The sequence below is a fragment of the Cervus elaphus genome, chromosome 8, assembly GCF_910594005.1.
Source record: "Cervus elaphus chromosome 8, mCerEla1.1, whole genome shotgun sequence".
Lineage (NCBI taxonomy): Eukaryota > Metazoa > Chordata > Mammalia > Artiodactyla > Cervidae > Cervus > Cervus elaphus.
Window position 1 is genome coordinate 5,424,432 of NC_057822.1, and position 69,750 is coordinate 5,494,181.

Consider the following 69,750-nt stretch of genomic DNA (forward strand, 5'->3'; position numbering starts at 1 on the left):
TAACAGGCGGAGCTGCTGGGCCCCACTGCCTAAGCTTCCCACAGCTCCGACATGCCCCCCTCCACTCCTGACCACCCTCTTTCACCTGCCCTCCCTCTCCTAGTCCTGCTTCTCACCCTCGTTGGGACCTCAATCCAGCCTCTCCTACTGGAGCCCAGGGATAGCTTTACCACTGCTTGACTGCTCCCTGGGTGTCCCTATCCCTTGGCTCCTCTCTTTCCTGCCTGGGGGTCTCTGCCCTGAGCCAGCCGCCGGCTTCTGAGCTCAGTCAGGGATGGGGCCAAAGCAGGACCATGGCCTTGGGACACCTGCCTTCAACGCCTGGCCTAATCCACAGTCTGCTCTCCTCCTCGCCTCATCCTGTCTGACTCCCTCAATCTTAGAGCTACCTTAACTGCCCACGACATTCCTGAAAAGGGAATAATGATCTTTATAGTAGCAGCTGTCACTTGTTGAACAAATGTATTTGACATCCCCAAGATGGTTTACTTGACATCCCCAAGAAATAGGTTCTATCGTTATCTAGTCCTATATGATGAATGAAGTTGGGGCAGGGGGAACAGCCCCATATTACAAATGAAGATAATGAGCTCCAGAGAGGGACTATGAGTCGTTCAAGGTTCCATGTAGTGAAGAAGTGGCAGTGCCGGCATTCCAACCCAGGCCCCTTGGATGGCAAAGCTTGGGTCCTTTTCCCGCTTCGAGAGAGTCCTTGGGCAGGGACATCTCCACCGCTTTGCTCCACCATCTTGGACCCGCTGTATTACCAAGGATTTGACCACGATTTGAGGATGTGTCCTGTTCTGGACCCAGTCGCTTCCCCTGGTCCTTCACCAATTTGTGTGTCGCCCTGCTATCCTGAAAGCACTTTGCTTTGGCCCTTTTATGCCCCACTACATGTCTGGGAAGCCAAGCACACGGTAGCCTCACTGTTTGCCAGGCTGGTGTGGGTTTGGGGATGGGGGTGGAGGACCATGGCCCCCTTGGTAAGGATGAGGACTTCATCCACTGGACTTGGGTTCCTGAGAGGCCACCTTGGGCCTCGCCCACAGCTGTGACAGAGTTCTGTGGCGTTTTCCATCCAGACTCCTCATCCTGACTGGGCTCCAATCTTGGAGTTTACTTTTAGCCACGGGCCTTGAATACTTGTGTCCTTAGGCAGGAACTAACTTCTTTTCCATTTGTTCCCCACCTCCTCAATGCCCCCCCACTTTACCAAACCCTCCTGTCCATCGTATCTGTCCCTCCTTTTCACATCAATGCCCAAGAAGGGTTCTGAGACCTTGGATCAGGCCAAGGTTTGAACAGTTGATCATGGCTCGGTGAAATGCAGATACAGCCTCTGGGTGTTAAAGATGAATTCCAGATAGCAGGCCAGTAGGTCCTTAGAGCCATCCAGTCACTGACTCAGGAGAGGGAGCAAAGAGGGTCCCCATATATAGAACTGGCTACTGTGTATCTGCTTGTCCACGTCCTTCCCCAAGTCTCTCTGGTCCCTCTTCTACAAAAAAAAAAAAAAAAAAGTCACTGCCACAATTGCAAGATAAAGAAATAATCATTTTATCGTGCACCAGACTATTTCATGAGGATGTCACAAAGGCAAGGAGCCTAGTATAAAAGTCAGGGCATGGGGTGGGGGCAGCAGGGGGTAGCAGCATCCAGAACTGGGACTCGTCCAGCCCGAGGCCTCAGAGGACACCTTGCCTTGTGATCGGACTAGTGGGGAGGGTTTCGGGCAGGGCTTGGACCCTCTGGCCAGCCTCCAGAGTGGGTGACTGTGTCAATCCTGTGCTGGTTCCTCTTTATTTGGACAGTCTGGAGTGGGATGTGTCCCAGGAAGCTCCATTTTCCTGCAGCCGTGGAGCCCTTTGGGGTGCTGGTGGCAGCAGTGGTAGGGGCTGGGCAGAGGTTGCTAGAATCTAGTCTGCTTCACTGAGGCTACACCCTTCGAAAGCCACAGGAGGATCAGCTTTGAGGAGCCCCCTGGTAGGTGGAAAGGTGAAGCCTGTGAACAAGCACAGACCCTGTGCCTTCTTCCTGGGGCAGTGCCTATCATACCAGCATCCAGCCGGGATCTACTATGCCCCTGCCTCTGAGGACAGGACCTGGGGTGGGGGAGGGGTCTTCACCGCCTCCTTTGTGTGGGTCTGGCCCGTGCCAGTGAGGGATAGTGTTTTTCCCTGGCGCTGAGACGACAGCTGAGCAGAGCCCGCCAGAGGAGCAGTGAGCCCAGCTGGGCAGCTAACCGTGGGGACACTGAATCAGCTCAGCTTTCATCCACATCAGAGCCTGCCTGCCCCAAGATTATCCCAACGTTTGAATGTGGGTCCAGCATCTCACTTGGTTTTGGCCTTCTTCTCGGATGGACACTGAGCAGAGAGCTTGGCTAGGGGCCAAGGGTGTTGACCCTGTCTTCGTGAGGGAGCCAACACCAGGAGGCACAAACCTCCAGGCCCGGAGAAGCGAGTCTAACAGGCCAGAGCCCGTATTGTGGATCTGGGGCTTTGAATTCAGATACTGAATCTTGGAGCCAACAACTGGGAGTCTGAGAACCTGCAAGGGGGAGTCCTGAACCCCAAGAGTTCAAACCAGGAGCAGAAAGCCTCCATGTTGGGGCAGCTTGGAGAGCGGGCTGGAGTGAGGTCCCCGGGGGGTCAGGAGCCCACCTGAGAAACAGCTGGGTCAGGCCGGGGCTTGCCATGTGCAGGCCCTGCCCACAGAAGCCTGGGCCTGTGGCCTGATGGGTGCACAGGGCCAGGCCTAGGCTGTGGGGCTGGCTCTGAGGACGCTGCTTCAGGCCCCGCGGCACCTGGGAGCAGGGGTGCGTCCGTGCTGAGACCTCGCTTTGTCAGCCTGGCTGCTGGCCCCCGCTTCCCTCCGAGCCGGCTCTGCCCTCCCTGGGGAACCACGTGGGCTCCAGCTCGGCCTGTGGTCTGTGGCTCCTGCTGCTGGAGTCCCGTCCCCAAGTCTCAGACGCAAGGGGGCCCTACAGTCTCTGGGACCTTGGGAACAGGCTCCCAGGAGGAGGCCTGGCTGGAGGGCTGTTCTGGCTCCGTGTCCGCATCTATGGGTCCTGGACCCAGCCGAGCCTTGCCCTTCGTCCTGTGAAACGAGCACAAGCGTGTGTCCCTGTCTGGTTGGCCTCCCAGGACTGCCGCGGTCGTCCAGTGAGACGGCCCAGGACAGGGCCTGGAACAGTGTTTGCTCAACAGATGTGACTAAGAGAGTGAAATGAAAGTCGGGTGAGGGCTTTTGCACATGGCCCTTTCCCGTGTATGACATTAACGTTCTTAATTTCACGGAGGAGCAGCCCTGTGAAGAGTCACCGTGAAGGCCGACCTGGGGTCTCCGATCCAGGCTGCAGCTGTATTCCTGTCTGGGAGGGACCGGGGGGAGTGGGGGGCGTCTCCCGCTCTGAGGGTCGGGGTGCTGCAGCCTGCACTGGTCCTGGCCTCATCTGCTGCTCTTGCCTGGAGGGGCCTACAGAGATTGAACCGCCGGCTGCCCATGGAGACCTGGTGTGTCTACCCACTGCTTTTCCAGGGGGCTTGAGAGATGATGAGGCCGAAGCTGCCAGGGGCCCCCGTGTAAGTAGGGGGGGTGTGTGGCTGCCATCTAGATGGCACCGTTCCCCTGCCACCCGTCTCCCTGGACGGCAGGGTCAGTCGGCACGGGTGGCTGGGACACTCTTCGTTACCCACCTGAAGTCCGCAAGTAGAAAAACGGGTACAGATAACAAGTGAGTGGTCAGCAGCGGCCACAGTGGACAGCCGGAGGCACGCGCAAAGTCCCTTTGGTCAGTGGCAGCCACAAAGGCCCCGGCTTCAGGGCGGCCCCAGGGTCGGTGCCCTTGGGGCCGCCCGCCCGGTTCGGGCAATAAATAACAGGAGGGACCCAAAAACCAAACCAAAACAAAAAATAACAACCAGTATCTTTTGGGGCGGGTGGTGGCTGGCAGGGGGGACTGTTTAAATTATCGGCCTTCCCCGGGGCCACGAGGCGGTCGCTGGGCGCCGGCCGGGCGGCGGTCACCGGCACGTGTGCAGCTCCACCAGCCGCTGGCACTGCCGGCATTTGACGAAGCAGCACCAGTGGAACTTGCAGCTGCAGCGCTCGGCCAGCTCCACCTGCGCCGTGTGGAAGCCGCGGCCGCAGCACAGCAGCTCGCAGCCGTCGATGGCCTTGGATGTCTTGTTGCACGTGCGGCCCCGCGTGCCCAGCACGCCGCTGCGCACGTCCTGCTCGCAGAAGTCCGGGCTGGGCTCCAGGTACACCAGGTCCTCATCCGTGTGCGGCTTGAACTGCGCGTTGCGCGGCACGAGGGCCCTGGAGGAGCCCACGCGGCGGGGCTCCACCTCCGTGGCGCCGTCGAACTTCTCCTTCAGGGCGTGGCCCACCTGGCGGAAGGGCGGCACGGCTCGCCAGCACGTCTTTACCTCGCAGGAGCCCGACACCCCGTGGCACTTGCATTCCACCCGCATGTGTGTCAGGATGGCCTGCGGGGGAGGGGAGGGGAGAGGGGTGGTCAGGCGCAGCGGGGGAGGGGGCGGTCAGGCGCGGCGGGGGAGGGGCGGGGGGGGGAGGGGAGAGGGGCGGTCAGGCGCGGCGGGGGGGGGGCGGGGGGAGGGGAGAGGGGCGATCAGGCGCGGCGGGGGAGGGGCGGGGGGGAGGGGAGAGGGGCGGTCAGGTGCTGTGGTGGGGGGCGGGGTGGGGGAGGGGAGAGGGGCCGTCAGGCGCTGCCGGGGTGGGGGGGCACGGCTGGGGAGGGGCCGCCGGGGAGGGGCCGCCGGGGTGGGGCGTGGACCTCGGAAGGGGGCGGGCGAGGTTGGGATGCCGCCGCGTGGGAGAAAGATTTAGGGGGGCTCTTCCTCTGTCTTAAAGCCCCTTCTGTATGCTACAGGAGCTGCTCATCTAAGCGGGAAACAGTCCAAGATACTGTCCTTGGCGTCGGGGCCGCTTGGGGTTGATGGAGGAGGGACCTTTCAAAGGGCAGTGTCATTGGAAACAGTGACAGCTGATGTGGGGTGGGGTGGGGGGGTGGGACAGGGCTGCGCTGCACCAGCCACTCCAGGAACCTTGAGGAGTAGGCATTGAGATGGCAGACGGGGTCACAGTCAAGCCCCCGGTCCTGGCAGGGACACAGAGCCAGGGGTGGGAGCTGTGTGTGTGACGGGGGGATGGAGACACACGCCTGTGTGCACATACGCGTGTGGATGGCCCTCACACCTCCGTGAGGCCTGCTCACCTGTCTGCCCTCTCGCCACGCCCCCCGCCCCACAGGAGGGGCCTGGCAGGGAGCGTTTGGGGACCTTGCCGAGCCTGTCCTTCCCAGGCGGGGAGGGGGGCCCACGCTACCTTCCTGCCGGCCTCGTTGTTGTGGAGGTTCATGAGGGCCCGGCTGGACGAGGCCCCCTTGCTCCTCTCGCGGACGTCCACGAATGATTGGGAGAAGGCCACGCCGTAGGCGATGTTATCCGAGCATCCTGACCACTGAAAGCCTGGGTGGGTGGCAGGGGGCGGAGGGGGCACCCGAGACCAAGGGTGAGTGAGGGCCCGGCCCAGGCGCCCCATCCACCCCCTGCCCCAGCCACCCACGTACGCCCTCCCCAGCGCCCCGGCTCACCCTGCGGGCTGACCCCATGCACTGTCCGGTCACAGCCACACTTCTCCAGCTCCCCACTGCTGCACGCCCGCGTCACCGCAAAGGCCACACCTGCTGAAGAGATGGCGTACACGAAGGCCGCCTCCCGAGTCCCTGTGGGAGGCAGAGGGGGGCAGGGCTGGGTCCCAGCGCTCCTCCCGCCCGGCACCCTCCTTTATAGAGGGGAGGGGGAGATGGGACCCTCCTGGACGATGGCGGCCAGGGAGACAGACAGCAAGGCAGCAACTCTGTGGAGCCACGAGTCAGGCTGAGCTGACACTCTCAGCACACTGGCGACCGGGCACATCAACACCCGCCGGGCACTGTTCTGCAGTCTTCACACGCGCCGGGCATTTGTCTGCCCCACACCCGTCAGGTGAGTACACCTGTCATCCCCATTTTCAGAGAGATGAGCGAACTTGTCTCAGGCCTCACAGCTCGTGGTTGAGTGGTACTGGTCCAGCTTCAGTGCTCTGAGCTACCCCCAGATCCTGTTCTCACGGCCTCTCCGGGAGATGAGTGATGCTAGGCTGGGAGAGGTGAATTAACATACCAAGACTGCAGGAGGCCCGGGCTGGGCCTGTCTGCCTGGCTCTTCCTGTGCCTCTTCTAAAGTCTCCGAGAGGGTCCCCTGCCCTGCGAAGCTGCCCTAGCCCCTCCCCGCTGAGGCTGGGCCCATTTCTGAGACCACCTTGCTCCCTTAGACTTTTGAGGGTAAATGGCAGTAACAATGGTCCCGCTGCTTACCAGGCAGGACCACTGCCAGTGAGGGGGTGCCCTCTACCTCTGGAGAGCTGCCCCTTTCACAGATGGCCCGGTGTGGGTTTGGGGAGGGGGGAAGTGGGTCCCAGTCGCCGGTCAGGAAGTGACAGAACCAGGACCCAAGCTCTGGTCCGTCCGCCTCGCTCCCTGTCTCTTCCCTTCGGCCCCCTGACTTCTTGGTGGTTCTATTTTGGTGTCTGCCCTGTCTCTCGCCTGAATGGGTGTTTTTATCCTCCTAGGAACTGTGCCTCAGGGGGTGTAGCTGCCGTGCAGGCTCTTTCTGGGGGTGGGGGTGGTGGGAGGGGGGTATATCTGTGTGTGTGTGTGTGTGTGTGTGTAACGCGTGTGCACACAGCTGGCTGGGTGTGTGACCGGACAGGCCCTGCACCTCTCCTGGGCCCTGTGAGAGCCTCTGTGTGCCCTTGACTGTCCCTCTGTCTCTTGCTGGAGTGTCCGTGTCCGCAGGAGCGGAGGGGGCAGGCTTTGGGCTCGCGGTTGGCAATTACCTCTGCGACACCCAGGCCTGTGCTCCCGGCTGCCCCGGGGAGCAGTCGCCGTGGTCAGGCGGAAACAATCACCTCCTGTGTGCCCGCGTCTGTGGGCAGGGGTGGGAGGCAGCCCTGGCCCCCGTGGCTCAGGACACCCTGTTCTCGGTCCGGCCCTTGAGCGAGGGATCGTGCCCGCCGCCCACTCCCCACGGCCTGCCCGCTACCGTGGTCTGGCCACTCTGGGCCAGCATGAGGGGGCTTGGCCAGAGCCACGGGGGCCTTGACAGCCTGAGACAGAATCCTCTCCAAGTTAATCGAGGTTAATAGCAGGATCATGTTGGTTGGTTTTGTGCTGTGGCCGCCCAAAGAGAGACGACTTTAGTTTCTGGTATTTCTGGTATTTCCAGGCCTGAACCAGCACAAATCTTTGCCCCAAAGACCAAGGGGGAAGGGAAGGCAGGAGGTAGGGTGGAAGGGACTGGCAGGGTGGCCCCAGCTCCTGGCCGGGAGCGGTCCTGTCTCCTCTGCTTCTCTGGGCCCTCAGGCAGCCCCTAGCCTGCCCCAAGCTCTGGGCCTACCCTCTCCCCTGCGTGCTGGGTACAGAGTGCCCCGTGAGGTGGTCAGGGAGCCCCCGCCAACACCCATCTGCCAGAACACCATGCCCCCTTGTTCTGGCCTTGGTAGCAAGGGCACTACCGCTTGGGTGGAACAGAAGAGGTTCTGGAATGAAGATAATGGCATTAGCTGAAGCTTAGAGAGAGCTCACTCTGTGCTGGGCGCTGTCTGAGCACAACAACCCCATGAAGTAGAGACTTTTGCTTCCCATTTTACAGATGAGGAAACTGAGGCACGGAAGGGTGAAGCAACTGGTCCAAGGACACCCAGCCAGGAAGCCGGGGAGCCAGAATTCAGACTCGGCCAGCCTGGCTCCAGCGTTTCCACCTTGACACGGTCCTGCCCCCCCAGAGGAGCCCAGAGTCCTCGGGAATAAAGAGCCCATCTCATCTCACCTCCGTTTACGAAGCCGTGAGCTGTGGGACCTGTCCAGTTCCCTTGTGGGTTCTTCCTGGGGGGATGGTGAGCAGTGCTCAGCACAGGAGCCCCCTCTTCCGCCCCCACGGCCTGGAGGATGTGACCGAGCCCCTGTGTCCTGAGAGCTGATGGCAGCCGTGGCGGCCTTCTCTGAGCCGCCCTGAGTCCCCGTCCCTTGACTCCAGCGCTGTGGCTCCTCCCAGTTCCTCCCCTGTGTCCCGGCTGGAGCCTTGCTCACCCGTGGGGCACCCGGCAGCGACCGCTGAGACACAGGACAGGACTGCGGTGCGGCGGTGAGGGCCACCGAGGGGAGCTCCCCAGGGCCTGGTAGATAACTGGTCTGAGGGTCTGCGGTGCCAGCTGCAGGGGGAGGACAGTCCTGGCTTTGTCCTCCTGGGATGGCAGAGCCAGCGAGGGAAAGGCAGAGCACTCGAGGGGGCTAGCAGCTGCTACGGAGCTCCTGCCGTTTCCATAAAGCCGTTTGCTCATCCAGCCCCTCATCCGTTTCCACATCCAGCCCCTTTCTTCCTGCTCTTTCCTGTACCTCCTTCCCTGGCTCCAAGGGTCTAAATCCTGAGCGTCCTCTGGGTCCCACCTCACTGCCCTCTTTTCCAAGGAGCGAAGGCTGCCTACAGCTGGGAAATTCAGAGTTGTCCTCGGGATCCAGGGATAACTACCCTTTCCGAGGGCCTCCCACGTGCCAGGGCCTGTCCATGTGCTCATGATGACCTGAGCCACCCAGCTATCTCCAGCTCTGCTCCTGGAGGGAAAAATGAGGCTGGGTGGCTTATCCAGGGTCCTTCAGTCAGCCAGCGGACAGGCAGGAACCAGGGCCTGTGTGTTCGAGCACGTCACGCGCACTGTCTCCCCAGATGTTGGAAGGAGGACGTTGGAGCAGGAGGGAGTGTTTGGAAGAGAGGCTGAGTTGGGCTGGAGAGGAAACCGCGGGCACAGGGATCCCCCGGGGCACCAGGCAGGTGTCTGTGGCACTGTCATTCCAAGCATAACTCACATGTTTCCCAAGCGCGCCCAGCGGGAGTCCCAGGGAGGAGGGGCAGGGCAGGCTGGCCTCCGAGAGAGTCCTGACCTTGCTGTCTTCCCATCCCTGCCCCTCAGTCTGCCTGTCCAATTCCTTTGCTATCTTGTCAGCAAAAGTGGATTTTTTTTTTTCTTGAGACCTCCTCCAGGAAGCCTCTTTGGATTTCCAACACAGTGTAGGACTGGGGAAAGAGTAAAGACGCTGGAGCTGGACAGGGTCATGTCGTGCCCTTTTCCAGTTCTAACATGGGGAAGATAACGCTGCCCCGGGAGGCCAGGCCCTGGCGCTTCCTCCCACCCCCCCATCACGGAGTCCCGGGACTCCGGGTGCCCTCGCTGGCTGGCTCTCCACTTTGACTGTTTCGGCTTCTGAATGTCTTGTGTGGCTTGTCTGCAGCCAGATGGGAAGCTCCAGGAACCACACTATCCCTCACCGCCTCCCAGTACAGAGCTGGCAATGACAGGCCTTTCTCAGCTCCCTGGAAATGGAAAGGGGTTATTGGGAGGAGTGTGGATGCTCAGCCAGGCAGGCCTGAGGTCTGGGCCCGGCTCGGTCACTTCCTAGATGTGAGATTTTGGTTTTCGTGTCCAAAGAATGGGGCTGACATCGTCCTGACCTCTTCAGGTGGGTCTGGAAATCTACTGACGTCAAACACAGGAAATGCTTAGTCACTGGCCCAGAGTATGAGCTTGAGACAATAGCTACTGTGAATGTTACTGTTGGGTGAAATTAATGCCATTTTATTCATTTACTAACAAGTATCAGTAGAGCAGTTATATCCCGAGGGCCACTTGTCCGTATATTGGCCACTGGGCCAAAAGCTTCCTTAGGGTGGAGACACCGCCTCCTTCACCAGATGGTTACCTGCTGTGAGCCAGGCCCTTTGCCAGCACCAGGGAGGCCCAGAGGAACCTGTCCCCAAGGAACCCCTAGTGCGGAGTGTCTCCGGGGTACCCCCTCCCTAGGCCTCCTGTGACTTATCTGATGGCACCAAAGGCTGGCTTGAGAAGTCCCCAGGAGACAGGCGTGTCGTCGCCTTCTCTGGTCCAACGTGATGGCAACATCGAGGATGAAGGTGAGAGCACAGGTGTCAGTGAGTCGCAGCCCAGAGAAGCATCTGCTTCCCACCTCCAGCCTGATGCTGCCTCCAGGAAGAGGCACCGGGACTTCCCTGGTGGTCCAGTGGCTAAGACTCTGAGCTCCCGATGCAGGGAGCATGGGTTTGACCCCTAGTCAGGGAACTAGATCCCACGTGATGCAGCTAAGACCTGGCACAGCCAAATAAATATTAAAAAAAAAAAAAGATGCCCTGAGGTTTGAACTCGGGGACAAGAAAGACAGCCTGGGCTGAAGCTTCACTTGGCTACGACTCATCACCTGTCCAGGTGGCAGCCAGGGCCTGACAGGGCCGCAGACCTCAGGGAGCCCACTCTCTCAGGACAGGGGTGCGGTGGGGCTCACAGAGTGGGGTGCAAAAAGGCGGGGGGGTGGCGCCCAGCATTCTCCACAGAGGGAAGGAGCGGGGAGCCGAGGACCTGGCTTCTTCCCCACCTTTCTGCATCCTGCTCGGGCTAGCCCTGCTCAGAGACCCCCGCCCATCCTGTTCACAGTGACCCTGAACTTTTACCAGACCACATGGCCTCTCCCTCCCCGCTCAGGCCCTGGGCTTTCGTCATTCCTTCCACAAATGTTTATCAGTTACGTGCGCAGATGCTGCCCCAGGCATGGGGATCCGGCAGTGACCAGACCGCACAGAGGCCATCCCACATCTGGCCCTGAGTGCCTGCCCTGCCAAGAACCTCCGCCTGCCCCATTCCTGGCTGCCCCCCGCCCCCTGCCAACTTCACCAAACTTCTGGCGTAGTCTCAGCCTGGAGCGCGTGGTTTGGCCCTGCCTTACACACTGTCCTCATGGGTCACCAGTGTCACCATCCGTCTTGCCTCTGTAGGCCAGGAGCGGAGGGGGGTCCACTGCCTGGGGTTAGAGGGGGTGCAGGGTTAGAGCCGTGCTGCCTCAGGCAGCGCTGGCGGGAAGAGCCGTCCCCACCCCCGGGAGTCATTCAGGCATTTGGAGACATCACCTCTGAATCCTGATGGGAAGCCTGGCGTTGCCCCCTCGCCCCCTTTCCAAGGGATATGCCGCTGAAGTTCGGAAAGGGGATGGACCTTGCCCAGGGTCTCACGCCTGGCTCAGGTCTGGATCTGGGTGAGTTGCACCCTCTCTGCTGCACCTCCTTTCTCAGCTATAACGTGGGAATAATACTAACACACTTGGAGCTGTCCTGAGGGTGGCTGGATGTGAGGCAGTGCCCTCCACAAATGGGGCTCCTTTTCTCCTCCAAGTATGGCCTGGCTCCTAGAGGGATCTGTGACCAATTACTTTTCCAGGTCTGAGGTCATGACCCCAGCCAGGCAGCTCATGAATTTGGGAACCGGCCAAGCTCCCTGACCCCAAAACCTGGGAACTGCGAGAGAGGCCTGCCCAGGCCAGTGCTGCCCCCAAAATTACAGCATCTGGTGATGATGGGTGGCTTTTCTGGGGCCAAGGTCCACCCTAGATGGTGACGCCCTATGAGTGAGCGCAGGGGAGGGTCCCACTGACAGGTGAGGACACTGAGGCTCAGAGGGCGGTCCCTCCCCCAAGGTCGTGCTGCCCACGCTCTTTCCCCAGTGTCTCATCGACCCTGGGAGGGACGGGTCCCTTCTCTTGTTCAGTGGGGATAGAGTAAGGCTTTCCCAGGAGGCATTTTACTAGGGAAGAAAATGGAAAATGCAACAGTGAGGAGATGGACTGGTGGGAAGAGCTCAGACTCCTCCAAAACATGATGGCCCTGGCCTGGTGTGGCTGCCTGGTGTGATGGCCTGGTATATCTGCCTGGTGAGTGCCTGCCCTGACTCGGCCCCGAGGAGACTGGACGCTTGACTGAGTCACTTGGACTTTTAGTCCCGAGCAGGCTCCAGCCAAACCTGGTCGAGTCTTGGCGTCTCCCTGAGCTTGCTTGGGAGGGTCAGGCTCCCTCCCTGGTTCCTGGCACAGACACAGGTGAGGAAAGCACATCTCAGCAGGGTCCCTCACCAGCTTCAGGCTGCACTGATCCGCGCCTCCCCTCCTCTGCCCCTTGAGTCCATGCCCTGACTTGCTCTCTGCCATTGGATGGCATCCATCGACTGTATCCTCCATGCCAGGCTCGGCCATGTGCTGGGAAGCCGGTAAATGAGACATCTGTCTTGCCTTGAAAGAGTTCTAGGTTTAGGGATGGGGGGGTGGGGGTGGGGTAGGGGAGAAAGCCAGCATAGGTCAGTGTGAAAGGTGTACTGAAAACCGTGTGGGCACACGTGGTGTAGACAGGGTGTGTGTGTGTGTGTGTGTGTGTGTGTGTGTGTGTGTATTAAGGGAGTGAGAGAAGGAGAGAGAGAAATTGATGCGTCAAATGGGTTAAAATGTAAATAGCTGGTGAATCTAGGTAAAGAGGCGATGGCAATTCTTCATAGGAAAAACAGAACTCATATGTTCAGAGAACAAATTGGTGCCAGATGCAGAAGCAGGAGGTGAAGGAGGGCAAAATGGGTGAAGGGGGTCAAAAAGTACCAACTTCTAGTTATAAAAATAAATGCATCATGAGGACGTGATGTCCAGTGTAGTGACTGTAGATAGTAATATTGTATTTAAAAGTGGATGAGAACGGAGATCTTAAAAGTTCTCACCACAAGAAAAAAATGTCTACATCTGTGTAGTGATGGATGTTAACTAGACTTTCTGTAGTGATCAGTTCATAATATATACATATTATTGAATCATTATATTATACCCTGAAACTAATATAATGCATGTTAATTATTCCCCAGTTAAAAAAAAATAGGAAGATGAAACGTGAATAAACTGAATAACTGTCACATAGAAATCTTTTTATAAAGAGTACATGGGGGGACTTCCCTGTTGGTCCAGTGGTTAAGACTTCAGCTTCCAGTGCGGGAGTCATGGGTTCTATCCTTGGTTGGGGAGCTAAAATCCCACATGCCTCAGGGCAGCCCAAGATCCAGAACAATAGAAGCAATATTGTAATAAATTCAATGAAGACTTAAAAAACAGCCCATATCAGAAAAAAGTCGTAAAAAAAAAAAAAGTATATGAGAATTCCTTGTACTACTGTTGCAAATTTTCTCTAAGTTCGAAATTATATCAAAAAACAATTACCAGAAAAGGGGGGAAAAAACACCCCAGAATGAACAAAGAGCTCTGGGGCCCCGAGGAACAAAGCAACGCCCCTGCCTGCAGGAGCTGGGAAGACTGGAGGAGGGAGAAAGACAAAGACTGGCGGAGAAAGAGGACGGGGTGTCTGGATGGAGGGAACAGCATATGCAAAGGCACGGGGTATGAGAGGGCCTGGCGTGTGAAACCCTGCCCATCTGTTCACCAACCCACCTGGGACACAGAACACCTATTGTGTGCCAGGGGCTTCCCAGGCCCAGGGCCTGCTGCTGAGCCTAGGATCTGGGCCTCAGCAGACAGACAGACACCCTGGTCCCGGGAGGGCCTCAGCTCCCCGGCTGCGCCCTGGGGCTCTGCTTCTTCCACGAAGCAGCAATGTTCAGTTGGGCCAAGCATGATCGTGCCTTTTTTGGCCCCTGCCAGCTCTCAGGAGAAAAGCTTCCAAATTTCTATCGCAGTCGGTTTCCAACAACATCTAAATGGTTTGCCACAAGCCCGGCAGTCCCAGCCTTCCAGGACCGCAGGTGCCAAGACAAAGGTTGGCCCAGGAACGCCCTCCTGCTGCCCAGGCACATCAAGGGGCCTGTGGACAGTCCGTGGCCCAGAGTGTCAGTTTCACGCTCAGGAAGTGGTAGAAAAAGAGGAAGCTGGTTCACAGCGCGCCCTGGAGGACAGCGGCTTGACCCGGTGCCCTCCTGGGGAGTCTTCCAGTTGCCTGGAACGTTCTCTATGCCCTGGCCCACCTTCCTCTGGCTTGAAGGCCTTCTCATGCTCCTGGTATCAGCCGAGGGCCCACCTCCTTGGGGAAGCTCTCCCCCTGAGCACCTGCCCTGGCTGGGGCCAGGTCCACCCCGGGCTCCTGAGGCTCCTGTGTCCCCTCACTGTGGGTAAGACAGAGCGCGACTTGGAGCTGGACCGCGTGGGCTCAAGGCTTGGCTCAGCCGCTTTTATCTGTGACCGTAAGCACATGACTTAGCCTCTGGGTGCCGTAGTTTCTCATTTGCAAGATGGAAGCCTATCTCAAGGGGCCAGATGAGTTCGTATCACTTAAAACAGGTCAACAGTTTTTGGTCTCTTGCTGGTGCTACGGGTGTGAGGGCCACTGCTGCAGCTGGGCCGTCAGCATTGCCTTGACCTGAGGCGGGGAGGACAGGATCCGGGTGGTGTTCTTTCCGGGGTCTCAGGGCTGGGCATGGTCAGGTTCCCAATAGCGTTTGTCAAAGGTACTGAGGAACAAGGCGGTCTTGCCTAAGGCAGGCTGAGCTCTAAGGTAAAAACAGCGTGGGGCTGGAGGTCTGGAGGCCCCTGGATCTGATTTCTGATTCTGCTGTTCACCCTCTGAGGAGCTCCAGGCAGCTCCATCCTTTCCCCTGCCCAGGCCTTGGATTCTGACTCTGAAACGGGATGATGACCCCAGGACTGAAGATGCTGCCCGGGGTATTGCGCTACAAGTGTCAATGAAGGAAGGCCCTCCTGCCTCCGACCCCCGCCTCCGCTGCGTTCTGCTCACTTCCGGCCCTCCACCTGCCATCCTGTGATGAGTGATGGACCGGTCAAGCTACTCTCAAGCACGTGACGCCCCTCCCCGCCTGCCCGCCCCCCCAGGAGACGCCACCCGCGCGAGCCCCGCCCTCACCTTGCGTCACCACCTTGCCGAAGACCGGCAGCGAGTCGAGCGTGGAGCAGTTCCAGCGCCGGTTCCGGAACTGGTACTGGCACTCCTCGATGGCGAGCTGGGCGCCGCGGCGCACCGAGTCCATCACCTCTAGGTTCCGCTTGCACAGCTGCACCTGCCTCTGGATCAGGCCCTTCAGCTTCTCGCACGTCTCCTCCTCGGAGATGCTTCCCACCGACGACAGCTTGGCTAGGTACCTGGGGAGAGGGCGTGGGTGGGGGTGGGACACCAGGCAGAGCGCCTCCCCTCCTCCTTCCACGCGCAGGCTGAAGCCCCCCCCCCACCCCCCACCCCCCAGCCCCGCCCAGGGCTCTGGGAGCCAGTTTGTCCCAGCGATGAGTGCCTGGAGGAGGTGGGCTTCTCTCTGGATTCAGGGACAGCCCTCCTGCCTGGCTCCCAGAGGGGCGGAAGTGGGAAGTGCTATCTTGTTCAAAGCTTTCATCTCGGCTGGAGTTAAACAAAGCCGGGGGAGCCCCAGGAGAGCCGCTGACAGAGCCCCCGTGGGATCCTTCCCCACCTCGGGGCCCCTGGGCGACTGGCATCTGGTCCCCGATGTTACACCAGACCTTCCCCACTCCAAGCCCTGCATGTCGAGATGCCCTCTGTCTGGGAGCCTTGGAGCCACTGTCTGGTCTGGTGTGTCTCTTTCCCTCATCCCCAGGCAGGGACCCCCGCGACCTAAGCCTACCTTCTGGCTACAAAGGCCGCGATCCTCTTTGCCAGTCATTTCCCAGGGCCCCCGGGCAGAGACCAGCATCACAGCAGTAGCACTTAGGACAATGTGTGCAGTGAGGATGGGGGGCTGGGGACGGGCGTGAGGGAGTGTGAGATGAAAACGGAAGTGTGCCAGGCTTCCCGCTCAGCCTCTGGGTTCTTTACCGCCCGGGGATGAGGCACCAGCACTTGCCCAACCTCACAGGGTCGGAAGGGGATCTCAGGCCAGATAACATGGCTTTCTGTCACGGGACCCTGGGAGCAGGCACATGTGAGGGGGCTTTACTGCGTCCATTTCAGCGGAGGACAGGCAGAGCATTGCTGTTTTGTTTTTGTAATCTTTTGAGCACACCACATGGCATGTAGGATCTTAGTTCCCCAACCAGGGATCAAACCCACTTCACCCCCAATCTATGAGTTGACAATTACTGTGCCCATTTTATGGACTCCAGCATAAAGGCTAAGAGGGTGACATGCCCAAGGGAATCCAGGTAGCAAGTGAAAGAGCCAAGCCTCAGACCCCTCTGACCCCATGGGCCTTTCCCCTGCCTGTCCTCCTCCGTGAGGGCCCCGGAAGGCTCTACTCTGGCTAATGACGATGACTTTGTGATCTGGGCCAGGATCCAAGCGGCCCCGGAGCAAGATACAAGAACGCTCACCGGGGTGGGAGCAGAGCTGGGGAAAGACCCTGTGAGGAAGAAAAGTGGTTTCTCTCTCAAGGGAAGGGTGTGCACCTACTAAGTGTCAGTATTTCAAAGCAGGGAGGTGGCCGTCGCAGTCACCCAGCTTGTAAGGAAGAGCAGACCTGCATCGGAGTCTGGGTCTGGATGACCCTGAGGCTTGTGCTCCAAACTCTGCCCCTCAACCTGCCCCCAGCCACCCATCCCAGCATCCTTGGCTGAGGCTAGTGCACATAGTAGGCGCACAAGTAGCAGTCTGATGGTGGAAGAAGAGCCGAGTGGTGACTCTGGAAAGCCTTTTCTTCCCCGGCCCCTCTTTCTGCCTCTTCAGTGGGAGGTGCACCTGGTTCCTCCCAGGTTCTTGGAGGTGCAGCAGAGTGCACAGAATCACAGCCTTTGGGAATGAGACAGATGGTCTGGTCCAGACTCCTTACCTTACTGGTAAGCTCAGAGAAGGAAAGGGGCCTTCCCACCAACTTCCCACAGGAGACTCAGACCCCTGCTCTACCTACCCTCAGCCTCAGCCCCAACCTCACGGATCCAGGGCTTTGAATATAAAGAGAGGAGGTGCCCCACTACACCAGACTCCACAGTGAAACAGCCCAGCAACCCAGGTCTCCTTGATGTAAGAGCAATGGTTCTCCGGGGGTGGAGGTAAAGATGCTGGTACGTCTCACAAGGGAAGCTGCACAGATTTCTATCAGAAGAAGGATAAAGGGGGAAGGTCGCCACTCTCTGGGACTCAGTTTCCCCACCTGTAATGTAAGGGGGAGACTGACCACCATTTGTGGCCAAGTCAAAGAACTGTAGTCGGGCACTACAGGGATTTTGGATGTGAAAGATGGTCTAACCCGGGGCCTCAGACGATGGGGTGTGAACTTGACATCTGTTTACCGAGTAAAGGAATGAATAAATGCATGGTACCCAGATAGAAAATCACACAGAAATCCTAGTAAGACATGGGAGATTTTTTATAACAATAGCAATGAGAATAACTAATTTGAAGGCTGAGTGGCAAAGGACGGATGCTTTTGAATTGTGGTGCTGGAGAAGACTCTTGAGAGTCTCTTGGACTGCAAGAAGATCAAACCAGTCAATCCTAAAAAAGAAAACCAACCCTGAATATTCATTGGAAGGACTGATGCTGAAGCCAAAGCTCCAATACTTTGGCCACCTGATGCAAAGAGTGGACTCATTGGAAAAGACCCTGATGCTGGGAAAGATTGAATGCAAGAGGAGAAGGGGACAATAGAGGATGAGATGGTTGGATGGCGTCACCGACTCAATGGACATGAGTTTGAGCAAACTCCCGGAGGTAGTGAAGGACAGGGAAGCCTAGCATGCTGGGGTTGCAGAGAGTCAGACACGACTTAGTGACTCAACAACAGCGTCAATGGCCCTTAATCAGGAAAGCCTAACACTTTACTTACATGATTGCATTTAATCCTCAGCAAGCCAATGAACTCCCACTGTATAGGGGTTAAAGACGGAGGCACAGAGAAATATTTTGCCCTGTGTGCAATGTCACGTGGCAAGTAAGAGGCAGAGTCAGGACTTGACCCTGGTTTTGCCCGACTTCAAAGCCTTTGGTAGAGCCAATATTCTTTAAAGTGGCTCAAGGACTGGAATGTCACCAGTGGGCAGAGGCTGCTGGGAGCTGGGTTCGCTGGACCTAAGGATGCGGGCCAAGGTGTAGATAGACGGTGGGTCACCTGTGGGTTGCCAAGCTCTCCCCACCGGCAGTGTACCATCAACAGCTGGATTCTTTTTGTCGGGCATGGGGGCTGGATCAGAGTGATGGTTCTCAAATCTGTGCAGCAAAACATTTGCGGGGTTTGCGGAAAGCATAGGTGTCTGGGCCCCACTCCAGGCGGGGCTTGATGGGTGTATGGGTTTTTTAACGAATTCCCTGCAGCAGCTGTGAAGCCAGGCTTGCACCCACCTGGAGGGGGCTTTAGGGGAAGCCTGTGCGTGACCACTGGTGGTGTTCCCTTCCCAGTCCCCGGGAACCTGATTCTGGCGCCCTCTCTCCTCCTCACGGCTGCACCAGCCCCCTGCTTGCTGGGCCTCCCTGCGCCTGGCTTTCCTGATCCGGGAAGTGGAGGTAACGATTTCCATCCCCAGGCCGCTGGGAGAAGTTAACCTGGTGAGATGCGTCTGCTGCATCTTGCTCTCAGCTGATTTCTGGGTGTCCCGCGACTCTGAGGCTCTCGCCCTTCCCTGGCAGCTCTGGAGGTGGGAGGTGGGTGGTCTCGGCGGGAGGCAGTCCCCCCTCCCTCACTCTCCCCCCATTCCCTGCCTTGTGGGAGGCTCCTAGTCTTTGCTACTGGGTCCTGCCTGGAGAATGCACAGAGGCTTGGTAGCGTCCCTATGAGGCCTGGGCAAGACGCCTGAGAATCTCAGAAGGGAGACGGGGGCTCGGAAAGATGGCTGAGGGTCCGCCGGAGGGTGCCTCTGCAAGGGGAGGGGGCCCTGTCTCCCCGGCCCAGCTGTGGAGCTGGCACCACTTGGCGCTCTTGGCCTGCAGGGGGCGCCAAGAGCCTGGCTACTGGCCATGGGCCAGGTCCACGTTGGGAGGCCACGGGGTGATGGGGGACTAGGAGTTGGGCCTACAAGTTGGATCCTTTCCTGCTCAGATGCCAGGGCTGGCTTCTAGGAGAAGGTGGTGGGGGGCGGTGACATGGGGGCACAGAGCTGGCTGGCCCCCACCTCTGCTCTGCCCCCCTCTCGTGTCTGGCCGAGGGGCTAGGGGAAGGGCAGGGCAGGTGGTGTGGAAGCTTGGCTTCTGTGTCCAAGGCCGGGGTTCTCCGGGCAAGGCGAGCAAGCTGGGGAGGCCTGGCCGAGCCACCTGCGTGTGGTGCGACCTTGGCCCAGTCCCCGCCCTGTCGGAGCCTGTCTCCTAAAGGTACTCCTGCAGATGAAAGGGTCAGAGCCTGGGGGGATGGAGGGGTTTAAGCTGCAGAGGCCTTAGGCCCCATCCCATGCAGGCTGATAGATGGAGCCCCTGACACTGAAGACGGGGGACATGGACCAGGGAGCCCCCTACCCCCCACCTGCCCTCCGCCTGCCCCTGCTGCCGCTCCGAACTCAACGAGGGACACAGGCTGAAATAACAGTGGAAGGGATTTAGGGGTGAGCTGCCGGCCTGCCACGGCTGTGAGTCACCGGGACGGCTTCCAGGAAGAAGCTGAGAAAGCTCTTCCGCTGGGGAGTGTCCCTGCCCCCCAAGACTGGCACCAATGCCCACCACCCCCAGCCCCTGCTTTCATCTGGCCCCTCAGCTGACCCCTCCCATGGTTTGAGAAGCAGAGCCCTAACCCCGCTCTGGTTCTCACAGATCCCACGCTCTTGCCTGTAAAGGGCTGGACGTCAGAACTGGGAATGGAACTGGGACTGGAGAAGGGGCGGGGCCTGGGACCCCAAGCCTCATGGGCTGTGGCCTGTGCTGCTTCTTCGGTTAGGATGCCTGGCTTCGTTTTACAGATGGGCAAATGGAGGCCCAGAGAGGGGGCGTGGCGCCCCAGAGTCACACAGCCAGTGAGCAGCAAAGCTGGGACGCAGACCCAGCTCACACGGGCCCTTTTCCCCGCCTGCACCCCGGTTGTGGATCTGCCTCGCTTGATAGCTGCAGGGCGTCACGGCCTGCTCCGTGTGTGTCCAGCCTGCGGCCTCCCCGACGTCCAGCACAGGCTGTGACCGTAGAAGGTGCTCAGTGAGTGCTTGCAGCATAGATGGGGGACCCTGTGCTCATGAGGTCCCCGCAGCTCCCCTCCTGCAAAGCGCTCAGGAGAGGGGAGGGCGGGGGTGACGGAAGAACCTGGGGGCTCCTTGGCCGTTCGGCCTGCGGAGGACTTAGAGAGCCCAGCGGGCAAGGCCCAGCTGGTCCCAGGGGCCTCAGGAATGCCCTCCCCACACCCTCAGGTGGCTCACCCTTTCCCCCAGAGACACGCGTGCCGCTCGCTGACCTGGGGCTGGGCCCGGCTCAGATGTCAAGTGCACTGGCCATTCCTGGGGGAGATGCGGAGTGTGGGGCCAGCCGGTGGAGGGCCTTGGCCACCCCTGCCTCTTCCCTCGTTGGGGTTGCATTGCCCCCATTTAGGCTTCTTCCGGCCTCTGCTGAGCACAGGCTTAGCCATTTACCACTCGCTGCCCAGGGCCACCCAGGACTCCAGCCACAGCCGTGCCATCGATCAGGTTACCCCCCGCCCACCCCCCCACCCTGGGCCGCCCTGCTGCCAGCCAGCGCGTGCCCCGTCTCCTCCCGTGGGGGCTTGGAGTCCAGCAGGCTCCTCCCAGGAGGCCCTCCCCGCGGCCCGTGCCTGCCGCCTGCGAGGCCGGAGGGCCCTTGGCCCTGCCAGGGAGATCAGATCCTCTCAGCCACCTGCTGTTTTCATTAGAAACTAAAATTAGCTGGGCTTGTCCCAAGCTTTTCCAGGTTTGCTGGCTTTTTAAAAAAAAAAAAAAATATATATATATATATATATATATATATATATACAAATTCCTAGAGGAAAATCCGCACCTCTCCACCTCCTGCCCTGGCTCTGGCTCTGCGCGTCAGGAGGACAGGGGACGGGAAATTGCTGGAGCGTTTGGGAGGCCGGGCGGATCAGTGCTGTGGGTCCCGGCCCCGCGGCGGGCAGGTGGGGGCTGGGAGGCCGGCCCGGGTCTCTCTCTGCCCCCTCCTCCCTCGGGCCTCCCTGCTGCCCAGGCCGCATTTAGAGCCTCCCGAGGAGCAGTCGTGCCTGCCGGGCGACACCAGGAAGGAAGGAGGCCAAGAGACTGGGAGGAGGAGCCGGAAGGAACCGAGTGCCTGATGATCGGAGAGCTGCCCGCCCAGGAGATGCGGCCGGGTGAGGGAGAGGGTCTGTGACCCGTCTGGGCCCCCCGGCGCACCTGGAGGGTGGGGAGTCCCTGGTTCCCCAGGAGCCGTCCACATCCCCAGCTGTTTTCAGGCCTTGGGGGGGCTTCTGTCCCCGCAGTCTCCGTCTCTGTAGCGTCCCTGTCCCGAGACTCTCATCCCTGCCCGTGGCAGGCGGCGCGAGGCACTGCCCAAGAGAGATGGACGGACTGGGTCGGCATCCCGTCTCCGTGTCACTGACGGCAAGAGCCTCTGTGTCTTCCCCTCTAGGATGGGGAGAAGAAGAATTCGGGTCTCTGGAGGCTGAGGTGGGTTAAACAGTCACACAGCAGTTACGCCTCTCCTGTTGGCAACACGATTATATTATCGTTGTTCCTTATCATTAGTATGCTCATCAGCAGTATCAGCATCCCTGCCCTCTCAAAGCCTCTCCTTAGTCCACTGAGCTGCAGCCTCTTCCGGGGGACCCCAGGGTGGTTTGGCTCATTTGTCTTCTTTGGCTTGGCTCCATCAGCTCCCTTCCACCTGGGTTCCCAGCCCTTCTTTTCAGCTGAGCATCCCAGAGGGCAGGACACACGCCCTTCAGGGACAGTGGGTCACTTCAGCCTCGATCCCAACCGTTGATGGTTGACGGGGTCTCCAGTCTTCAGAGAGAGAGGGTGTGTTGCCAGTGGTCCTGGCCCATCAGATGGGTCCTCTAGGAATGGGGGTGACTGAGGAGTCGGGGGATGGTGCTGTTAGGAGATTCAGAGCTGGAGACCCTGGCGTGAGGATGGCACGGATAGTGGTGTGCCCAGGGAACCTGGGAACCATTCTTGGGACTAGATGATGGGAAGAGGGACCTTACGTCCCTTGTCACTTTGCTCCTCAAACAACAGTCACGTGCTCCACTATATCTTTACATGGGCGCGTGCATGCTAAGTCACTTCAGTCGTGTCCACTCTTTGTGACCACATGGACAGTAGCCCGCCAGGCTCCTCTGTCCAGGAGATTCTCCAGGCAAGAACACTGCAGAGGGTGGCCATGCCCTCCTCCAGGGGATCTTCCTGATGCAGGGATCAAGCCTGCGGCTCCTGCGTTGCAGGTGGATTCTTTACCACTGAGCCACCGGATAAGCCACCTTACATGGATATAGAGTCATAAATTCACGCAGGATTCTCCAGGTGGGTATCATCCCCTCTGTTTTACAGATGAGGAAACTGAGGTTCAGAGAGGTGTGTGTTTCAAGGCTGTGCAGTCATTCAGGGACAGTCAAGACTTGAAAACAGGTCCTTCTGGCTTCTAAACCTGGGCTGTCTCATCAGGCTCCAGCGATGGCCCAGGGCATAGAGGACTTGGTGGTTTGGCATCAGTGGGCACTGGTCTGAGGAAGGTAGTCTTATCCTTCCATTGATAGGTCTTTCTAGAGACCCCGTATCTTCCCTGCCTGACAGTGAAGGCATCTTTCAGGGGCGAGGGGTGCTGGAGAGGATGATGCCTCGGAGGTTACGTGGCCGCCTGGACAGTATCTGGGTCCATGACCTCTGCAGCTTCTCAGGCAGTGGAAGGAGTTGCTGCTGTTGGCCTGAAAGCCCTGCAGGGGTAGCCGGCGAGGAGGGGCTGGCCCTGGAGATGCCCGCAGGGGCTGTGGGGTGGTGGGTGCTGCCTCCATGCCGCTCTTCTCCCAGACGGAGCCCAGCTCCATGCAGCTCTCAACGCCCACGTCAAGTTCTCTTTGCTCCAAGTACTTTTCCTCAGTTGCGAGTGGAGTGACAGCCTCCCTGCAGCCCAAGGCCCCGCTCCTGTCCCCTAGGGTGCTGTCTGCACCCCCCACCCCTATCTCCTGGCCCCTGGCTCCCTTTACTCCTCATCCTCAGAAGTCTCAGCACCCTGATCTTCTGTCTCTCTTTTTATTTTTTTTAAAATGTGTTCAAGAAACATCTATTGAGCAAGGAGTCATAGCACGCACGCAGAACGGGGTGATCTAGCTGAACATGTGTGACAAATCAGCATTGAAGTATTTTGCATTTGTTTCTTCATCTCTACCTCGATGGAAAGAAGATGGGTTATCGTTGCAGTGTTACAGTCCCGGAATTGTCGTCTCTTCCTCTGTCTCGACATCTTACTCCCAGTCCCACATTGCCCCCACTTCCCTACCTGCCATTCCTGCCCCCCCCCAACCCCCATTTCTTATTTCCCATCTCACAGGATTAGGTCCCAGGGGAGCTGGTGGCTGACTCAGGGCCAGCAAGTAGCAGCTCAGACCTGAACCTGGCTGGTTCCCGAGCTGCGCCAGGAGGGAAGAAGTTTCCTTTTCTCTCTGGGGGAAGGTGTGGCTGTGGGCCCAGTGGGCGGTGAATTTAAGGCACTTCCTGACCTTGCTCGCCCCCGAATTTGCCAGCAGAGAGCGTCTCCCTTGCACAGACGCATTCTACCCTCCTCCCTGGAGTACCTTGCCTGCCTTGGAGCCATCAAGCTGTTGAGTGGTCCTCCCCTAGCTGGGCTGGGGGAGCCCTGGGAGAGGGGTGTCAGGAGGGATGGGGAAGCCTCATGAGCTGTCCGGGGACAGTGTGGGGGGCTCCCTGGAGTCAGGCTCATGCCCTGTGTCTTTAGGTTTCTAGCGAGTTCCTCGGCCTTGGTGCACCCTTGCTCAAGGCCCAGGCCTGGGGAGCCGGCGGCTAAGCCCACACTCGCACCCCAACAGGGCTGGCAGGAAAACCTGGGCTCTTCCCTTGTCGCTCATCACCTCCAGCAGGGATGACGGGCAAGGGGGGTGGGCTGTAGGCCTGCTTTCACCTGCCGCAGGGAAAGGTCCGGAAGGCAGTCAGAGACCTCGAGTGGGGTTCCAGCTCTACCACTGCTGTGCCCTGGGACCCCCAGGTGCCTAGCGCGGCGCCTGATGGAGAAGAGGTCTGGACAAGGAAGTGCGCGCCGCCATCAAACAGGGCTCGCCAGGCACTCGCCCTCCTGCTTGGAGGCTCCGGGAGGAGGCTGACTCGAGCACTTGCAAGAACCTCTGACTCTGATGGCTGAGATTCCGTCCTCTCGGCCCCAGGGTGCCAGAACAGCCGGGCATCCCTGACTCAAGGGGGTGCCCTGAGGTCTCCAGTCCTTGGAGAGGAGTTCCTGAGATCCAGTTCTGCAGTGATGTGTGTGTGAACACAGTGAGAAACGGTCCAAGAGGACCCTTCAGGGTCACAGCGGCAAAGAGGCCCCTCTGGTCTCATCAGCGGATTCATGCTGCTCCTAAGGGGCCTCTCCAAGTTCCCTTGTGAGCCGAGAGCTGTCAGGGGTGTTCCCTCCCTCCTTTTACTCCCCCCCACCCCCCCACCCTTTGCCTCTTTTCTCAGACCAGGTCCCCTCCGCTGCGGGGGTTCTGACTTGGCCAGGGAACTAACAAGCGTTTGGTTTCGAGTTTGCCAGGAGACGGGGGAGGCGGAGAGGGGTTTGGGAGGGGGAAAGGGGGAGCTGGGGGTCACGGCAGGGAGCGAGTCTTCTCCCGGCTTTGGCTGGATCACAGAAGATGCAGCTCAGGACTCAGAGATAAAACCTGGCAACTCCTGTGGAAATCTGGACAGCAACCATGGGGTCACAGCTCCGCCTCCCAGCTGAGTCCGCCGAGCGGCTCTTGCAGGCTTGTTTGGAGTGGGGGCGATGGGTGGGCAACTGTCACCCCCCACCCCCTCCCTCATCGGCGGCTGCCTGGCAAACTCCACGCCTGGTTGGCTCAGGTCAAGCCCTTCTTCCCAGAGCTGGGGACGAGAGGATGAGGCTTGGTGCAAATGCTCAGTTCTCCCAAGGCACCCACAGGGCCCGAGCTGGGCGAGTTTCAACAGGTTTGGGGAGCACTGTCTTGTCAGATGCTGAGTTGCTCAATTGCTAATCCAGGGTTGAGGGAAGAAAGTCAAGCCACAGCAGACAGCTGGGTCGTGATTGCTGCTTGAGCAAACCCCTCGGGCAGAGCCTGGTCCCGGGGCCCTGAGAGGAGGGTGAGGGGAGAAAGTGCTCTCAGCCTGGCTCTGAGCGGGTGCCCTGGCCCAGAGCTGCGGGCCAGAGCCTCGCATCTGCTGGGTGATACCCACTTTGGCACATCTGAGCATCACCCGTGGCTTGGGGCAGTAGGGCAGAGCCTCCCTCCCACTCCAAGTGGGAGGGCCCACATCAGATGGGGCCTGATGTGACAGCAACTTACAATCCTCAGGAGTGAACAGGCCTGTCCTCCCTTTGTTCATGAAATGTTGACTGAGAAGCTGTTACAGGCCAGGCGTGTGCCAGGCACTGAGGCTGCCGGCAGGCGTCTGTGCCAAAGCCTCGGCCCCTGGAGGCTTCTAACCTTGCAGAAGGAGCCACGTTATTTGGAAATGGCAGCCCCCTCCCGTATCCTTGCCTGGAGAATTCCACGGACAGAGGAGCCTGGGGGGGCTACATACAGTCCATGGGGGTTGCACAGAGTGGGACACGATTGAAAGACTGAACAACAACCACATATGATAGGAAACAGTTCTCTAAGGAGAGGATGGAACACCAGGAGATCTGGACATCTGAGAGCAAGTCAAGTACTGAGCCTTGGGGCATGTGGGATGTCCCTTGGGGAAGTCACTGCACCTCTGGGCCTTTGAAGTAGGGTTGAATATGGATTCCCTCCTCTGAAGGGGAAGGGGGTTCTTATAAGGAAGTGGGTGTGAAAATGCTTCGTAAGTCATTGATTCTCAACCAGGGTGATTTTGCCCTCTAGGGACATTTGACAAGGTCTGGGGACATTTCTGGTGGTTCCCTGGCTGGCGGAGGGCGGGGGGCAGGGTGCTATAGGTGTCTGGTGGGTAGAGAGGCCAGGGATGCTGCTAAACATTCAACAATGCACACCACAGGCCCCAAGTACCAATGGTGAGAAATCCTAGTGTAAACGGTAAAGCGCTATGGGTGTGTCAGTGACTATAATTCAACGCCCAGAGCCATAGGAGGTGATCCAAGGGGGTGGGCTTTTGCTCTTTAGAAGGGAGCAGGTTTTAGCCAGAGACTAGAGAGACAGTTCCTGGGGGCGACAGACCACGCCTTTAGCTGCGGGGCCGGCACTGCACGTCTTGGCTGGCTCTGGCCTCACCCGGCCTGGTGAGCTGTCCCCAGAGTGCCAGGCACCACTCCACTCGTGGGCCGGGGAGTGGCACCGCACCCCGCGCCCTGCTGGGTCAGCAGGCCTACGGGGACTCGGCCCGGCGATGGGGCTGCACATCTGTGGGGAGTCGGATCCAGTGTGGAGCGATAGGCCTTCCCCAGGGGCGCGAAGGGTGCTCCTGGTAGCATCCCCTCTGGCTGGCAGGATTTGCCCAGGAGCTGGGCTGGCCTTCCTGGCTCGGTGAGGCTCTCGCAGGGGCCCTGGCTGAACACCAGGGAGGCAGCAGCCGGGGATCCTCCCTGTGTGATCAAGGTCGCAGGATGTGGACGGCAGTTTCCCAAGACCCTTCCTCTCCATCATCTCTGTAACCGGGAGTACAGCGCAGTGACGGCTGCCACCGTTTCCAGCAGCATCGTCCATGGCTGCCTTTTCCATCGCTGGCTCTGTGCTCAGCATGCGGTGTGCATAGGCTCTCTGTAGCCTCAGCACCCTCACATGTGGGTCCCATTTTACAGATGAAGAATCCGAGGCTCAGAGAGGGTAAGTACTTTGTCCGAGGTCACCCCTCTGGTCAGGGGCAGACCTGGGATGGAACTGTGTGCCATCTGCCCTCGCCACTCTGCTGGACGACCTGTGAATGTAGCACAGGCCCCCTGGCCGTGCCTACTGGGCCTCCAAGGGGGCCCCAGCTCAGCACATCACCGCCTTTCTTCAGGAAATCTACCATGATAAAACCTTAGTGTATCTATTCTATCTTAGTTTATCTATCTAACTCTTCCAGTACTTCCATCTGGGGTTCAGAACAATCTGCTGAGGATTGCGGCCCAGAGGGAAAAAGAGGCCATCCCAGGCCACCCAGCTCTGGGGACCAAGTCTCCTGACTTCCAGCATGGCCCCAGTGCCGGGGGGAACACTCGGAGACATTTACAAGCCCAGGTCTGTGGAAGATCCAGGCCTTCCACTGATGGACCGTCTCATCCATCCCTCCCTCTCTCCCTCCCTCAGTGGTGGGAGCTGCCACAAGCTGTCAACTCACTCCTGGTGCCAGACACAAGTCTAATCAACAGCTTCTAGCTTCTCTGGGCTTGCCCAGGCCTCAGGCTACAGAGCCCTCCCAGCTCCAAGCTCCATCCTGCCCAACAGCTGCACGCAGCGGGACACCTGGCCTCTCCGCCAGGCCACCCGCCCTACAGAGACAACAGACAGCATCAGCTCTTGCAACCGGACAGCCAGCCGGCCCTGGCCGGAAGCCTGATTCCAGGTACTGGAAGGGGAGTGGACACCCCAGCCTTGCCCCTCTGAGAGTGCTGCCAGCCATCCTCTTGGGGCCAGACCTCCAGCATGGCTGGAAAAGACACAGTGCCAGCCATCGTGCCTGGACGGACATCTGTCTCCCAGAAACTTTTCCTTCTACAGGCAGCTTTTGGATTAGACGCCTCTGCCATTTACCAGCCAGGTGACTCGGGGCAGTTACCTCCGTGATCCTCAATTTTCTCATCTGTAAAATGGGATTCAGGTGTTGTCAGGATGTAGACAGCACAGGAGGATCTATTATAATTATTACTGTCAGGATTCTACAATCTTCAGGCCAAGTCCCCTCCGTGGCCACTCCAGCTCACACTCATCTCTTTCCTCCGATAGCTACCTCATATTCACGGTCTCATCCATCTATGGTCTGCTTCTACCTTGTCTTCCTCCAAGCTCCTTGGAGGCCCAGCTGTGACATCTATTTCCCCAGAGCTGGCCCAGGCCCTTGCCTGGGGATGGACCCAGTCTTGGAATATGCCCAGAGATCTCTTCTCCATCACAGCCTTTCTGGATTGGCAGGGGTCCTGGGAAGCCCCTTGTTTCTCTTGCCTTGGGCCGAGCAGAGAGACCCTTGGCTTGAAGCCTGGGGTGGAGCAGGAGCGAGCTGGGTCATCCGGAGACCTGCTGCATGGCAACCTGAACCATTGCGGCTGCAAAGAACAGGTTTGCCAACCTCTCTTCTCCTTCGAGGCCGCCCCTCTTCACCCCACCCCCCACAGTGCAGCAGGAGAACTGAGCTGTTGGAATTCCCCGCGATTTGCGTGACCCAAAGCTGGGGCAGCCTCCCTGGTTGGGATCTGGGGCTTGGATGCGGCTGAAGGTGGGTAGTGACACTACCTGGGCCATGCTGGCTTAAGTTGGGGACGGCGTCAGGGAAGGAGGTGTGTCACTGCCTGGAAGTCAGAGATCTGGGATCAGTTCTCTGCTTTGAGATGAGCAAGTAGCTTCCCCTCCTGGGGCCTCAGTTTCCTCATCTGTAAAATGGGCCCCAACACTAGATGCTCTTGCAGAACTCCACTGAGGATGTCTCGCTCTTCCCGGAAGGCCTGGGTCAGACCCTGGAATTGTTGCTTCTTCCTCTGCCTTTTTGTAGCCCTCAGCTCTGGGCCAGTCATACCCAGTTCTTGCTCCTGCTGGCTTTGGAGACCCCGGCTCTGAACTCATGCTTTCCAGGGACCGTGAACTTCCCCAAGTCCCGATCAGCCCCCAGCCTTGGCTCTGTGACCCCCAGGCCCCACTCGGGGGCGGGGTTGGCCTGCCGAGGGGTAGCAGGAGGAGGTGGTGGTACCCTGCTTTCTGTACACTTTGCCACTGCCCCTGAAGTGTTAATCAAATTAAGTCTCCAAGAAAAACAAAAGCTCCGCAGCCACTTCGGGCTGCCTTGGAGTCGCTCACTCTCCCTCTCAGAACAGCTGGGAGAATTCCACATCACCTCCGTCCCCCAAGCCCTGGGTGGCTCTGACCCCAGCGAACGCACTCCTTCCAGCCTGCAGGGCCCCAGCGGCCGCAATGACCTCATAGCAACAGCCATTGGACACTCGGGGCAATTTCATGGGAGATATTTGTTCTTTGGTCTTGATGCAGAGAGAATTTTTTCCTCTCCCGCTGTCTCCATGGAAACCCCAGCTACACTGTTGGCTATCCCCCTTCCCACCTCATGCTTTTCAGATCAATACTGGAGCTTGGCTCCCCACTGACTGCCCACGGTGGCCGATGGGGGCAGAGTTCTGGGCAGAAGCAATGGGCACGAGGGTGAAGCCTGGGGCAGGGGTGAAAACCATCACTAAGGGGGATGAAGAAGGGGTCCAGGGCCCTCTCGCTTCCTTGTTCACCCACTCATGGAAGCTCATCCCTTTAGGATCCCCCACTGCCTCCAGCGAACCTTCAGCCCCTTCCCAGGGAGTCCCAGGAGCCAGGCTCAATCAGGGAGAAACAGACAGGTCACCGGCGGTCACTGCCCCCCCTTCTTAGGTGAGACTTAGGGAGCCGGGGGCTGCTGCCTTCTTTAAGCTCTGGACGGAGTTTCTTCCCGCCCCAGGGGGAACCAAGGCCGGCCAGCGCCAGCTGCCGGAGGCCGGCCGGTCTCTTCCCTGCTTCTATCCCGGCTCTCGGGCCCCCAAGCAGGACAGGTCCCTGCACGCCTCCGGCCCAGCCTGCAGCGCGGCGCGGGCAGCTCGGCGCGGGGAGCTCACTCCTGGACTTCGGGGGGGATTAACCTGATATTAGCAGCCAGGGTCCTCGCCGTCATGCGCTTCCTCGGCGACCTGTCAGTCCAGCCCGGACTGAGCCCCGCACCCGGCACCCCGCCCCTGCCGCCGTCCCGCGCTCGCGCCCCTTGCGCGCCCGGGCTCCCCAGGCCGCCTCGGGGTGCGGGCGGTTGCCGTCACCCCTGCCGCCCCTGAGCTGGGAGCCGGACGCGGGCAGAGGGGTGTTCAGAGGGAGGCCGGGGCAGTGGCGGCGGCGGCGGCGCACAGGGCGGTCAAGCCTAGCGTCCCGCGGCCGAGACACCTGCCGGGCGCCCCCGCGCCCGCTGCCCCCCGCGCCGCCTGGCACCGGCCGCGGCCCCCGGGGCCCGCCCCGCCCCGGCCCCCGCCCGGCCCCGCCGGGTCCGGACTTACAGCCAGTTGCTCGCGGCGGCCGAGAAGACGGCGAAGACCAGGAGGCGCAGTGAACGCAGGCACCAGCGGGGACTCATGGTGCCGCCGCGGGCGCCCGGCCCCGGGCAGCGGCTGCGGCCGCGGGGGCGGGTGTGGGGGGACCTCCCGTCCGGGCGGCAGGTGGGCGCCCCGCAGGCGGGCTGGGGCGCGGCGCCGGGCGCGGGCCGGGGCGCGCGCGGCGGGGCTCTGCCTCCGTGCCTGCCGGCAGCCCTGCCCGCTGCTGCGCCCGCTGCCCGGCGCGGACCAGACTGTCAGCGCCGCCCCAGAGCCGGGATGCGGCGGCGGCGGCGGCGGCGACGGAGGCGGGCGGCCGGGGGGGCGGGCCGGGGGCGGGCCGAGGATGGGGTTACCTGGGCGGGCCCAGCGGCCCGGGACACCCCCCCCCCCCCGGGGGCGGGCCGGAGCGGCGGCGCCCGTGGACGCCCTGGCCCGCGGGACTGGCTTCTCCCGGGGCCTCCCCGGCCGGGTGCCCGCGAGTCCTTGGGGCCGGAGCCCGCTCTAGGCACGCCTGGCTGCGCGTCGCCTGGCTTGGCCGGGCGAGGGAGCGGCGCCCCGGCTGCCCGGTCCCCGGCCGAGCCCGGGGGACAGGCGGGCACAGCTCCCCCAGCCCGCCACTGCGGGCACTGCAGCGCCGCCCCCCGCCGCACCCCTCTGCCGGCGCTTGGGAGCCCGACCCTGGCCCGACCGCGGCGGACCCGCCAGAGCGCGGCTGTCGCCCGCGCGCACCTAAGCCGCTGGCGCTCTGGGCGCCGGGGCCGAGCACCCAGGCTGCGCACCCGGGAGTTGGGTGCCGCCCGACTCCCCCCCACCCCCTCGCACCCGCCGCCAGGCCCCTCCCTGCCTCCCGGCCGGCGCGTCCTCTGGCCCGGCCCCTCCCTGCCCTCACCTCCCTCCAGCCTTCCGGGAGCTGGACGGGGCCTCCCCATGCCTCGGGCAGCTTGGGACAGTGGCCGGAGACTGCCGGAATCTGAAACCTCGCTTCTGGCTGGCCACAAGATCTGGGCGCGCCCTAAGCGGCAGGGTGTTGACCTAGCCCCTTACCTCTCCGGTCCACCGTTTTCTCATCCGAGAAATCGACAGGAGACTGGAGGATTGCGAGGATGAAGGAGATTAGAGGTCTCTTTTTAGCACACTCGCCAGTCTTTTGCTTTGCCTTTCGGTTTTCTGTGTGCCTGTTTGATCGTCCCAGGTCCGGCAGATCAGCCCCTAGCTGGCACAGCGTGGGTGGCGGCAGTGTTTGGGGAATGAATGGACGAGATGAAAGGGACCGCGATCTGTGACCCGCCAGTGCAAAGTGCTCAGTTCCACACCTTGGTAACCCGAGAGAGTCATCTGCCCATCGCCAGGTCCCGCCCTCCCCAGGTCCCCGATCTAATTGTGCCCTTCTTCACCCTGCTTCAGCCTGGGTACCAGGGCCTCTTAGGGCGAATGAAATCTGTTGTCTAAACGGGAAAACTGAGGCCCAGAGAGGGGTAGGAAGCTGCCCGCCTCACTAGGGTTGGGGCAGAGCTGTAGACCAGGTTCTCGCTCTCCCCCGACTCCGAGCTCCTCACTGGTTTAGGAGTGCGGGGTGTGCGCCCACGGAGGTGGTCACGTTTGGGTGCCGGGAGGGTGCCCTTCACCCCATGGAGTCCCCTGGGCCCGGCGCGGAGGAGGGGCTCAGTAAACATTTGGCGTTGAGAGTGGGCAGGAGGTGGCAGGGATTTGCGGGGCCCAGGGAGAGTGCAGATGGAGGCTCACATACCATATGTCTAAATATTTGCAAGTTATAAATCAAGCTAACAAAATGTGAAATAAAATATGTTCTATTCTCCTACCTTGACAAGCACACTTTCATAACAACCTGGAAGGCCAGTTCTGAACGTAGACTGCTCCGACTCCTCAGAGCCCACACTGGAGCTTGGTGGGGCAGGGGCCTCTGTGCACACGTGTGTGTGGACATCTCAGCCCTCACGCGCCAGCCGGGTGCACACCGCCCCACTCCCGAGAGAGCTGCCCCCGGCCACCCCTCCGCCGCCGAGCTGGGCATGTCAGTGGTGCCATCTGACCTCTGAGGTTGGATCTACAGAAGAGACCCTCCCAGGTCCTCCTGGTATTGGGCTTGGGGCCCCCTGGGCACCCAGAGTGATCGAGAGGGGGCACAGACTCCAGGTGGCACATCACCTTGGCCCCAGGGTCTCATCTTGTCTCCCTGTGGTGAGAGCTTAGCTGGAGGGCTAGAGTTTGAGGTCACCAGGGCAGGGCTCACGTTCACCCACGGGAGGCACTGAATTACTGAACTGTTCTGAGCCAACCTATTTGATTCTTAGAGTCTCAGTGTGGTATGGTGGAAAATAATAATAATAGTAGTAGTAATAATAATAATAATTTAAACAGCTACAGGCAATTATTTTAGAGTGGCCATGTAATGTTTTTCCAAACCGAGACATTTTTGAGAGTGACCAGGGTCTCCAACGGGAAGGTTTGCCGGGAGTCAGGCATAAAGCAGGAGTATGCCAAAATAGCATGTCTCATTTTGCTAAGATACTGAGCCCTCAATGTGCTAGGTGTTGTTCCCAGTGCTGTCATGCATTCAGTCCTCACAAGGGACCTGGACGAAGGTCTTTTCTCCCTTTGACCGATGAGGCAATGAGGGTTAGAGGCGTGACTTGCCCAAGGGAAGTGGTGGTCCCGGGCCTGCGGAGCCATAGCCTTGGTGCCTGCTGCTGCCGCCCAGGGCCTGGGCTCTGGTGTTTGGCCTCCTGTCCCTCAGCACGTGGCCCTGACATCTGGGGGGCTGCTGGGCCGCCAAGTGGGGACAATGTTACCTGACCCACCTCCTCCGGGGGCTGCTGGGAGACACACACGAAGCGGTGGGTGTGAGTCCTCTGAGCTGGAGAGAGATGAGCCGGGGCAGGAGGACGGAGGGAGGGAACTTCGGTCCCAGCCAGAAAGGCCCGCCCTGGTTGTGATAAGGGCGGGGGAGGAGTCCTCCGGTCTGAGTCAGTGGAAAGTCTTCATGCGAAAGTCTCTTTGAGAAAATGCTCTTCTAGCTCTCAAGATTCAGTTGTGAAGATATAAATAGGAGTCAATCAAAAGTTCAATCTTCAATAGTTCTCTCATCTGTAATCACTGGGCTCCAAAATCACTGCAGATGGTGATTGCAGCCATGAAATAAAAAGATGCTTACTCCTTGAAAGGAAAGTTATGACCAACCTGACAGCATATTAAAAAGCAGAGACATTACTTTCTCAACAAAGGTTTGTCTAGTCAAGGCTATGGTTTCTCCAGTGGTCATGTATGGATGTGAGAGTTGGACTATAAAGAAAGCTGAGCGCCAAAGAATTGATGCTTTTGAACTGTGGTGTTGGAGAGGACTCTTGAGAGTCCCTTGGACTGCAACGAGATCCAACCAGTCCATCCTAAAGGAGATCAGTCCTGGGTGTTCATTGGAAGGACTGATGCTGAAACTGAAACTCCAATAGTTTGGCCACCTGATGCGAAGAGTTGACTCATTGGAAAAGACCCTGATGCTGGGAGGGATTGGGAGCAGGAGGAGAAGGGGATGACAGAGGATGAAATGGTTGGATGGCATCACCGACTCAATGGATATGGGTTTGGGTGGACTCCAGGAGTTGGTGATGGACAGGGAGGCCTGGCGTGCTGCAGTCCATGGGGTCACAAAGAGTTGGACATGACTGAGCAACTGAACTGAACTGAACTGTAATCACATACAGTGATGGCAACAGCGTCTCGAGTGGCTTTCTCTGTGCCAGCCATGGGTCCAGATGATTTGCTTATATGAATTTATTTCATCCTGGCCATGGCCCTGGGAGCTGTGTGTGTGTGTGTGTGTGTGTGTTAGTTGCTGAGTCGTATCCCACTCTTTGTGATCCCATGGACTGTAACCCATCAGGCTCCTCTGTCTGTGAAATTCTCCAGGCAAGAATACTGGAGTGGGTGGCCATTCCCTTCTTCAGAGGAGTCTTCCCGACCCCAGGATCGAACCCGGGTCACCTGCATTGCAGGTGGATTCTTTACTGTCTGAACCACTAAGGCAGCCCAGGAAGTACATAGATGTTGTTGTTATTCCCATGTAGAGGTGGTGAAACCCAGGTGCTGCTCTAACGTGCCGTAAGAGAGATCCATGGACCTCTGGCATTGGTACTATTGTGACTCCCATTTCACATACTGAGAAACTGAGGCACAGAGGGCTTGCTTAAACTCACGCTGCAGGTAAGCAGCACGGCCAAGGTTTGGACACAGGTGTTCTGGGTGCCGAGTCACCCCCTACGCTGTCTAGTAGACAAGAGTCCTCCGCGTGTAAAAGGATTACATCCGGGCCCAGAAGAGGGAGGTTATGGGGTTTCTCTAGGCTCCTCCTGGCAGTTACTAGAAATCTCCCTGGACTGAGGTGGGTCCCCCCCACCCACATCTCCTCTCTGTGCCCACTGCGTTGCATGCTCCACACACAAGGAATCTGAACAAATATTGGTTGTTTCCTCTTCCTGGGTTGAAGGAGACAATTCCTTAACTTTTAGAGTGCCCTCCTTTCTTCTTTTAATTGAAGTACAGTTGATTTAAAATGTTGTGTTAGTTTCTGCTGCACAACAGAGGGACTCAGATATATGTAATTATGCATGTTCTTTTTCCATGTTTTTCTGATTATGGTTTATTGTAGGATATTGAGCATAGTTCCCTCTGCTGTATGTTAGGACCTTGTTGTTTCTCTATTTTATATATAGTAGTGTGTATCTGCTAAACCCAAACTGCTGATTTATTCTACCCCCACCCTCTTTCCCCTTTGGTGACCGTAAGTTTGTTTTCTATGTCTGGGAGTCTGTTTCTATTTTGTAAATAAGTTCATTTGTGGTTTATTTTAGATTCCACATAGACTGATCTCTTATGATATTTGTCTTCCTCTCTCTGACTTACTTCACTTTAGCATGATAATCTCTAGGTCCGTCCATGTTACGGCAAATGGCATGATTTCATTCTTTTTTTATGGCTGAGTAGTATTCCACTGTATGTTTGTACCATTCTTCATCCATTCATCTATTCATGGACATTTAGGTTGCCCGCATGTCTTGACTATTGTACACAGTGTTGCTATGAACATTGGAGTATCTTTTCGAATTTTAGTTTTCTCCAGATATATGCCCAGGAGTGGGATTGCCGGATCACATGGTAGCTCTAGTTTTAGTTTTTAAAGGAGCCTGCATACCGTCTTCCACAGTGGCTGTACCAATTCACAATCCCACCAAGAGTGTAGGGTTCCCTTTTCTCCTGGAGTGGTCCCTTTTTCTGGAGTGAGTTCTCCTCTACTGCTAAAACGATGAAAATTCACCAAGGATGGGAAACATGGCCAGGTTTTTAATCAGAAAGAATCACAGACTCTATCTAAATTATTGCCAGCTCGTGGTGAATGAGTCCAAAGCAACGTGGTTGGCTGCGTCTCCAGCCCAATCTTAGACGCGTCGAGCAACGGAGCAGACGGTCAGCTGGTGAGCGGCCTTTCCTGTCCAGCTTCCCAGATTTTTGAGATGGACAAACCGAGGGCTTAGGCTTGTGGTCTAGAACATTCTTAAGCCTATCCATACGTTGTCCAAGGAGATAAAAAGTAGAAGGTGCCTTTCCTCTGCCACCGTCTCAGGCTTGGCGGCTGGATCTCACAGTCACCTCCTCCAGGGCAGTCCACTCTGGGGTCCTGTTCCAGAAGGCCAGAGGAAACCTGATGGGTCTCTGCCAGCCCAGTACATTTCTGTGGCCACGGGCAGTGCCCTGCCTCTCTCTGGGTCTGCCATTTGTTCTCAAAAGACACTGCTAGGAATCTGGAGAGGGGGATAGAGTAGAACTTTGAGTTCTCAAGAAGACCTATGTTTGCTTCCAGCCCTGCCAGGTCTCTTGGCCAATCTAAGCCTCAGTTTCCTCATCTGTGCATTGGGGATAGTAAGGGAGACTTACGATTGGGAGATCGTGAGGAATCAGCGCCATTCTGTGTGTAAAGCCTTCTTCCACACACAGGCCTCGGCGTCAATGCAGGTTAGCTCTTTACTCGTTCTATGGTTTAAACCAGCAGTCACACTCCAGTGGTCTGCAGGTGTGTTTTGCTTGGCCTGCCCAATGTTTTTAAATATATGAATTTGTTGACAACATTTCAAGATCGGGAGATTTCACATAAGAAGCGGGATCCCCAGCTTCTCTTGAAAAATGGGGAGATTTGGCAATAGGGCACCCACATTCTCTGGCAAAGAAAGTGACCTCTACACATCTTTAACGGCTCACACGTGTCCCTGCAGCAGCCCCGCAGAGCCCTGGGGGAGGGGAGGAAGCCAGGATTTCCTGAGCATCCTACTGTGTGTCAGGAGCCGGGCCTGTGAATTGCAATTTAATTCTCACCGCGGGCCATTCCTACCCTTGTTTTGCCAACGAGGAAACAGGAACTCAGAGACTTGGGATGAGTTGCCCACTCTGTCAGCAGATGGTACAACCCAGGACTTCCAATCAGACCCTGTGTCACTCTTCTCTTTCGGGGGCTCTCCTTCCACCCTCAGCCTAGCCGAGGGTCCATGGAGACATCTTGGTTATGACCTGTTGATGGATTGATAGATGGATTCAGGCATGTGATGTCAATGCCTGAGGTTCCCATTCTTTATCTTCAGACCCCTGGGGGCTGTGGAGTTAGGGTAGGAGTCCAGGAATCAGTGTGCATACCTACAAGCCTTGGAATAAAGCTCTCTCGCTTATATATATCCGATGATGCTTTAGTTTTAAATGTTTTATTTAGATAATATGCTAATATACACAGTAGCAGAAAGTGGTAGTTTAATAAACCCCGTGTATCCATCACCCAGATGCAGTCATTGTTAACATTTTGTTCCATTTGCTTCATTTCCCCTCTCTTTTGTTATCTGTTTCTCTTTTTCTTTAGGGCATTATTTCAACACACAGTCCAGATATCTTGTCGTGTCTCCTGCACATAACTTCAGCGTAGATCTCTAAAACCAGTGGAGCTTCGGAGCCAGCTGGTCCTGGCTGCTGAGGGCTGGCTGATTGTGTGGCCTCTTCTCGGCTTGGCATTCCGTGATGTCAAGCTGGTTGCTTGACATCAGCTGGGGTGGGAGTATTTACACCACGGAAATGGACAGATGCTACAAACCAGAGCTCCCTTCACCCCCACCCCCGGGAGTTGGTTATTAAACATGTACCAATACACCACTGTGGAAAATACACAACACGAACATTTTCTTACATAATCACAATGCTATTATCTCCCCTAATGAAATTAACACTCACATCCTAACCAAATGTCCCCAGTAGTTTCAAAAATGTCTTTTTACAGACGGTTCGTCTAGTGAGGACTCAAGACAAGGTCAAATATCTACCTGTGATGTTTATTTTTTTATTATTATTTTTAGAAGTATTTATTTATTTGGCTGCACTGGGTCTTTGTTGCAACACATAGGATCTAGTTTTTCTGACCAGAGATCAAATCCGGGCACATGGAATCTTAGCCACTGTACTCCACCAGTGAAGTTCTACCTATGATATTTAGTTGCTGCATTTCTTAATTTTTCTTAGTCTGGAGCCTGCCGATGTATTCCCCACTTGTGTTTTCTGGTTTTGTTTTAGGGCCTCGACTGTTACAGACATCAGGCTGATTAATCTGTAGAGGGCCCCCATTCTGTGCTGGCAGTATATCCTGTCAGTTCATGTGCTAAGAGATTCAACTCAAATTTTTGGTTGGTTCATTTGTCTTTTTGGAGGGAAGGAAGCCAGAAGACTTCATAGATGGTGCTGGGCTGTTTGATTAACTGTTCAATACTTGTAGATAAGTTTGTGATGAATGAAATGCAAAGTCATGGAAGAGCATTAAAACATTCATGGTGCGTGCTAAGTTGCTGACTGACTAAGTCGCGTCTGACTCTTTGTGACCCTAAGGACTGTCTGCTGCCCGGCTCCTCTGTCCGTGGGATTCTCCAGGCAAGAATACTGGAGTGGGTTGCCATTTCCTCCTCCAGGGGATCTTCCTGATGCAGGGATTGAACCCGCATTTCCTGTGGCTCCTGCATTGCAGGTGGATCCTTTACAGATGATTCTGTGATGAATGAAATGTGAAGTCATGGAAAAGCATTAAAACATTTATGTCTTCTTGCTCTGTCAGCATCAACTAGATGACAAGTACACCCACTATGGAATCTTCGGCTCTGAAGGAGGGGTCGTCAGACTCAGGAAAGCTGGGCCCCTCTGATTGGGCCTCACAAGTCTGGGCAGGTCTTTCTACATTCCTCTCTCAGGGGTGAAGAACTGCCGTTGGGAGTTCATTCCAGGATGTTGTCACTTGGATGGTCAGTCATTCCTATCTGACGTCTAACTGCGGTCTCTCCTGCTTTAGGTCAAGCCCATTTTCTCTACTTGGAACCCTGGAATTTCTTAATCTCTCTGCTCTCAAGTGTCTTCTTGAGAGCTGAGAAAAACAAACCCCAGATACCATGTGATTCCAGGGATCTAAATCCTATGCTTGAAGTGGTGGTTGTTTCACCCTGGAGCAGTTTTAACTTAGCTGTGCCCTCTGCCCCTGCCCAGGAGAAGTTGTTCATACCTTCTCCACTCCACTCACATACCCCCCTCCATGCAGGAGTGGGTCCTCAGAGGTCAGGACAAGGGATGTTTTCCTTGGTCCATCAGTCTGGGGTCCCTTTGCACTCTCTGGCTGGCAGACCTGGGGTCCTGTCCACCCACCTAGCCTTAGGTTGTGTTTCTGGTCCCCAACAGGGCTTTTGTTCTGGTCTGCTCTTCCCATCTGGACTGATGGAAGCTGATTCCTCACCACCTTTATCCTCTGGCCTGCTCCCTTGGGCCCCAACCCCGCCTTACTGAGTCAGCAGGGAGCTGGCTCTTTCCTTCCAGAAGCAGGGCTGGCATGAAGACACTTCTTGTGGCTGAGCCTTCTGCTAGACCCTAGAAAATGGTGTGAGCGAGATGTGATGCCGGTCCCTTAGGTCCCCCAGGAAGCAAGTGGCACCTGGGGAACTTGGAAGCTTCGTTAAACGTTCTGCCTTGAGCCAGAAGTTTGAATCTGAGCCGGTATGGAAGCTGCTGTTAGAACTCAACCCAAGAAACAAACCCTTTGGGCGTGGGAAGGCCCTATCTGACCCTTCCCTTCCACCTTGTGAAATTTCAAAGCAGTTCATTGGCCTGAAGGGAATTTGGGGGTGGGCAGTATGAACTTGACTTTTTCTCAATTCACATTACCAATGAGCCCTTGGACACCGGTAACCCTGGAGTCTTAGGGAAAAAAAAGGTCTGATTTGTAGAGAACTATCCAAGGGAAGTTGGAAGAGCCATTCTGTTAAGGTCACAGTAACGGGGTGTCACCGACAGCTAAGGATGATTTCATGGGGTGCCAAGTTGCCCTGGAACGTCTACTTTTCCTGGCTTGTTTTTACTAGGACTGAAATGGATGACTAAGATGTCTTCATAGAGGACTTAATTTTCTCAAACCTTCTCTAGTAAAATGTGTGTGTGCAGTCGCTCAGTCGTGTCTGATTCTTTGCAACCTTATTGACTGTAGCCCGCCAGGCTCCTCTGTCCATGGAATTTTCTAGGTAAGAATACTGCGAGTGGGTTGCCATTTCCTCCTCCAAGGGATCTTCCCAATCCAGGGATCAAACCCGCGTTTCCTGCATTGCAGGATTCTTTACCACCGTGCCACCTGAGAAGCGTCTCTAGTAGTAGAAGTGATTTCAATCTGTTTGTCATGTTTCTCTCTGAAATCTGATGTTCTGGACAAGGAGGTAAGAATGGAGGCAGCTCCCATTCTCCTTTCCTTCAGCAGCAATCTGCCCTCATGCTTGGGGAGGCATTAGCAAAGGCCCTGGGATCAGCTCATCTTGGGATCTGACCTGGGCCTGTCCCTTACTGGCCGTGTAGCTTCCAGCAAACCATCTATTTTGCCCCTCCTTCTCCCCTCCAGGCCTTTGCATGTGCCATTTTGGTGCCTGGAATGCTCCTCAACTTGCCTTTTACTGGGCTAATTCCTTTCAGGTCTCGGCTTACATGTCATGTCCGAGAAGGCTTCCTTGGTCTCCTGGTTACATACTTTCTCTCAGCCCTTTGGACTTTTCCTTTGAAGCCCTATCCATCTAATCACAATGGTTATTAAATAGTTCTGTGTAAGATTATCTGTGTAATGTGTCTCCCCATGGATGATGATCTCCAAGAGGGTGGGGATCACGGCTGCCATGTCCAAGTGCCACTGTATGCCTGGCCCGCGGTGGGAGCTCAGTCAGGAAGTGCTGAATGAACAGGCGAAGGGCACGTCCCCAAGCCTCAGCGTCTTCATTCATGAAAATGGGCCAATGAATATCTTTTATTTATTTACTTTTCAAACCCACGTCCCTTGCATTGCAAAGTGGATTCTCAACCACCGGACCACCAGGGAAGTCCCTATCTTTCTTTTAATTGGGAAACCCAGGTCTCCTGCATTGTAGGCGGATTCTTTACCATCTGAGCCACCAGGGAAGCCCAAGAATATTGGAATGGGCAGCCTATCCCTTACCAGAGGATCTTCCAGACCCAGGAATCAAACCAGGGGCTCCTGCATGGCAGGCAGATTCTTTACCAGCTGAGCTACCAGGGAAGCCCTTTAAATGGGAATAGATATACCAGACAAACATCAGTTCCTTTTCTGTTCTCATACCATACAAAAAAACTCAGAAGAAATAAATGATCTTTTAAATTGTTTGCCTGAAAAGCCCACAGCTTAAGGAGTTTGTAAAGTTGGAACTGTAATTCTGTACTCTTTTTTTTTTTTTTTTGGCTTCACTATTCAGCTTAGGATTCCTTGGTGGCACAGATGATAGAGTTTTCCTGCAATGTGGGAGACCCAGGGTTGATCCCTGGGTCAGAAAGATCTCATGGAGAAGGAAATGGCGACCCACTCCAGTATTCTTGCCTGGAGAATCCCATGGACAGAGGAGCCCGGTAGGTTACAGTCCACAGGGTCGTAAAGACTCAGACACGACTGAGTGACGTCACCACCACCATGCAGCTTGGGGGCTTTACCTCCTTGACTAGGAACTGAGCCCAGGCCATGGCAGTGAAAGCATGGAGTCCGAACCACTGGGCCGCCAGAAACCCCTGGACGGTAACTGTAATGACTGAGGTATCTCTGGCTTCTGCCACGGGGCTTGGATGAAATGACTCTCGGATCCCGAGGCGAAGGAACTTTTTCTCCTGGGGATGGGAGAGCTGGATGTGCTCCCCTGTGCCGGTCCCCTCCTGGCCGAGATGATGTCTAAGTTCAGGCTTGAAGGCTGAGGAAGCTTAGCTCAGCCAAGGGTGAGAGGAAGACTGTTCTAGGCTGAGGGGAGAGCGGAGGCAGGAGTCTGGAGGGGAGAGGCCACGACGTGTCTGAAGAACGGAAGCAGGTCAGCGTGGCGCGTGGGCAGAGGTGGGGGAGTGGGTCCTGTGAGGAAGGTGGAAGCGGCCAGCGCGGGTCAGCGTGAGAGCAGAGAGAGGAGACCCCCTCCCCCAACACGTGAGGGATGCCCTGGAGGCGACTGCAGCTTGCAGGACGTGCTGTGCGTGTGTGAGCGTGTGCCTGTGGACACCCACATGTGTGTATGTGTGTGAGTCTGCAAGGGGGCAGTTGAGGGGGCCCGGGGCAGCCCCCGTGACCGCCAGCCAGGAACCCTGCACGCGGATGCCCAGTCAGCATCCCCTACTAACGCAGACACCCCGGCACTGGAGTGTCAGAAACCCGCCGGGGCAGGAGCAGCTGCTTCTAAATCAAGGCCGGAGAGGCAGCCGAGGGGCCGGGCTGGGTCTGGTTGGCTCTGCCCTGAGGGCTGATGTGGGGGCTGGGGCGGCAGGGGGCTCTCCGTGAGGGATTCTGGGCCAGAGTGAGCCCGGCTGGTTTGGGGGAAGTTTATTTTGGAAGCTGGGATGATGCAAAATTAAGTGGGGAGCAAAAAATAGATGAGGCGGCGGTGAGGGTCTGTCTGTGGCCGGCGGGGCTGAAAGTGTCCAGTTAGCAGAGCGTTGTTGGGTAAACAGATGGGGGTGGCAGCTTTGCTGCGTGTCCGCTATAAATACCCGGCAGCTCGGCCGCCCCGCTGGGGTTTCCTGGCATCGTGGGTGCGGAGATCAAGGTGCAGACACAGGGCACTTCCGGGAGCAGCAGAGGGTGGCCAGGGCCCGGCTCAGATCCGAGTCCCCTGGGGGGCGGGTGGAGGGCTGAGGCTGAGGCCCTCCGCAGGGGCGGGAGGTGCTGCTCACCAGCTGTGACCCTCAGGCAAGCCCTGCAACCTCTGCGTTTCCTCCCCCCCCCCCCCTTAAGACGGGGTGAGAAAATGCAGCAAAGGCAAGTGTTGCTCCCGGCGGTGACCGGCCTCCTGCAGACCTCAGGATGTGCCCTCTCCCAGGGTCAGATCTCTTTAGGTGCTACGTGACCTGGGAGAATTCTCTCACTGAGCTGACCCCCAGTTGTCTCATTGAAAAGATGAGAAGAACCTCGGTCTGGGAGGTGGAAATGGACTTGTGAGTGTGGCAGCAGACTGCAACGTGAGTGATCTCTCAGGGCTAACTGTGGGTGGGGCTGGAGCGCCCCCCTCCAGCCCTCTGAGCCCTAGAGCGAACGCTGTCATCTCTATCATAGTAAAGCCTTAGTAAAAATCATAGCGGTGATGCCCACAGCCATGCCACTGCAGGCTTGTGATATGCAGGAACTTTGCAGACTGAGGTCTATGTTTCCTGAGTTTGTTTTCCCAAGCTCCCGTCTTACAGATGAGGAACCTGAGGCTCAAGAGAAGGGACGGCCAGGAGGAACAGACCTGGGATCCATAAGATCCTCTCTATTTGGTCAATGCACAGTGAAGATATACCACATGCGAGGTGCTGGAGATTTAGAGGGTCTGTGTGTCCGTGGAGCTCACAGCCTGGTGGGGGAGATGGGCTATGAATCAGTGAACAAGTGATGCACAGATGAGCCTCCAGCATCCGAGATGACCTGGGACCTCCTGCTCTCCTGCATCTTCAGTGGATGTGTTTGGACTCCTCCCAGGACCGAGGGGCTTTGTCATCCGGTCACCCAGAGTGCTGGCCCTGGACTCGGCAGTTACCTGCTGAAATGAACCAAGAACAAATCAATTCAGTTCATGCAAACATTGCCTGCACACTATTCTGGGCAGGACTTGCGCTGGCAGCTGGGGGTCCCGGAATGATGGGGCCATTTGGGGAGATGACGAAGACGAAGGCAGTGCCTTGTGCACATCTGTGTGACATGTCGTGATGAAAGAAACATTTCCATACTTCTGAGAGCTCAGTGAGTGAGGCAGGGCTGTTCATCATCTCACAAAGTAGGAAGAGAAGGTCCAGGGAGGCAGAGGGACCTGCGCAAGGACCTTCACTTGAGATGTGGCCGCACAGGACCTGCAACCCAGGACCGCCCGGCTTCAAGTCCAGTGTTCCTTCCCTTGCAGCTGGGAAGGGGCTCACGGGCCTCCCAGGCCTGAACTCCATGTTTGCATGCAAGTTCAGCAGTGGGGACTCTGGCCTGGGGAAGGGCAGGCATTTCACCCTTGCTCCTTGCTTCCCGTTTTGAAGATGCCTGCCTGCAGGTGGAGGGAGGAAGGAACTCTGGAGAGAGTGTCTGGAGACCCAGCTTTGTCCTTAACATGCTGGGCCATGGGAATCCAGCTCCCCCTCCCTCAGCCTCACTTTCTCTCTGTGAATGAAAATGTTGGACTAGATAACCTCTAGGGAACATGAGGGCTTCCCTAGTAGTTCAGTTGGTAAAGAATCTGCCTGCCACGCAGGAGACCCCGGCTCAATTCCTGGGTTGGGATGATCTGCTGGAGAAGGGATAGGCTACCCACTCCAGTATTCTTGGGCTTCCCTGGTGGCTCAGCTGGTAAAGAATCCGCCTGCAATGCGGGAGACCTGGGTTCAATCCCTGGGTTGGGAAGATCCCTTGGAGAAGGGAACAGCAACCCACTCCAGTATTCTGGCTTGGAGAATTCCATGGGCTCTATAGTCCACGGGGTCACAAAGAGTTGGACATGACTGAGCGACTTTGACTTTCATTTTCAGGGGACATTTCAGCTTGCTGTTGTTGTTCAGTCGTGTCCGACTGTGTCTGACTGAGTCGTGTCTGAGTCTTTGTGACCTGGCAGCACGCCACGTTTCCCTGTCCTTCACCATCCCCGGGAGCTTGCTCAAACTCTTGTCCATTGAGTCGGTGATGCCATCCAACCATCTCATCCTCTGTCGTCCCCTTCCACCTTCAATCTTTCCCAGCATCAGGGTCTTTTCCAATGAGTCTGCTCTTTGAATCAGGTGGCCAAAGTATTGAAGCTTCAGCTTGGATGCCCTGTATCCCTCTCCCAGGAACCCCATGGCCCCACAAAGGCATAATTGGGAATGAAGGTCCCAGGACATTTGTTTGAAACTGGACCAGGAAGGATTTATACTCCAGCCTCTAAAGCAGACAAGGGCTCACGGCTGATTCTGAAGTCTCCCCCCACAGAAGGCAGGGCCGAGGGGCTGGGGAATGAAGATGCTCAGGGAGATGCCACCAGGGCGCTTGTTCTCCTTCCCCCGGCCCTGCCTGGACTCCATTCCAGTAACCCTGGGGACAGTGTTCCTGGGCAGCTGGATCAGGGCATGGCACGTGTGGTGGCCTTAGGGCTGTTCACAAACATCCAGGGTTCCCTCTTTCTAAATCTGTAGTGTGAATGCCCTGTCCATTCCCTTAAAGTTAGGCATAATGATGTGACAGGCTTTGGCCAATGAGATGAGACAGCCCCCAGTGACCAGCAGGACGGTAGCGGCTTGCGACCTGAGGACCACATGGAGCAGAGCCCCCACTAACCCACAAGCATGTAGTGTGAACAGGAACTAAACCTTCATCATTTGGAGTCATTAAGATTTTGGAGTTGTTTGCTGCTGTGACGTAACCCGTGTGTCTTGCTGGATGGATTCTGGAGGGGGGATGCGATGGGACAGCAAGAGAGACTGCAGCCTTGGGATGAACTGATTGATCCTTCTTCCTTCCTTCTTTTATTTCTCTAGGCCTTAATCTATTTCTAGCCTGTACATGTACCAATTCACTCACCGACCCATCCATCCACCCATCTGTCTATCCACTCCATCCATCCATTCACCCATCTATCCGTCTGTCTAAGGATTCAGACGCAGGTCTGCTTGGCTACGAAGACTGACCTTGTCCTTCGGGCTAGGGTGCCCCTTTGGAGGAGACGTACTCTTCTCTCTTCTGACCCCAATCCTCTCTGTCCACCTTCCCTCCTCTAATAAGCCTTCCCCGACCTGCTCCCAGGCCCAGCCAGGGTGTCCAGGGGGCTGGAGCGACCACATGGCCTTGATCACCTTGACTGGCCCACACATGTTGTCAACTGAACCACAGCCTGGAGGCGTAACTGCATTTTCCCAGAGAGGGCTGAGGCATCGCAGGAAGTTGGCTACAGTGGCCCCAGTACCCCGAGAGCCACAACGGCCCAAAATGAAGGGGGACCCTGGTCCGCAGCAGGATTCATGTGTCCGTTTTGGATTTGGCAAATGTGATCACTCTAGAAAGGTGCCCCATGACAGCTCCATTCCCAGCCCCTCCAGGCTTCAGAGCAGGCTTGGAATCCACCTTGAAACATAGGTCTTTCTTTTTGGAAAAAAAAAAACAAAACCAAAAAACAAAAAAACAGTGGAGGCTGGGAGTCCTTGATGGAGGGAAATTGAGTTTTAGTGAAACTGTCCCACGCTGATTTGTTAGGGGAGACACTCAGGCCTTGCAATCTCCTGCAGAGTTTCCCCAGCTGCTCTTGCTGCCGCAATGAGAGAGAGGAGGCTTCCCTCCACCTGGAAGGCAGGGTAGCCTAGCAGTGGAGGCCTGGGCTTTGCAGGTGGACTGCGGGACTTGAGTTCCCTTCCATCTCCTTGTGGCCCCTGAGAAGAAACGTCGCATCTCTGAGCCTCGGTTTTCACATCTGTTGTTGTTGTTGTTCAGATGCTCAGTCGTATCCGACTCTTTGTGACAACATGGACTGCAACACCCCAGGCTTCCCTGTCCTTCACCATCTCCTGGAACTTGCTCAAACTCCTGTTCATTGAGTTGGTGATGCCATCCAGTCATCTCATCCTCAATTGTCCCCTTCTCCTCCTGCCCTCAATCTTTCCCAGCATCAGGGTCTTTTCTAATGAGTCAGCTTTCACATCAGGTGGCCAAAATATTGGAGCTTTAGCTTCAGCATCAGTCCTTCCAATGAATATTCAGGACTGATTTCCTTTAGGATTGACTGGTTGGATCTTGCAGTGCAAGGGACTCTCAAGAGTCTTCTCCAAAACCACAGTTCAAAAGCATCAGCTCTTCAGTGCTCCACCTTCTTTATGATCCAACTCTCACATCCATACATGACTACTGGAAAGACCATAGCTTTGACTATACAGACCTTTGTTGGCAAAGTAATGTCTCTGCTCTTTAATATGCTGTCTAGGTTTGTCATAGCTTTCCTTCCAAGGAGCAAGAGCCTTTTAATTTCGTGACTGCAGTCACCATCTGCAGTGATTTTGGCGCCCAAGAAAATAAAGTCTTTCTGTTTCCATTGTTTCCCCATCTATATGCCATGACGTGATGGGACCAGATGCCATGACCTTAGCTTTTTGAATGTTGAATTTTAAGCCAGCTCTTTCACTCTCCTCTTTTACCTTCATTAAGAGGCTCTTTAGTTCCTCTTCACTTTCTGCCACAAGGGTGGTGTCATCTGCATATGTGAGGTTACTGATATTTCTCCCGGCAATCTTGATTCCAGCTTGTGATTCATCCAGTTTGGCATTTCACATGATGTACTCTGCATGTAAATTAAACAAACGGTGATAATATACAGCCTTGATGCACTCCTTTCCCAATTTGGAACCAGTCTGCTTTTCCATGTTTGGGTCTAACTGTTGCTTCTTGACCTGCGTACAGGTTTCTCAGGAGGCAGGTAAGGTGGTCTAGTATTCCCATCGCTTTAAGAATTTTCCACAGTTTGTTGTGATCCACACAATCAAAGGCTTTAGTGTAGTCAGTGAAGCAGAAGTAGATGTTTTTCTTGAATTCTCTTGCTTTTTCTGTGATCCAACAGATATAAAACCGGCTTTCACATCTGTAAAATGGGCTTTTCCTAGGCCTGAGGAAGGGTTGATCTGAAAATGATGGGACAGTGACAGAAGTGCCTGGCACATAGTAGGTGGGCCACAGATGGTAGTCACTATTGATGACGGTGACTGGAGAGGACCTTCAGTCGTGTCCAACTCTTTGCGACCCCATGGAATGTAGCCCTACTGGGCTCCTCCGTCCATGGGATTCTCCAGGCAAGAATACTGGAGTGGGTTGCCATTTCCTTCTCCAGGAGATCTTCTCGACCCAGGGATTGAACCCAGGTCTCCTGCATTGTAGGCAGATGCTTTTACCATCTGAGCCACAGGGAAGTCCTTACTTGGTGACAAATGTGCAGAGATTTGGTAGCAGAAATGAGGGTGATGGTGGTGATTTATTTTTGAACTAAGTCCAGTTTCTCTTGTGGAGGAAGCTTAGTCCTTGGAGTTAAATGTTAAGAACCGGGATCAAAGGCACAATTCAACTTCTGTTTATAAGGAGAAGGGAATGTTTCTTTTCTAAAACTCCTACTGGATTTCCTTGGGGATCCAGTGGTTAAGAATCCACCTGCCAATGCAGGGGACGTGAGTTCAGTCCCTGGTCCGGGAGGATTCCACATCCCACAGGGCAACTAGGCTGAGGAACCATAGCTACTGAGTCAGCACTTGACAGTCTATGAGCTGCAACTCTGAAGCCTAAGAACCTGGACCTCTGCTCCGCAAATGAAGCCGCTGCAATGAGACGCCCGAGCACTGTAACTAGAGGGCAGCTCGCTGCAACTAGAGAAAGCCACCTGGAGCGACAGAGACCCAAATAATAAGGCACCTTGGGTGCTGGGTGCCCAGGCAAGAAGAGTTGGCGCGTGACTTCTTGGGAGCCTCGCATGGGCTTTAAGGGGGATTAGACCCACTCTACAGATGGTGCAACTGAGGCTCTGAGGCCAAAGATCTGGTCAAGGCCACAGAGTGAATAGGAGACAGAGGACGATTCCAAGCCTGGTCCCGTCCTGTGTTCCTTCTTGCATAAACAGTACCCAGGCCTCTGGGCTGGTCCCTCTGTCCTCTGCCAGTCAAGGTCGTGTGATGGCCCCAGCAGCTTTGCCTAAGCCTCTCATTATCCCCGCAGGAGGCTGCCGTGTCCTGGGGCTTGGCTTTGGCGGCCACCCCGGTGGGAATGTGGGCTCAGCTCTGCTCTGGGTCAAGCTCCCCGGGGGCCCGTGGGCAGGAAGGGGGCAGGAAGTGGGCGGCTGGGCAGCAGGTGGCTGCGGTGCTGGGCAGTCCGCGCTTCCCGACACTTCGCTCCCAGGGTCCTTCCCTCTGCTCAGGGCTGCCACCACCTGCATTCCGGAGCCCACATCCCTCCCCCTGATCAGAGGAGAGAGTCAGCCTGGGGACCCTGCACTTGATTCAGGCCACAGTCCCCACCGTGAGGAAACTGAGGCTCAGGGACGGGAAGAGAGGCTAACCTCAGTGGCAGAGGCAGAGTTAAGAGAACTTGGGCTCCAGCAGCCCCGCCCAGGGCCCCTTCTCCTATGGCACTCCCCCACGGGATTCTCCAGGCAAGAATACTGGAGTTGGTGGCCTTTTCCTTCCCCAGGGGAATCTTGCTGACCCAGGGATAGAACCTGCATCTCTTGTGCCTCCTGCATTGGCAGGCGGACGCTTTACCACTGTGCCACCCGGGAAGCCCCAGGAAGATCCTACCGTCCGAACAAGTCACAAGCTGGTTCCCGTGGGAAATGGGAACAAATGATCTGACATCAGAATAATCACAGAAAATCTGAGACACGAGTCAGCACAACTAAACCCTGGAGCCTCTCCTCTTGCACGGTAACCCCCCCTGCCCCCCGTCCCCTCCAATCTCAGGGGCTAAATGCATGGCTTCTTCCAAGAGGGAGGGTGCAGGGCAATGCTTACCCCCAATCCCCAGCTTCTCATGGGCAGATTTCAGGCAAGGTGGCACACCTGGGCAGGGCAGAGAGTTTAGAGCTTGGGGTAATTTCTAGCTGACCTCTTTGCAACTCCATGCGTCGTTTGGGAAACCTGACCAGAGCCCTTGCACCAGGCCGGGCCTCCTCAGAAGCCCGTTTCTGTGTCTTCCTGTTGCGGTTTTGACTTTGGAGAAATGCTCTGGCCTTGAACTCATCAGGGGCCGGCCCCATGTGAAGCTTGAAGTTTGTTCAGCCGTTTTGGGCTCCTGGTGGCAAGCGAGCTCGGCCTTAAGCAAAGTCCAAACTGACCGCAGGTTTCCAGGGTGACTCTGGAGCGGACGGGCCTATTTATATGTGGTGGGCATTGTATCACCACTTCCCTCCACGCTGAGTTTGTGAAGGTTTCTCTCTCAGGGTGGAGCATGCTCTTCTTTCCACCATCATTCTTGCTTTTCCTGGCTTCTCAGAGCTGGGAGGCCCACCAGCCAAGGGAGACAGTGCAGCAAAGTGGAGAGGGTGAGGATGCAGAAAGACTTTAGGTCTCACTTCTGAGGTCACCTCCTCCAGGAAGCCTTCCCTGCTGTTTCTGCCCCTGTTTTACTGTTCCCACAGTGTTTACCACCGTCTGGATGATCTCGTCGTGCATCGATTCGTCTTACTGTCTCCCCCACCAGGATGCAGCTCCAAGGTCAGGGACTGTGTCTGTTCAGATTTATCCTCAGGACCTAGGGCAGTGTTGGGCCCCCTGGAGGTGCTCCGTCAAAGAATTCTGAATCAGTGCAGGAATGGGGTGTGTTCCCTTCAACAGTGGTTCCCAAATGTCGAGGAGCATCAGAGCTCCAGAGCACTTCCTCACCGTACTGACTTGGGTCCTGCCCCAGAGAATGGGATTTGGTGGGTCTGGACAGGCATCAGCAGCAGGTCTGAGGCGGGGTGCATCCTTTGTGAAATACTGGCCTCAGGCAGAGGGCCCAGAGCATGGCAGGATGGGTGCTGAGCTGTGGGTGTGGCCCTCCTCCTTCTGTCCTTGGAGGGGTCTCAGGAGGCAGCTGTGTAGCAGGAGTGGCCTTGGACCCTCAGAATGGGTAGCAGGGGCTTCTCTGGTGCTCAGTGGTAAAGAATCTGCCTGCAATGCAGGACACCTGGGTTTGACCCCTGGGTTGGGAAGATTCCCCTAGAGAAGGAAATGGCAACCCAGTGTTCTGGGACTCCAGAATGGCACTCCAGGATTCTTGCCTGGAGAATCCCCATGGACAGAAGAGCCCGGTGGGCTACAGTCCAAAGAGTCGCAAAGAGTCAGACACGACTGAGCACCTCAGCAACAGCAGCATGGGGTAGCAGAGGGTGGACCCTCCTCCCTCCAGGTGAAGCCAGGCTCTCTCTTCCCTCAGACATCTGTATCAGGGATCTTTTCTTATTTTTGTTTTGTTTTTGGCTGCAATGCGTTTTTCCATGCAATGTGTGGAACTGCCCTGACCAGGGATTGAACCTATGGGGCTCGCAGTGGAAGGACGGAGTCTTAACCATTGGACCACCAGGGAAGTCCATGGAACCCACTTTCTAATAATTGCTTGCTTAATGTCTGTTCTCTCTGCTAGACTATAAGCATCCCGAGGGCAGGGATTGAGTCAGTTTATAACTGCCCATAGACCTACGTTAGCCAAGTCCTGACCTTGCTGCTGGACCCTGCTCTGGTTCACACTCCAGCCCCCAGAGTGAGGGACCAATGGGAATGTGCCCACTCAGAGCTCATACTCTATCCCCTGGTGGACCATCCCCCAGATCCTGGAATGCCCGCCTGGCTTGAAGAGCCCTGAGCCTGCTCTTGGGGTCTCTGGGGGCCCCTTCCCTGGGCGTGTTCTCCCGAGGATGGACTGCACTGCAGCTATGAGCCCTGCGAGGCCGAGATGGCCACAGAGCAGATGTCTGGCAGCAGGGGGTGTGGACAGAAATTGGACGTACTGGCTGGGGTGTCCACATCGAGCCCAGAGTGGAAAGAGAAGGGGCCAGGCGGGGCGGGCAAGTTGCAGAGCTTCATCTTGTGCCCACTTGGGTCCCAGGCCGCTCTGGGCCTGGCCACTGCTTCCTTCACATCTCACTTCTCCCCGGCTTCTCTGGTTTAAGCCTGCACCCTCCTTAGACAGCAAGTGAGGGAAGGGTGGCAGGATGAAAATGTGTCATTTCCTGGCCACGTATGTTCATCGTTTATGTAGGGCCTGCCGTGTCCAGAGCTTCTTTAAGTTTCCGTGTTTAATCCTCAGGGTGTCCAGGGGGTTAGGTAATGTTTTCCCTGTCGTATGACGCTCAGAGAGTCGAGGTGACTCGTCCAAGGCCACACAGTAGAACACGCGTGCTTGCTGACTCCAAAGCCAGGGTTCACAGGTTGGTGAACAGACTCTTCAGGAAAGGGCAGAACTTGGGGGAAATCGGGTGTGTGTGTGTGGTGTTTCTGGAGTGGTGCCAGGAGGTGGGTATGGCTCTGAAGATCCTGAAAGGGCAAGGACGGGGCCCAGTCGCAGAGACGGATGTCAGCAGTGTCCTGGGACAACCTGGGGGCTCTTCAGACCCCCATTCCACCATTGGACATCCCAGAGCCTCCCCCCAGATAACACAGGTGGAGTTAATACAGGGTCCTGGCTACACAGATGAGGCTCCAGCTCAAACTCGAGGGTTCCCTTCCAACCTGGTGCGTGCAGGCCTGCTAAGTCACTTCAGTTGTGTTTGACTCTGGACTGTAGCCCACCAGGCTCCTCTGTCCATGGGATTCTCCAGGCAAGAATACTGAAGTGGGTTGCCATTTCCTCCTCCAGGGGATCTTCCCGACCCAGGGATCGAACCCGCACCTCTTATGTCTCCTGCACTGGCAGGCGGGTTCCTTACCACTAGTGCCACCTGGGAAGCCCTCCTCCAACTAGGTGGCCACCCCTAAAAGCAGAAATTAACCCCGGGGTGAGACCGGACTCTCCCAGCACAGCACTCCCGCCCCCCAGGAAAGAACTGACCCTCACTGTCCTCCCCCCCCAGGAAAGGGCTGACCCCTGGACCGGGCCCCTCCAGTCTGTCAGTGTTAAGTCGCATGCCAGGCACTTTGCCAATTTAATTGTTACAACAGCTCAAAGGGGTGGTTGCGCTTAGCATCCTCGTGCTACGTAGGGAGAAACGGAAGCTCGGGAAGGTGGGGCGCCTGGCTCGAGGTCACAGAGTGGCAGGTGCAGAGAGGATCGGGACCCAGGTCTCCATGCCTCCGGAGCTCAAGGACTTGACCTCCGCCATCCGCCTGGTGTCTGCCGACGCCTCGGGCGGTGTGACCGAAGGTCACCTCGGGGAGGTGACCGAAGGAGCAGGAAGAGGTGAGTTCTGACTGTCTCTCCCCTTGGCTCCCAGACAGGCCAGAGTGTGCGTGTGTGATGCTCTGGGAGCTGTGGGGAGCCGGGGGGGTGGGGCAGGAGCAGTGGGGGCCGTGGGGGAGGGCAGTATGTGGACGGATAGGAAACCCAGCCTGGCAAGGCCAACCTCAGCAGGAAACACCTTTGCTTGTTCGGCCAGGCTGCGGGCAGAGGGCAGCTGTGTTGGGTGCCCACTGCCGCAAGCCAGAGATGGTTTCTAAGGGCAGAGGGTAAACAGTCGCCGTGGCTACGTGGGTGTGCACCTGGGTGACAGGTCAGCTCTGGAATATTCCGGGAACTGAAGGAGGGAGACGAGAGGCCTCGGGTTCCAAGAGCGAGGGGGGCGGGCCCGAGCAGGAGGGCCCGAGGGGAGTCTGCTGTCCCAGAGGCGGACCCCGCGGGGGCGGGAGGGTCTCCCTGCCAGGGAGGAGGGTCCTGGAGTTGGGACATCAGGGAGGCGCTTCTCTGCTCAACCTGGCTGTATCTGTGGGACGGAGAGGAAGAGGACCCTCACCTTTCTTTTTAAAATTTTTTATTAAAGTCGAGTTAAAAAAAAAAGAAAAAAAAGAAAAAAAGGAAAAAAAAAAAGTTGAATTGATTTACAATGTTGTGTTAGTTTCAGGTGGATTGCACAGTGATTCAGTTATATATATATATAAAGTTGGAACTTTATATATCCATATATAAAGTTTTATATATATATATAAATCTTTTATATATATATATATATATATATGTATGTATAAATAAATCTTTCTGAGATTCTTTTCCCTTATAGGTTAATTGCAATATATTGAGGGTAGTTTCCTGTGCTACACAGCAGGCCCTTGTTGGTTATCTATGTACATCACTTTCTTTTTTAACACTCACACATACACACACATATATATGTGCGTGCATGCATGCTAAGTCACTTCAGTCATGTGTGACTCTTTGCGACCCTATGGACTATAGCCTGTCAGGCTCGTCTATCCATACATATTCTCCAGGCAAGAATGCTGGAGTGGGTTGCCATGCCCTTCTCCAGGGAATCTACCCGATCCAGGGATCTAACCCGAGTCTCTTATGTCTCCTGCATTGGCAGGTGGCCTTCTTCCCAGAGGGAGCCTATATATATTTGGCTGAGCCTGGTCCTAGTTCCAGCACAGGGAATCTTCGATCTTCGTTGCAGCTTGCTAGATCTTTAGTTGCAACACGTGGGATCTTAGTTTCCTGACCGGGGATTGATCCCACATCCTCTGCATTGGAAAGTGGATTCTTAACCACTGAGCCTCCAGCAAAATTCCTGGACCCACTTCTGAGACCACTGCTGGTGTGTATGGGGAGGTGGCATCCTCTTGAAGAAGAGGCAAAAATACCTTGTTCGTGACTAAGGAAACAGACGTTCAAGGACCAGTTGAGCTGTAACGGTGATTGGTGCCACAGATACAGGGTGAGGTCAGTAAATGAGGGAGTCTGATCAGGCCCGAGAAATCAAGGAAAGCTCCCCGGAGGAATTAGCCTCTGAATAGGGGTGTGACACAGAGGTGGAAGTTAACCAGTTTCTGGTTAAGAGTCACAGGCAGAAGGAGCAGAAGGCTGTGAAGTCGGGTGCAGAGTGCTCTGGGGAGGCTAGGCTGACAGGGTCAGCCCACACGGCCTCTGCATGGAGGCAGCAGTGAGAATTTTGGTGCTTCCTTGAGAGCAACAGGAAGCTGCTGGAGAGTTCTAGCTGGGGCTGATATCACTGAATACGTGTTCTATAAAGATCTCTCCGGCTACACTGCGGAGAATGACTGAAGGGGACAAGTAGAGAGACGGTTGGCTGCAGCAGGAGCTGATGGTGGCGTGAGTGAAGGCAGGGACATAGGAGACAGGATGAATGTGAAATACATTTCGGAGATGAACAAAATCTGGGACTCGACTGAGTAGGGGAGGAGTGAGAGGAGATAAACATTTGAAGGACGGCTTCCAGATTTCTGGCTGACACAGAAACCCGTGGAGTGGGGGTTATCAGCTCTCATTTAACCGCTCTGGAGACTGAGGCTCAGAGACAAGAGACCACTTGCCCAAGGTCACACAGCATGTGAGCTATCGAGCCTGGGTTCAAAGTCTGCCTGTCTTCAAAACCTCTGTTCATCTTCTCCCTGGTCTTTCTCGGCAATGATCTCTTCCATGAAGGTTTTGAGAAATGGGGAGCAGGTTTATAGATGCTTAGCGGGCTTAGCTCCCTCCTGGTGCAACACCTGCAATGAATTGCCTGAAGCTTCTAGAACGTCCATACCCAGGAGCCCAAGTCAGCGGGCTAGACCGAGAGAAGCCTAGAGGAGGTGATTCCGGGTGAACACAGCCTTCTCCACCCATGACAGCCAGGGGACCGTCTGTCTCAGGATGAGCAAGGGTCCTGGAGCCAGGCCTGGGGATTGTATTCTAGCCCCCATAACTTCCGAACTCTGTCTCTAGGACTCAGTTTCTTTGCTTGTAAAATGATGTCTACATTCCTCCACATGCCTGCCTTGCAGGGTGATTCCAAGACAGATGACAAATGAAGGCTTGGTGCTGAGAAGGGGTATAAATTGTTGCTATTAAAATTCTCTTATGCCAACTCTGGGGGTTGAGCAATTTCAAGAGAGTCATACAGGCTTTCCTATTTGGGTTTCTGGGATGGGAATTCCCTGAGGTGGGAATATTGCAAAGACAATTCTCCAGGGCACATGGGGGGAGTGGCTGGCACCAGTGGCCAGCCCACCCACCTTGAATTTGTACCCTGACTGTCTCTGCTCTGCAAAATTTATTTCTCTCCAGCCCACCCCCATCCACAGCACATCTCCCATCCTCCAGGCCATGAATTCTCGGTGAACTTGTACCTGATGTGGCTGTCTTCTTGCTGATCTGACCTCTGCGGGTGACCCCTCAGCTTCCAGAAAGCGAGACCAGGTAGAGTTGCCCAGCCAGTTGAGTGACCTGAAGTGGCTTGCCCTTACTGTCCATCTGTTAACTCAGGAATCCAGAAGCAATAAGACCATCTTCCCCAGCGTGTATTTAAGGATTCAATGAGATAATGTAGGTGAAGTGCCTGTCACAGCAAAAAATGGTGCTTCTCATTGGGTTGTGTTTATTGGTTTGTGCCTGTGTCCCTTTCTAGGCCATGAGCCTCACAAAGAAAGTAGGGATCACACCTCACTGACCTCTGACTTCTCAGAGTCTGGCAGGATGCCTGATGCATTGTAGGTCTCAGTTAAGTCCTGTTAAATAAATGTATTCCTTATTTTGAGTCTCCGGAAATGCCTAGAGCATTATTAAGAGGCAGGGTGGGGTATAGGAGCATGGATTTCGGGATCAGATAGATTTTGGGGTTCATATCTTGTCTCTGGGCTGGATGAAGCACAGGCTGGAGTCAAGACAGTTGGAAGAAATATCAATAACCTCAGATATGCAGATGATACCACTCTAATGGGAGAAAGCAAAGAGGAACTAAAGAGCCTCTTGATGACAGTGAAAAAGGAGAGTGAAAAGCTGGCTTAAAACTCAACATTCAGAAAACTAAGATCATGGCATCTGGCCCCATCACTTCATGGAATAGAAGGGGAAAAAGTGGAAGCAGTGACAGATCTTATTTTCTTGGGCTTCAAAATCACTATGGACAGTGACTGCAGTCATGAAATTAAAAGATGCTTGCTCTTTGGAAGGAAAGCTATGACAAACCCAGACAGCGTATTTAAAAGCAGAGACATCACTTTGCAGACAAAGGTCCGTATAGTCAAAGCTATGATTTTTCCAGTGATCACATATGGATGTGAGCGTTGGACCATAAAGAAGGCCGAGCGCCAAAGAATTGATGCTTTCGAACTGTGGTGCTGGAGAAGACTCTTGAGAGTCCCTTGGACTGCAAGGAGATCCAACCAGTCAATCCTAAAGAAAATCAGTCCTGCATATTCATTGGAAGGACTGATGCTGAAGCTGAAGCTCCAATACTTTGGCTACTTGATGGGAAGAACCGACTCATTGGAAAAGACCCTGATGCTAAGAAAGATTGAGGGCAGGAGGAGAAAGGGGTGATGGAGGATGAGATGGTAGGATGGCATCACTGACTCAGTGGACATGAATTTGAGCAAACTCCGGGAGATGGTGAAGGACAAGGAGGCCTGGTGTGCTGCAGTTCACGGGGTCACAAGGAGTCGGACATGACTCAGTGACTGAACAACAACAGCAATGACAATGACAACAACAATCTTGTCTCTGACTCGTAACAGCTATGATGCTTCAGGTCACTTCATTTAACCTGCTTCCTTCTCTGCAAAATAGAGTGAAAAGGCCCCTCCCAGGGTTCAGTGATGATTTGTTAAGTCTCATAACTCATGCTTGTGAAGTGCCTAACGCAGTTCATGATGGGAGCTGCAATTACGACGACTAATCAGCTCATTCTCACCTGTGTGGCTGCTCAGTGCAGTGGGCCCATGTGCATGGCTTTCCCAGAACTCCTCTGCCCTCTCAGATACCCTTAATTTTGGTTTGGGGAGCCATGTAATTGCACGGACTGATTCCACTCCTGGTGTCAGATTGGAGCAGGGCTAAGTCAATAAGTGCACTTCAAACATCTGGCTCAGTGACTTGTTTAGCGTTGAGCATGTGATCTAGACCTGTCACTTCAGAGTGAATCTTAGGACTTTTCCTGGGAATTCTGGAACAAAGATGCTTCTCTGATACCCTCCTGATCACGAATGAGATCTTGGGAACTGCTGGGAGGTGTCTTGGGGACTGTAAGGGAACTGCTGGGAGGTGTGTTGGGACTGGAAGGGAAGCCAATCCTGAGAAAGGCAAGTTGAGTAAGAGAAAGTACTTGGGTCCTTGTTAGCACTGTTAAGCTGCTGGATCAAGCCTTTCCTGAAGGACTTTTCAAAAAATGTGAGCCAGTAAATTACCTTTATGATTTATGGCTGTTTGAATTGAGTTTTCTGTTCCTGGTAACCAAAGTCACCCATACGGACGCAGCACATACATTTCTCCACCTCTCGCAGCTGTCACTTCCTTTCTGTGGGTGTGGTGACATCGGCTGAGGCCACATTTCCTCCATGAGCGCATGGTCTCTGTGAGAACCAGCTGACGCTGCTGCCTGTCGGAAACCAGACCACCCAGGAGCCGAAAGATTATGGAAACATAAAGAAAACCAGAGCAGGGAAAAATCCAAATGAATGCTTCCAGAATAACCAAAAAGAAGAAGAAAAAAAAAAGTGGTGGCAACTCTAATAGCAAAATAATTGACTGCCACACTCCTGGTTGAGGAGGGCGTACCCCAGTCCACACCACCTGAAGGGTGTGTCATCCCTGGGGGTGTGTTCCTCTCTTCTGGCTGTCAGCAGCTCCTCCCCCGCAGGCCAGCACTCTGGTTTCCTTTCCTGGAATTATGGCAGGGGTCCCACTTTTTCCCGAGCCAAAGGTGGGCTAAACACAAGCTCCTTTACTGAGATCAAATCTTGAGCTGAAGAGGCTGGCCCACCATCTCTGTGTTGAGGTCCTCACCATAGTATTCCCGTGGTGAACCTGATGTTCCTTTTGCTATCTAACCGCCACGGTATCCTTGGTTCCCAAGCCGGGGACTTTGGCCTCCAATGGATCCTGTGAGCTCCCGGGAGCTGTTCTTCCAACATTTTTTCCTTTTGCTGAAGCTAACAAGATTCATTTCTGCTGTCTACCACCAAAGACTCCTCAGTGATACACCTGCCAAAGAGGCTGCAACAAGGTGGGAGAGGCGTCTGTCACTCATTGAGAAGCCTTGTCAAATGCAGGGCTGGAGGATTCCCCGCAAGGCTCTGTAGGTGCCCTGTATGGGTTCATTCTTGCAAAGGCAAACTGGTAATTGTGAAGGGTGTCCTCAAAGTCCCAGTGCACTGTCAGGCATCAAGCGTTGTCTGCAGGCTGGATACACACATATACAATGATGCTGAAGTGATGAATAAAATACAAGTTTGTTTCAAGTCATTTCTGAATTTACATTTTAAAAAACCATTAGGTGGTGTATCATCTAACCAGTATTGAATGTAAAAGCTGGAAAAATATTTACGTGGCAGTGGCGTGCTCCTCTTGAAACTGTTAGAACCACAGATGTGGGAGTGTGATGAGCAGAGAGTGCACTGCAGGACTGTGGTGGTCACCTGCCCTTCCTGCCTCCAGAACCCACTTTTTCTTCCTGCCGGACTGCACCCTGATAGAGCTCTGGGAGACTAGCTCCTCCCACTGACTCCAAAGATGGCGAGTGACTCAGATCTGGCCAATCAGAACATTGGATTTCCCTGGAAACACGGACTGGCTCAGGGTTGGGAAAGTGACCCCCACCTTAGAGCCAATGAGATGCAATGGGTATCTCCTTGAGACTTCTGGGAAAGAGCCGCCCACTATGACTTGAAGGATTTAAACTTGAAGCTGCAGCGGAAGGGAAACTTGTATGTGAGTCGGGCCGGCATGCAGGAGAGGGGAGCTGAGCTGGAGAGAGAGGAGCTTTCAGAGGTCGGTTTGAGCCTCTGCTGGGGCCTCATAGAGCCAGCTCATCCCTGGGTTCCTCAATCACTGGAGCCAAAGAATTCCCTTTCTCTTAAGCTGTTCAAGGGTCCTAATGGACACACAGGAGAGGCGGTTCTGGAATTCTGACACCCAGCTAGTTGTTATCACCCCAGAGAGACCAGCTTCTCCAAAAAGGCACATTCAGTGTAATTCAACTAGATGTATCAAGGGACTTGCTTTCCTGGAGGAGTGAGAATTCCAACTGGGACTCACCTCACTCAGGGGACTCATTTTAGAGCGATCAGATTTAGCACATAAAAATGCAGGACAGCTCCTTAAATTTGAATTTCAGATAAACAGCAAATACTTTCTTTTCTTTTTTTCTTTTTTTAGTATATCTCATGCACCGTTCAGAAAACTAAGCTCATGGCATCCGGTCCCATCACTTCATGGCAAATAGATGGGGAAACAATGGAAACAGTGACAGACTTTATTTTCTTGGGCTCCAAAATCACTGCACATGGTGACTGCAGCCATGAATTAGATGCTTGCTCTTTGGAAGAAAAGTTATGACCAACCTAGACAGCATATTAAAAAGCAGAGACATTACTTTGCCAACAAAGGTCCATCTAGTCAAAGCCTTGGTTTTTCCAGTAGTCATGTATGGATGTGAGAGTTGGACTATAAAGAAAGCTGAACGCCAAAGAATTGATGCTTTTGAACTGTGGTGTTGGAGAAGACTCTCGAGAGTCCCTTGGACTGCAAGGAGATCCAACCAGTCAATCCTAAAGGAAATCAGTCCTGAATATTCATTGGAAGGACTGATGTTGAAGCTGAAACTCCAATACTTAGGCCACCTGATGTGAAGAACTGACTCACTGGAAAAGACCCTGATGCTGGGAAAGACTGAAGGTGGGAGGAGAAGGGGACAACAGAGGGTGAGATGGTTGGGTGGCATCCCCGACTCAATGGACATGAGTTTGAGTAAACTCTGGGAGTTGGTGATGGACAGGGAGGCCTGGCATGCTGCAGTCCATGGGGTCACAAAGAGTCGGACACAGCTGAGCCACTGAACTGAACTGATGTACCATTTGGGACCTACTTGTACTAAATCATTCTTGTGTATCTGAACCTCAAATTTAACTGAGCATCTTGTATTTAACCTGGCAAACCTACCCCAGACTTCCTCTGAAGTTGCTCTAGACTGGTTCATTCACAAGGTGAGGAGGAGGAGACAGGCATGGTGCTTGGCGAGCTGTCAGTGGATGGGCAGGGAGCCTGGAGGTGTGAGGGGTGACTGGGGAGACTGAAAGTGCGGGAGAGAAGAGAGCAGAGAGGAGTGGAGTCACTGAGGGTGTCAGCAGACGGGGGCCCGGATGCCCTGCAGGGACGTGTACTCAGCATGGGCATCACTGAACCCGCAGTGGTCATGACTCCAGGAAGAGGGAGCTCTGCCATCCTCACCCCTGCGCAAGGAGTTCATGTTTTCACCCCCTGATCCTCCCACCACAGTGATTTGGACAAGAACGGACCCAGAGCCAAAGGCAGCCAATCCAGGGCCAGTCTTTCACTGTGACTTGATGAGAGGAGCTGAACTGACCTGAGCAGATCCCATACTTCAGCTTTGAGGTGAGCAGAGGCCAGGGCAACCAGGAGAGGGATATGAAGCTGGAGGAGATAAAGAGAGGCTGAGAGGCCATGAGGGGCTGTGCAAAGGGGAGTCATGAGCGAGGGAAGCTGTGTGAATGAAGAGGATGAGAGCTCAGGAAACTAGGTCCTAAGCTAGTTTCAGGGACTCCAGAGAGAACCTCACTCTTGAGGCCTCCCATTAGATCCCAGTATAGTGGGATCAGATCCCTAAGGAATGAAGACTGGGCCTCAGTGTGCAGATAGGGAGATGAACAATATGCTTCTGGAACTGCGAAGAAGAAGACTTCAACTCAACCTGACAAATTGAGGAGGGTTACCTAGAGGAGGTGGCATTTGAGCAGGGCCGTGAAGGATGAATAGGAGTTTGCTGGGAGAGAAGGCAGGAGAGGCATTGGAGGTGAAGGCACTGAAAAGCAAGAGTTTGTGATGTGTTCCTGATGTGATGAGGTTGGATTAGAGATGAGAACCTGGAAGTCGCCTGTCCTGAGGTGGCATGTGGGATGCGGCTTGCCATGGAGATTCTCTGAGCACAGGCCAGGGTCACAGGCTGCTGCCTTTGGGGGTCAGGCAGGCACATGACTGAGCTAAGCTGGTCAGATGTGAGAGAATTTTTTTTTTTAAAGGAGTTTATCTCAGCCCATTTATTTATTTAAAAATTTTTGGCTGTGCTGGGTCTTTGTTCCCACACATGGGCTTCTCTGGTTGTGGCCCACGGCCTGTGGACTCCAGAGTTTGTGGGTTCAGTAGCTGTGGCTCATGGGCTTAGCTGCTATGCAGCATGTGGGATCTTAGTTCCCCGACCAGGGATCGAACGCGTGGCCCCTGCATTAGAAGGCAGATTCTTAACCACCGGACCACCAGGGAAGTCCCTGAGAGGAAACTTATGGCTTTGTGGGTCTGCTGCCATTTCCCATTTTAAAAAGGGCAGGGATCCAGTAATTGCTGTCTAATTATTAATAAAACAAACCACGGTGAAACGATGAAGCGCAAATGTCCTCATGGCCAACTGGAAAGTCCATGGTCTGCCTAAAACAAATGAGGCTACCCACCAGAATCACCAGGGGCATTTTACAACATAGGATTCCTGGACCCCATCCCTGAAGACTCTGACTTAATTGGCCCAGGGTGGGGCCTGGACAGCAAAATATTTTAATAGCTGCCCAGGTGACTCTGTGGCCCTAAGGCATAGCCAGCACGGAGAACCCCTGGTCCAGCAGGAATACCAGTTGGTGCCTTGCAGGAATGTGTCTTCCCATATTTTTGATTTTTCAAGAAAAGTGAGAAATCCAGGTTTTTCTGTGAAATGTCCTTATTTTAAACTGTTGGCTTAACTTAAAAAGGCACAATTTGGTAGTACTTACTATGGGTCGTTCCAAGCTCCTTTTCCTTACAGCAGTTCTATGAGGCGTCTGCCTCTGCTTTGGGAGATGAGGACACAGGCACAGAGAGGCTGTGTAACTCACCCAGGGACAGGTAGCTAGTCAGGGCCGGAGCGAGATGCCTGCCCCGGCCAGTCTGTTTCTGGAGTCCCTGTATTTATCCACGGCACCCAAGTGCAGGCTGGACCTGGCCCCCGACTCAGCAGTTTGTGACCCCTGGTGGGTGAGCAAGGGAGGGAAGGGCCTGGAGCTGATGAGAAAGCAGGCGAGGGGCAGGGGGCGGGGTGAGCTGCGCGGTGACTGCCCCGAGCGGAGGGGAGGATGGAGCCCTTTGCCGTCTGTGATGGCCTCCAGCATCTCTGAAGTCCCGGGTGGCCCTGCCCAGGGAGTGGAGCCCTGCGGTTCTGCTTCCTGCAAGGCCTGGCAGGTTCAGACTTCAGTCTTCACCAAGTGCCCTGCTGGCCCTGGCGGCGCGGGCAGCCCTGGCTCTGCCGAGATGCTGCAGGTACACGGGCTCGCCCGGTGGTGGGGCCGTGGCCAGGGGAAGCTGCAGGCTCTGTTGTGCCTGTGACTCAGGGCAGGTCACCTTCTGGGGGCAGCCTCGGCACCTCAGGCCATGGGCTCCAGGCGGGGGTCGGGGGGCGCCTTCTGAGGCTGGTTGGACCCACCCAGCGAGCCTCCTCCAGTAGTCACCGTATGAGGGGATGGGATCCCCTACTGGCTTTGTGGATGGGGCTTGGGAGGCGGTGGGGTGGGCATGCTGGGTAAGACGAGAAAATTCAGCCAACCAGTGGGGCTGATTAAGGAAAGAAAAGTGGCCATTTTCTGTGGATCTACTATGTGTGTTGGACATCCCCGGCGGCTCAGTGGGTAAAGAATCCACCTGACAATGCAAAAAACATGGGTCTGATCCCTGCATCAGGAAGATCCCCTGGAGAAGGAAATGGCAACCCACTCCAGTATTCTTGCCTGGAGAATCCCACGGACAGAGGAGCCTGGTGGGCTACAGTCCATGGGGTCGCAAAAGAGTGGGACACGACTGAGCAACTAAACAACAACTATGTGTGCTGCATCTTGCTTGTGGTCTTTGTATCCAATTCCTTTCTTTTTAAAACTACTTTATTCATTTATTTGGCTGTGTCAGTCTTAATGGCATCATGGGAGAGCTCCCGTTGCAGCACACGGACTCTCTAGTTTTGGCACGTGGGCTTAGTTGCACATGGGATCTTAGTTCCCAACTAGGGAGGGCATGGCAACCCAGTCCAGTATTTTTGTGTGTAGAAGATCCTCATGGACAGAGGAGCCTGGCGGGCTACGGTCCATGGGGTCGCAAAGAGTCGGACATGACTGAGTGACTAAGCCCACAGGGATTGAACCAGCGTCCTTATTGCGAGGCAGATTTTTTAAAAAAACAATTGTACTTATTTTTGCTTGTGATGGGTCTTCATCACTGCGTGGGCCTTTTCTCTAGCTGCAGAGAGCGGGGGCTGCTCTTCGTTGCACGCGCAGGCTTCTTGTGGCAGTGGCTTCTCGGTGCGGAGCACGGGCTCTAGGGCATGACGGCTTCCGTAGTTTTGGCACGTGGGCTCAACTGGTGCAGTTCCCCGGCTCTAGGGCACAGGCTCCCTATGGTGGCAGGTGGGCTTAGCTGCCCCGAGGCGTGTGGGATCTTCCCAGACCAGGGATCGAACCTGTGTCTCTTGCACTGCAGGCAGATTCTTTACTACTGAGACACCAGGGAAGCCCAACAAGGTGGATTCTTAACCACTGGACCACCAGGGAAGGCCCTACATCGATTTCTTAATATTTGAAACAATTCCAGGTTGGGTCTATGTTGTCAGTCCCATTTAACAGACAAGGAAGTTGAAGCTCAGAAAGGTGAAGTGATTTGGCCGAGTTTTCATGGCTTGTAAGCGGAGCTGTGATTTGAATCTAGGTGATCCCCAGGCCATTCACCTTCTCTAGATAATGTCCTGAAGCCCCTCCTTAGGGCCCATCCCAGTCCCACTCACTCCACACCCCAGAGCTTGATTGTCCTGCCCTACTGGGTCAGGGCTGTGTACACCTCAGTAGCACATTCACAGGTCACAGGCATCTTGGGCAGACTGGGCCGAGAGATGACACGTCTACGGGGATGTGTGGGCATCTGTACAGCTCAAATGCAGAGAGATTTGGGGCTGGAGCTTGTTAACACACCAATCGAATAAAAAAACAGATCCGTGGCCACCAGGCAAAGCATCATCTTAGTTGTGTTAAACTAAGAATAATATTGTATGTCTTTAAAAAAAGCAGTGGTTATTTTGCTCACCAGCTCACTCTCAGCTCCATCAAAGTAGTTTAAAAGTCAACACTGTTGTTTTTGCGTCTCTGCTCAGTGCTGCCTGCCTCCTTTTCTCAGACAGGCTCACCTTTGCTACCTGTCTCTCCTCACTTGTCTGTTCAGCCCTTCCAGGCACCGGAATCGGCTGCGTCCGGATGAAGGCCTCCCTAGGTGGAGGGTATGAACTTGGGTGATGGGGAGTTTCCTGGAAGAGCCCCTGACTGTGGTCCAGGCAAGATCACTTACTAGGAGGGTCTCATTTTGTGGTTGGAGCCTGGGCCTCACTGGGATGGAGGACACTGTGCCGAGCCCCAGTGGCTGGCTGCCTAGTCTCGAGCGAGAGGCCAGATTTCTTTTAAAAAAAATATTTATTTTTATTTACCTATTTGGCTGCTCCAGGTCTTAGTTGTGGCATGCAGCATCTTCAGCCTTCCTTGCGGCCTGCAAATTCTTCACTGTGGCATGTGAGATCTAGTTCCCTGACCAGGGATTGAACCCAGGCCCCCTGCATGGGGAGCGTGGAGTCTTAGCCACTGGACCACGAGGGAAGTCCTGAGGCCAGAGTTTGGCCTGGTGTTCCAGACCTCCCCCATCGGGCCCTGACCCACCCCTCCAGCCTCCTCCCCTGCCCAGCCGCCCTAGTTTCCAGACAGGAGCTGCTCGGCAGTTGCACTGAGTCACGCCTCTGTGCCTTTGCACAGGCAGTCTGCACTCCTAGGATCGCCCTCCCTTACTTGCATGGAACCCCGTGTGGAAGAGGCCAGCGCTGTGTTCAGCGCATCGCCAGTGCTTAAAAGCACACCTTCTGTCCTCCCTGTCTCCTCCCTCTCTGTCTCCAACGTGGAAGCACAGCCTGCCTGCTCGAGGGGAACTCTTGGTATGATGCTTGAGGCGTTAGTATCAAGCCAGAGAAGCCTCTTCTGCGTGGATGGAAGAACCAACGTCTGAAGTCCCTTGTAGAAGCAGTGGGTTGGGTTTGGGCCCAGCCAGCACCCAGCACCCAGAGTCCCGGGGATCCTCCCGTGCCTTCTTAGACCACTGTTTTGTGCGCCTCTTCCCCTGAGAGGTGGAACCTGGGAGCTGCCTGAGCCAGCCTGGTCTTCGTGTTCCCTCAGCCACAGAAACTGGTCCATTCAGAGCCAAAGGGACATGATGAGATGTTGCAGGGGCTACCGGACAGACCCAAGCCCTCCTTCTCTTGACTTGAGTCAGGACCTGGCTCGCCAGGCAGCCCTTCACTCCGTGAGCTCTCCCCTCCTCCTCCCTCAGTAAACACCCTGCAAGCTTAAGGAAGTCAAATTGGAGTGTGTGGCTGGCAGTGAAGGGAGAGACCCTGAAAAGCTACCCACTCCTGGGATAGAGGAGCAGAGAGCCAGGGCCCCAGTGGGGAGGAGAGGGTGGGGGTGGACGGGACCACAGGGACCAGCTGTTCAGTCCCTGGATGGTGCCCAGGGTCCGTCTCCGGGGGTAGGCTGAGCCAGGCAGCCGGGACTTTACCCTCCTGGCCCCACACCCAGTCCTTTCTGCTGACACCTAAGGGTGGGGATGGTGGGGTGCGGGGGAGGGCCAGGAGGGGCTGCCCCATCTAGACTGGCATCACGACCATAACCACGTTCTGGGTGCCCAGAAGGGAACCCATGAGTGGGGAAAGAAAACAGGCCCTAAAGCTGGTAGAGGTACCTAAAGGAGGTAGAGGAGAGAGGCAGGCACAGGTCTTGGTGGGCCCCCTTTCCTTCCCCAGCAGAAGCTGGGTGTAGTGAGGGCCCTGGGGGAGTGGAAAGAACCTTGACCTGGAGCCCGATGGATCTAGGCTCGAATCTACAGCTCTGCCTAACCAGCTGCAAGAGCTTGAGCTGATCATCTCAGCTCTCTGAGTCTCAGTTTCCTTGGGTGTAAAATGGGATTTTTGTGAAGATTAAACAAGGAATAGTTCAGTCAGTTCAGTCACTCAGTCTTGTCTGACTCCTTGTGACCCCATGGACTAGAGCATGCCAGGCCTCCCTGTCCATCACCAACTCCCGGAGTTTATTCAAACTCATGTCCATTGAGTCGGTGATGCCATCCAACCATCTCATCCTCTGTCGTCCCCTTCTCCTCCCACCTTCAATCTTTCCCAGCATCAGGGTCTTTTCAAATGAGTCAGCTCTTCACATCAGGTGGCCAAAGTACTGGAGTTTCAGCTTCAGCATCAGTCCTTCCAATGAACACCCAGGACTGATCTTCTTTAAGATGTACTGGTTGGATCTCCTTGCTGTCCAAGGGACTCTCAAGAGTCTTCTCCAACACCACAGCTCAAAAGCATCAATTCTTTGGTGCTCAGCTTTCTTTATAGTCCAGTTCTCACATCCATACATGACTATCCAGTAAACAAGGATAAATCATCTAAAATGTTCACACTGGTGCTTGGCACAGAGGTCACCAATGTTTGCTTTTATTTTCATGAAGAATACAAGTCTGTTGCTGTAGACCAAGCTGGGTCAGATCCCTGGAGAACTGGCCTTGGTTTCACTCCAGTTCTGAGCAGGCGGACCTTGGGCAACGGATGATGGGCTTCCTCTTCAGGTGTCAGTTTGCTCACCTGTGAAATGGGAATCGTAGCAATTTCTATTTCAAGAGTAGACATGAGGATTAAATGACAATGCACAGAAAGTGCTTGGCATCATGCCGGGCACATAGTAGGTGCTCAGGAAATGTCAGCTCCCTCCTGCTCACCTCCCCACTTTGTACCGGATGTGGAGGAGTGGGTGATATGTGGAGCTGAGAAACCCCAGACCTGGAGTCAGAGAACTAGGTTCTGCCTCAGGCTTGGCACTAATTTTCTGGGCTTTCTGTAGGTGAGATCCTGACCTCCGGGTCTCAGTTGACCTCTCATCTGTTAAAAGATGACCTTGGACTTGATGGTCCTGCTTCTGACTCGAAAATTCCATTCTGCTGAAAACCAAAACATTGCTACTTCAATAAAGGATGAGGACAGCTGCTCCTTGCTTGAGATGTGACTGTTACAGAAGAAGGCTTCGCTTTCCTTCAGAAAACCCCTTGAGAGGCCCTTTTTGGTTATGAAAGGGTAGGGTCTGCCCACCCCACCCCTCATGAGGCCTGGTTCTGAAGAGGAAGTTCCTCAAAAAGTGAAGGACCTGGGTTAGGGTCTGTGTCAGCTCAGTTCAGTTCAGTCGCTCAGTTGTGTCCGAATCTTTGTGACCCCATGGACTGCAGCACGCCAGGCTTCCCCGTCCATCACCAAATCCCAGAGCTTGCTCAAACTCATGTCCATCGCATCGGTGATGCCATGAAACCATCTCAGCCTCTGTCATCCCCTTCTCCTCCTGCCTTCAATCTTTCCCAGCATCAGGGTTTTCAGTGAGTCAGCTCTTTGCATCAGGTGGCCAAAATATTGGAGTTTCAGCTTCAGCATCAGTCTTTCCAATGAATATTTAGGACTGATTTCCTTTAAGATTGACTGGTTGGATCTCCTTGCAGTGCAAGGGACTCTCAATAGTCTTCTCCAACACCACAGTTCAAAAGCATCAATTCTTCAGCGCTCAGCTTTCTTTATAGTCCAACTCTCACATCCATACATGACTACTGGAAAAACCACAGCTTTGACTAGACGGACCTTTGTTGGCAAAGTAATGTCTCTGCTTTTTAATATGCTGTCGAGGTTGGTCATAATTTATTCCATGGAGCAAGCATCTTTTAATTCCATGGCTGCAGTCACCATGTGCAGTGATTTTGGAGCCCAAAGAAATAAAGTCTGTCACTGTTTCCATTGTTTCCCCATCTATTTGCCATGAAGTGATGGGACCAGATGCCATGATCTTAGTTTTCTGAATGTTGAGCTTTAAGCCAACTTTTTCACTCTCCTCTTTCAATTTCATCTAGAGGGTTTTTAGTTCTGCTTCACTTTCTGCCATAAGGGTGGTGTCATCTGCATATCTGAGGTTATTGATATTTCTCCCAGCAAACTTGATTCCAGCTTGTGCTTCCTCCAGCCCAGCATTTCTCATGATGTACTCTGCATATAAGGTAAATAAGCAGTGTGACAATGTAGAGCCTTAATGTTTTCCTTTCCCAATTCGGAACCAGTCTGTTGTTCCATGTCCAGTTCTAACTGTTGCTTCTTGACCTGCATACAGATTTCTCAGGAGGCAGGTCAGGTGGTCTGGTATTCCCACCTCTTTAAGAATTTGTTTGTTGTGATCCACACAGTCAAAGGCTTTGGCGTAGTCAATAAAGCTGAAGTAGATGTTTTTCCAGATTTCTCTTGCTTTATTGGTGATCCAATGGATGTTGGCAATTTGATCTCTGGTTCCTCTGCCTTTTCTAAATCCAGCTTGAACATCTGGAAGTTCATGGTTCACATATTGTTGAAGCCTGGCTTGGAGAATTTTGAGCACTACTTTGCTAGCGTGTGCTGCTAAGTGGCTTCAGTCGTGTCCAACTCTGTGTGACCCCATAGATGGCAGCCCACCAGGCTCCCCCGTCCCTGGGATTCTCCAGACAAGAACACTGGAGTGGGCTAGCATGTGAGATGAGTGCTATTGTTCAGTAGTTTGAGCATTCTTTGGCATTGCCTTTCATTAGGATTGGAACGAAAGCTGACCTTTTCCAGTCCTGTGGCCACTGCTGAGTTTTCCAAATTTGCTGGCATATTGAGTGCAGCACTTTCATAGCATCATCTTTTAGGATTTGAAATAGCTCAACTGGAATTCCATCACCTCCACTAGCTTTGTTCATAGTGATGCTTCCTAAGGTCCACTTGACTTCGCATTCTAGGATGTCTGGCTGTAGGTGAGTGATCACACCATGAGGAGCAAAGTTTGGGAGTCATCTCTGGGCCTGCAGAAGAGAGACTTTGGGAGGCCCAGGACTCAGAGCAGAGTAGTGATGAGCAGTCGGTTCCTTGGTAGAGAGCGGCTTGGGAATGTGAGGGCACCCCAAGCCGGGGAGTGGGCTGGCCAGGAAGGCCCTGGAACCTTCCCAACAGTAAGAGAACCAGTCACTTTGGTGTTGCTGCCAGCTGGGTCCAGAAATCTCTCTCCTTTCCCTGACCCTTCAGTGAGGCCTGTTGCACGCACAGCCTTTTGGGATGAGGAAACCAGGGCGGCAGGGGTGTGTGTGTGTGTGTTAAAGACAGCAGGATGCAGGGGAGACGTGGCTCATGCCAAGGGTAGAGTTAGGAATGAGAGGGAGCGGGAGCCGTGCACCTTCTCACAAAGTCCTGGAGATTTCACGAAGGGCTTTGGACTTTCCAAAGTACAGGGCGTAGGGTTGTGAATGATTTTATTTTGAAGCTAGATGACATGGTGACATTGGGGTTAT

At 55.2% G+C, this 69,750-nt stretch overlaps 1 protein-coding gene across 6 annotated transcripts; it reads right to left on the reverse strand.

The window, feature by feature from the left end:
- Positions 1 to 1,537: 1,537 nt before the first annotated feature.
- Positions 1,538 to 30,428, reverse strand: WNT4 (Wnt family member 4). Of its 6 annotated transcripts, none has more exons than XM_043909145.1 (5): positions 30,120 to 30,428; positions 14,808 to 15,043; positions 5,624 to 5,755; positions 5,356 to 5,498; positions 1,538 to 4,496 (listed from the first exon to the last, which is right to left on the reverse strand). In XM_043909145.1, exons 1-5 carry the CDS (start codon positions 30,194 to 30,196, stop codon positions 4,029 to 4,031), a joined length of 1,056 nt encoding a protein of 351 aa, XP_043765080.1. In that variant the 5' UTR covers positions 30,197 to 30,428; the 3' UTR covers positions 1,538 to 4,028. The 6 variants fall into 6 exon arrangements, with proteins under 6 accessions (XP_043765080.1, XP_043765081.1, XP_043765084.1 ...); XM_043909146.1 differs by having other exon boundaries at positions 5,624 to 5,713; positions 30,120 to 30,318; XM_043909149.1 differs by having other exon boundaries at positions 1,538 to 4,397; positions 30,120 to 30,318.
- Positions 30,429 to 69,750: the final 39,322 nt, after the last annotated feature.

Coding starts and splice junctions, on each gene's coding strand:
- WNT4 (XM_043909145.1), bottom strand. CDS start 30,196: ATGAGTCCCCGCTGGTGCCTGCGTTCACTGCGCCTCCTGGTCTTCGCC. Junction 15,044..30,119: donor GCCGCCGCGAGCAACTGGCT/GTAAGTCCGGAC, acceptor CCCTCTCCCCAG/GTACCTAGCCAAGCTGTCGT. Junction 5,756..14,807: donor CGGCAAGGTGGTGACGCAAG/GTGAGGGCGGGG, acceptor TGCCTCCCACAG/GGACTCGGGAGGCGGCCTTC.